The 71,769-nt window shown below is 44.0% G+C and overlaps 4 protein-coding genes across 10 annotated transcripts in view; all 4 read right to left on the minus strand.

The window, feature by feature from the left end:
- Window positions 1-4,245: 4,245 nt before the first annotated feature.
- Window positions 4,246-30,967, minus strand: LOC106582154 (interphotoreceptor matrix proteoglycan 2). 3 transcript variants are annotated; one of them, XM_082967077.1, is made up of 18 exons: window positions 26,418-30,967; window positions 24,034-24,166; window positions 22,385-22,551; window positions 21,862-22,125; window positions 21,591-21,625; window positions 20,649-20,848; window positions 19,568-19,626; window positions 19,275-19,295; window positions 16,546-16,763; window positions 12,614-12,681; window positions 10,694-11,530; window positions 9,824-10,078; window positions 9,486-9,705; window positions 8,738-8,948; window positions 8,058-8,246; window positions 7,314-7,515; window positions 7,021-7,100; window positions 4,246-6,519 (listed from the first exon to the last, which is right to left on the minus strand). In XM_082967077.1, the coding sequence occupies exons 4-18, from the start codon at window positions 21,948-21,950 to the stop codon at window positions 6,459-6,461; spliced, it is 2,745 nt and encodes a 914-aa protein (XP_082823203.1). In that variant the 5' UTR covers window positions 21,951-22,125; window positions 22,385-22,551; window positions 24,034-24,166; window positions 26,418-30,967; the 3' UTR covers window positions 4,246-6,458. The 3 variants fall into 3 exon arrangements, with proteins under 3 accessions (XP_082823203.1, XP_082823204.1, XP_082823202.1); XM_082967078.1 differs by having other exon boundaries at window positions 4,246-4,672; window positions 6,421-6,519; window positions 24,034-30,967; XM_082967076.1 differs by having other exon boundaries at window positions 24,034-30,967.
- Window positions 30,968-31,523: 556 nt separating this feature from the next.
- Window positions 31,524-51,232, minus strand: LOC106582153 (sentrin-specific protease 7). Of its 2 annotated transcripts, none has more exons than XM_014164946.3 (23): window positions 51,044-51,232; window positions 46,931-47,073; window positions 46,722-46,793; window positions 45,850-45,965; window positions 45,038-45,280; window positions 44,845-44,909; window positions 43,343-43,491; window positions 42,813-43,197; window positions 38,611-38,747; window positions 36,926-37,057; window positions 36,761-36,794; window positions 35,997-36,230; window positions 35,467-35,876; window positions 35,202-35,332; window positions 34,940-35,056; window positions 34,684-34,803; window positions 34,506-34,598; window positions 33,676-33,893; window positions 33,160-33,215; window positions 33,000-33,043; window positions 32,853-32,921; window positions 32,557-32,707; window positions 31,524-32,308 (listed from the first exon to the last, which is right to left on the minus strand). In XM_014164946.3, the coding sequence occupies exons 2-23, from the start codon at window positions 46,976-46,978 to the stop codon at window positions 32,144-32,146; spliced, it is 3,189 nt and encodes a 1,062-aa protein (XP_014020421.1). In that variant the 5' UTR covers window positions 46,979-47,073; window positions 51,044-51,232; the 3' UTR covers window positions 31,524-32,143. The 2 variants fall into 2 exon arrangements, with proteins under 2 accessions (XP_014020421.1, XP_014020420.1); XM_014164945.3 differs by having other exon boundaries at window positions 46,916-47,073.
- A 2,846-nt stretch (window positions 51,233-54,078) lies between these two features.
- Window positions 54,079-63,597, minus strand: renr (Renin receptor). Its single transcript, NM_001140091.1, is given in 9 exon segments — window positions 54,079-55,098; window positions 55,254-55,373; window positions 60,226-60,375; window positions 60,526-60,579; window positions 61,824-61,961; window positions 62,083-62,178; window positions 62,311-62,439; window positions 62,536-62,666; window positions 63,503-63,597. Coding segments are annotated over 9 exon segments (1,089 nt in total). The 5' UTR covers window positions 63,579-63,597; the 3' UTR covers window positions 54,079-54,903.
- Window positions 63,598-68,043: 4,446 nt separating this feature from the next.
- LOC106582152 (BCL-6 corepressor) overlaps window positions 68,044-71,769 on the minus strand; it is a 68,785-nt gene continuing 65,059 nt past the window's right edge. For all 4 annotated transcript variants that reach the window (XM_082967075.1, XM_082967074.1, XM_014164940.3 and 1 more), the window contains 3 exons: window positions 70,431-70,508; window positions 70,149-70,293; window positions 68,044-69,972 (listed from right to left, as the gene is read on the minus strand). In XM_082967075.1, coding sequence (XP_082823201.1) covers window positions 69,504-69,972; window positions 70,149-70,293; window positions 70,431-70,508 — 692 coding nt within the window. In that variant the 3' untranslated portion in view covers window positions 68,044-69,503. The remainder of the gene's footprint in view (window positions 69,973-70,148; window positions 70,294-70,430; window positions 70,509-71,769) is intronic.

Here is a 71,769-nt window from a genome sequence, read left to right on the forward strand (position 1 = left end):
GGCCCCCTAGTGATGGCACAGAGAATATCAATTTTCCCATTATAACTTCTGATTACATTCAAGGTTCAAAGTCCAGATTGATTCTCGTTGCTTCCTGACAAATAGTGGGCTGGACCAAAATTGCCACTGTATTCTGAATGACTATGGGGGTTTCCACATGAATGGGTAATGCTTGGCTTTGTTATGGGAATAGGATTTGTTATGGGAACTCATGCTCTGGAATAAGCCGTCTGTCACCACATTGCTCCAACACAACCACCTCCCGAGCCCCGACTCTACCCAGGAGGATGGTCAGTGGGTGCCAACCCTAACATGAACTAAAAGCTTGAGTAATCCCTGGGCCTGTGGGACCCAGCCAGAACAATCTCTCACTGAAACCATGACCTAACATCTCTCATCTTTCCGCATACTGTTGTATTGAGCAACACAGATCTTTCATTGCTTTTGACAATAATGAGGAAAACAATGTGGATGATGTGAGGTGGGAGGATAGTGGGAAAATTAGAAGAGAAGACTTCTTGCTGACACCGCAAAGGGGTTAAGACGATAAGAACTCTCATTAAGACCTTGGTTAAGAACTTGATTCTCAGCATCTCCCAGGTGTACTATTACTGAGGGGAAAAGACAGCTGACAGACAATGGAGTGAATTACAATTATAATCTATGTTATGTGTTTATATTCATTATGTTGACATAAAATGAGATTGCGGTTTAACAATTGGACAAATTGTAGCTCAATCTGCCAGTAATAAGCAAATATGCAACTTCTTAGAAGTTAGCTGTAGCTATGTCGAATAGAGAAACACAATAGCATAATGGCAGAAAGCACAACAGTGAGAGAAAGAGAGAGAGAGAGAGAGAGAGAAGCAGAGAGAAGCAGAGAAGCAGAGAGAGAGAGAGAAGCAGAGAGAAGCAGAGAAGCAGAGAGAGAGAGAAGCAGAGAGAGAGAGAGAAGCAGAGAGAGAGAGAGAAGCAGAGAGAGAGAGAAGCAGAGAGAGAGAGAAGCAGAGAGAGAGAGAAGCAGAGAGCGAGAAGCAGAGAGAGAGAGAAGCAGAGAGCGAGAAGCAGAGAGCGAGAGAGAGAAGCAGAAAGAGAGAGAGAGAGACAGAGAGAGAGAGCGAGAAGCGAGAGAGAGAGAGAGAGAGAGAGAGAGAGAAAGAGAGCGAGAAGCAGAGAGAGAGAGAGAGAGAGAGAGAGAGAGAGAGAGAGAGAGGAGAGAGAGGAGAGAGAGAGAGAGAGGAGAGAGGAGAGAGAGAGAGAGAGCGAGAGCGAGAGCGAGAAGCAGAGAGAGAGGAAGCGACAGATAAGAGCCGTGCAGGAGGTCTTGCTGAGCCTGTAAAGCTCCTCCTAAGTTGAGGTTCTAGAATGCATTGCAGCTCCATGGGGTTTCCAGTGAGCTTGTGTCCTTCTCACGCACCCCTCTGTCTGCTCCCTCAGACCCAGTCACTGAGGGTCCATGCTATCCACGATCCTTGGGATGTCCCTACCCCATTGAAGTTTATATTTTAAATGGGTAAGAGTTAAGGTTAGAGTAAGGGTTAATGTTAAGTTTTAGGTTAAGGACCTCCCAAGGATCCTGGAAAGCACTGACCATCACTTTAGTGTCCACTATCCAGCTGCAGCAGATATGCTCATATTCCAGACAGGATGACACAGACTAAGGAACTGTGCTGTTCTGTTGCTTATGTCCTGTGAGTTAAGGGCTGTGGATCATATGACAGGATCATGTCCTCACTGTGCCTGCTGTAGCTGGGTGGGTAGAAGACCTACACAGATCTAGGATCAGTTTATCCTATCCGACATTGACCATAGATCATTGTAGGGGCTGGATTCAATCTGTAGTGCCAAAGATCAGCGTTGTAGCGCGGTTGAAAGGTAAAGGCCGTTTTTGATCAATCACACTATAATGGTGATCTTGGGCACTACGGACTGAATCCAGCTCTAGGTCAGTGTTCAGGGGCACTGTGAGCCAGTACCACCCCGCGTGGCCGTGTGTTTTTGGTCTGTCTGTGATGTTTCAGGCTGACAGAGAGCCAGGGATCACCCACAGTGACTGTAGCCAGAGAACAGAGCCCAGACTGAGCCATCTGGAGGAGCTCACAGCGTGTTTAGCCAGATTAATGATGTAAAAACACACAACCTCACACACGCTGCCGTCATGGAGATGTCCCACAGGGATGACAGGTGTAGTGGAGCGGTCTAGCTGTGTGTGTGTGTGTGTGTGTGTGTGTGTGTGTGTGTGTGTGTGTGTGTGTGTGTGTGTGCCTAAGGCAGGGTGAGGAAGGCATAATGTCTACAACTGTTATTAAGTCATCTGCGTTCCACACATCTGATCCAAGGTGAGTCACTATCCATATAGCCAAGTTGAGGTCTTCATGACAATATTGTGCTATTATCACACTTTTTCCCTTCGTATGTTTTCCTGAGTTTTGTTGTTTGGAGGCTGTATGCTCATAAATTATGTTAACAGTAAGTTGGCATTAGCAGGGAAAGGGACTTGGGCTAAAAGCAAATAGCCTCCAAATGACACACACATGTCTAAACCATTTCCAAATGCAGGGGTGAACCATGATAATCCAGTTTGGAAAGTACCCATCCCCATCGGGACCCCCCTTCTCTTCGTGGTTCTGTCTTCCCTCCTCTCTCAGTGCCCAAAATAAAATAACAAGTATCCCTGGATCGTGATCGATTACATCGTTTTTTTTGGACAATCAAAACGATCCCCCAGAGAGAGTGACATAGTAGACTGTGTGGATCTGTGCTCGTTTGGTTGGGTCTTCCTTCACCACCACCCTGCGGTGTTGGTGACATTAGGCAGATAAGGCCTATGTCTGTTCCAGAGCAGGACGCTCTGTGCCCTGAGGTGAGCTGTCACAATGAATCAGTCACTCACCTTTAACAGATTAAGACGTTCACTACAAGACTTCTCTCTGACACTAACACTGGACTAACACTTATACACATTGACTGACCCAACAAACATAATGCCCAAAATTCAGTAGAGGTTCCACCAAAGCAGAGACCATACATTTGGCATGCATTGTGGTGAGTGTGACGGCATGTCACGTACCACCATGCTGAAGAGAGGAGGGCCCTGGTAATGGCAGTGTGACGCAGGTTGACTACTGGCACACACTCTTAGTAACAGTCCTGGCCTAATCCACAGACCACAGCTCCTAATGCTAATCTGTTTTTTGGATTACAGCAGAGAGGCTAAACACCTAGCCTATCAGTGCTCATCAACCCATCATTGCGAATAGTGGATCAATAAATTAACAGAGCATATACACTGGGTGGTTTGAGCCTTGAATGCTGATTGGCTGACAGCAGTGGTATATCAGACTGTATACCACGGGTATGACAAAACATTTATTTTTACTGTTCTAATTACGTTAGTAACCAGTTCACAATAGCAATAAGGCATCTTGGGGGTTTGTGATTTATGGCCAATCTACCACAGCTAAGGGCTGTATCCAGGCACACTGTGTTGCATCGTGGATAGGAACAACCATTAGCTGTGGTATATTGGCCATATACCTCACCCCCTCCAGCCCTTTTCCTTAAGTATACACAGTGTACAAACCATTAAGAACACGTTCGTAATATTGAGTTGCACACTCTTTTGCCCTCAGAATAGCCTCAATTCGTTGAGGCATGGACTCTACAAGGAGTCGAAAGCGTTCCGCAGGGATGCTGGCCCATATTGACTCCAATGCTTCCTACAGTTGTGTAAAGTTAGCTGGATGTCCTTTGGGTGGTGGAACATTCTTGATACACACGGGAAACTGTTGAGCGTAAAAAACCCAGCAGCGTTGCAGATCTTGACACACTCAAATCGGTGCGCCTGTCACCTACTACCATATCCCGTTCAAAGGCACTTAAATCTTTTGTTTTGCCCATTCACCCTCTGAAATGGCACACATACACAATCCATGTCTCAATTATCTCAAGGCTGATTGAAGTGGAATTAAGAGGTGAAAACAATAAGGGATTATAGTCATGGAAGGAATAGGTGTTCCTAATGTTTTGTACACTTAGTGTATACACATCCAAACATGACACAGGAGCTGGACAGAAAAAGGAACAAGTTCAATGTTTACTGCTCCTAAAAGTGATCTTAATTCAAGCCTTCAGTGAAACTGTAACCAAACCGTGTTCCCACAGACCTTATGAAAAAATACGAGCAGTCCTTGTACCAAGCATGTCGACAGGTAACTTCTGTAACAAACATAGCAAGAATAATCATTTAGTATAAAACGTGTCTTTTTATTTATTGCTTCATTTTATTCTTTCTTTTTTAAGAATAAACATTGACATAACTGCAAGTAGTAATGTAATATTTGTTTAAATATCCACCAGTGCTTACGTAAAAAAAAAAAAAATGTTGTACAACAAAACACGTCAACATTTCAAGCACTTTCCGTTGACATTCTAGTGTAAAGAACATTCCACAACACCCAGTATTTACATCACAGCGTTCTGGATCCATCCCATTGCCTATGAGTCCCGATGAAGGAAGAGAATGTTGAGAAAACCAGTTCATGCACACGAGAAAATGTATATAAAAATGAACACACAGATTGAAAAGGCATGACGATATCATAAGTGGAAGGTAAGCTTGTGCTTTACCACAGTAACCTGTGTTCTCGCTTGTGTGGAGCCGTACAGAGGCCTGAGAGAAAAGGACAGGATGACATGAAATGTAAACAGGAACCTAAATCAGGAAATATCTTATATGTCTGTGGCCACATCTAAAATGGACCCTTTACCCTACATAGTGCACTATAGGGTGCACTATAGGGAATAAGTAGTGCACTATAGGGAATAAGTTGCCATTTGAGTTGGACCTGTGTATTCTTATGATTTCCTATGACAATTCACAGTCAAAACAAATGTGGAAAAGTCAACCTACAGCATGAAGAGCTGCAACTTTGAGGATTCACTGGAAACCAGTCCTCTTCATGTGAAATACTTACAGGGTAAAACAAGGATGGGGTCCAAACTAGTGGTTACAGAATTGACCATTTTTAAGTTTCTGGTGAAATGTATTTGATTTAACAGCTGCTGCTAAGAGTTTGTTTATCCACAGAGCACATGTTGTTTACACATGTACATTTTATATCATTTTTTGAATGTTTTCAAGCACATATCTGGAAACAGACTGCCTGATCAAATCCTTGGTTTGCTTTCATTCCCCTTGAAGATTGTTTCCATTCTAAATGTGTTTTCACTTATATTTTGGTCCTTCAGCAAAATCTCTCCCCCTCTCCCACCCTCCCTCCCCCTCTCTCTCGTAATACTTTTTTTCCTACAGAAAACAAACTCCAACTGCTTCCTGATGTAGAGAGAGAGTGAGGGATAGAGAAGGAGGAAAAGAAGAGGGGGAAATTTATTGCAGCTGAACAAAAATGGAAGATTCACCCTCAATTTGTCCACTTTTCCTAAAATGTCAAAGTACCCAATATGGTGCACTACTTTATATGGTGCACTACTTTATATGGTGCACTACTTTATATGGTGCACTACTTTTCACCAGAGCCATAGAGGGCTGAGATTTAAGATCTGCCTACAGAGTCCATCCAACTAGCTTCTCCCAACTTCAGAAGAACACTACCTAGGCTGACTACTAGCCAGAAACTCAGACAACAGAGATCCCATAGCACCCAGAACAGCACAGACACTGGCCAGTCAACTGAGCTCAATCTCCAACAACCTCCAGCTAGGTATAGAACAAGGGCACACAGCTCTGGTCCAGAGGGCAACAACATCTGCTGCTTTTAGTCCCTGCAGAAGTTGACAGAGGGCCTGTGTTGCCAGAGGGCCTGTGTTGCCAGAGGGCCTGTGTTGCCAGAGGGCCTGTGTTGCCAGAGGGCCTGTGTTGCCAGAGGGCCTGTGTTGCCAGAGGGCCTGTGTTGCCAGAGGGCCTGTGTTGCCTGAAGGCCTGTGTTGCCTGAGGGCCTGAGTTGTGCACCCCTGGTATAGACCATCCCTTTAAGAAAAGCCTCTGGTTCATACAGTTCTTTAACCATAACAGTCCATACAACACATTAGCAGATACAGTGATAATCACACCTTTCAGTACCTATCCAACATTCTAATGGGATAAATATTTACACTTTCACAGTGCTACATTCTTCCGTCAACAACAACTGGGTGAGATATGACATTAAATGCAAATGTAATACTCTATCATGTCTTATCTGCTACCTAAAGAACAGGTATCCTAGAGAGAATTACATTTTGTTTGTCATCATTTCAAGTAACGAATATGATTCCAGATGGAGGGAGGCCGGTCTTCCCCCAAAGGAAGACATCCAATGAGCAGCAGATATGCCCACAGCCACCACACCCATTCCAGCAGAGCTCACCCAATCGAGAGAAGGCACTGACAAAGGAGGGAAAGAGCAAAGGATAAGGTACCTTGTTGTCCAGCATACAGCTGAGTGTCCCATACAGGTCTACGTGGACGCGCTCTCTCTGCGTTTATCAAGGGTGCTCTGTCTGCGTGTTTCCAGGGCACTGTGGAAGACAAACACACACACACTGATTAGACTGGGCAGTGTGGGTAATAGGCAGCAGAGACCTGGCACTAACTGTACCATGCAAATCCAAGCAAGTCAATACACACACAGACCAGACAAGACATGCACCCACCCACCCACCCACCCACCCACGCACCCATCCACATACATTCGCACACGATTCCACTAATACGACTCTAATTAGTGATGGCATCCCAAATCACCACACTCACGCAACCCAATACCTCACACTGCTTCTCTCTCCCTCACACAGACATATGCTGCCAGTCACATTGAGACCAAACACAGTGACTGTCTGTATCCACTAATGTGGCCTGTCTCTCTGGGGCAGACATAGCTGGTTAGATGTGTCTGGGAGCCAAATGTCTCATTCCCTTGGCATTGTATTCCCAGCCTTCATCCTTTTCTGTTTCTAAAGTCTGATTTGCGCGCTCAGATCTCAAGTTAGACCTGAATACATGATCGGAGCCACACTCACGTTTGATGCTGCCGCACAAAGTCTGCAAACTGCCGGTCCTTTGCATAGAGTTCGATGATGCGTATCCTGTCCTGGATTTCCTGTGGAAGAGGAGTGGGCGGGGTTAACAGGCTGAGAAAGGTTACATGATAGACAGACGGACGTTTTGTCCAATCGGTACAGTAGGTCCATATCCAGACAGTACAGAGTAGATGAAGGAATGTAATGATACGCATGACAAAACGAGTAGGTAAATACGGAACGGGATCCCACACATTGGCTTCCACCCCACCAGCCTACACACAGACACACACCTCCTTGGTCAGTTCGCTGTTCTCGTAGATGTGGCGTATCTCTTCGCTGCTGAAGTCTGTGGAGGCCTCGGCACTGGCGCTGCTGTAGACCGGGGCCTCTGGGTAGCGGCGGTAGTAGTGGCTGTAGCCCGTCGTGGCCTCACTCTCATACATGGGGTTGTACTTAGTGGCCCTCTCTAGAGACGGGATACTCTCCCCTCGCCTGGGGGGGGCAGAGAGAGAGATCTGAGCTTAGTCTGCTAATAGGAGAGAAGTCTGGTAATCGTAATAGGGACAAAACCCTTGGTGTGAGTGAGAGTAGGTTGGAAGGCCATGGGGAAGAGGACGTTGTATACTTGAAAGGGTAAAGATGATCAGTCCTCAAAGAGAACAGATGAGGGAGAGAGAAAGGACTCACTATAGTAGTCTTCTGAAATAATCATCTCTGATCAAGGCTTAAATAGGGGATATCCTTTTACAGTAAATATATTTAGACAGGTTAAGTCTATAGTAGTATTTACTACTAACACATCACCTGTAAACTGCTGTACTGTACTGACCAGGGATACAGTATATATAAGGCCTCTGGCCTTCTGACAGTGTTAGAGACACCTACACTTTGTTCAGCTCCTAAAGCACACGCAGTCACGTACTATACACACGTACTCTATATGACTGGATGGCAGTCCCTATCCAACAGGTGATGTACCCTCCATCTGAGGCGCTATGACAAAGAAGGAGTGGTGTTGGTGTGTGTTGACTCACCGTATGGGGTCCTCTGTCTCATCCTTATCGTACTGATCCCGTAGTGTCCTCGCCAGGAAGAAGATCACTCCAGAAGCCACCAATAGGAAACCTGCTACAGAGGCTATCGCTATGCCGACCACCAGAGGTTCCGACACATACTCCTCACAGTGTTCTCCACGGTACCACCAGTTCTCCCCTACACGACATCTAGAACCAAAAGGAACAACTGTTAGTACCACACATACACACACCTAGAACACTAGCAATTCTCAACATAATGACACCTAGAATCATAAGAAACACACCAAAGTCGATCAATGCACAAGAAAAGTGAATTTAGTGTAAATGTTTATTTCTTGTTTGTGGGAACCGGGATTAAACGTTCCATGGAGGGTGTGAACTTCCTCATTGGCCGTGTTGAAGTCAACAACATCTGGAGTGTTGTGTTTGTTTTATGATGGTGGGTGTGAAACAGCTTCCCACATGTTGGCAGACACATCTGTTTACACATACTGCATTTCCATGGTGTTGTTTCTGAGACTGCTTTACAGTACGGACATTTATTGGAATTGTGCATTGGTCCTTCAAATAAGAGTGGGGTAAGTGACATTCAAATTCTATCAATTGTAATGAAATTCACACACACACACACACACACACACACACACACACACACACACACACACACACAAACCTACCTGCAGATGGCCCCCTGTCCAGGTATGATGTCACACTTCCCGTCATTCATACAGAAGTCTGTCTGCAGTTCACAGATGCTCTGACAGGGCAGACCTTCCACGCTGAAGTAGCCAGCATTACACACACACTCCGCCTCGCTAGACCAGCGGTTCACAGAACACTGGGCAAACTCATTACACGCCTGGAACTTACACGGGTTCGCCTGGTCACCTAGCAACAACACACAGGACACAGGTGTTAGGGCATTTCCAGTCGACTCCTGATAAGTGCACATTGGATAAGTGCAGACTCTGTTTTAAGTTCACCAGTTCATTGCCGTTCACTAGTTCCAATTCAAATAAATTATTTTAATTGCTCTGCATATTTACTTTAAATTTAGTCCTGAATCACAGCATGATATAGTTTCTCCTTGCATGAAAACAGGGGTATATGACGAAAGATGGAAAAGGTATTTTTTTCATGCAGTATCTGTTCTCTAGTTCACACACGGCTACTCGTCACCATCATACAGATGTTGTGATCCTGGTTGCCAGGGTCTGGCTGGTGAGACGGGCTCTTTGTCTTCCGTCTAGATTAAAACCACCCTGAAGAAGGCTTTCGTGCTAAAATGGATCGGTTGTGCCATGCGTTTAACTTTCAATCCATGTAGGTATGCTAATGTTAACTCCCCAAAAACACAAAAAAAAGAGTGGGAATAACTCAGAAACGTGTGTCTCCGGTGAAATATGTGGTAATTGTCAACCTTACCGGACTCTACATCCAGTGAGTACTTGTCAATGGCCAGGTTCATAGTTTGGTAGGCTGTGTTAGCGAAGTCTTCCAGGATCAGGTAGACTGCATTGTTGACGCCGCGAGGCAGCGGCCTCCCAAACTTCATCCGGCTGTTGACCACGATACTCCCATTCCGGAAGTTCAGGATCTCCAGATTCTGGAAGTTAGTAAGGTTGGACTGGAGGTAGGGGACCAGCTAGACAAAGAGAAAGAGGAGAGGAGAAAGATGGGTAGAGAGAGTGAGCACTGTCTACATACAACACTTCAAATTAAGTAAATATGGGGTAAATAAATGATCAAAATGAATAGCTCACCAGCTCGAGGAACCTTTGTTCTAGGGCCTTGTATTCTGCGGAGCTCTTATTGAAGAGGTCATCTGAGAACATCATGTTGGTGACCCTCAGACTGAAGAACACCATCAGAGCCCGCCCAGGGTTGATTGGCATGGCAATGCTGTGGTCCGTACCATTTACCACTCCAGAAGGGTACCCACTGCTCCCTTCCTCTGTTTGGTTTGTCCCTCCGAAGGGGACCAGGTCATAGTCTGTCACAGGGTCTATCGTCTGCAGCTGGTTAAATAGACATGACACAATTCATGGTGCAATTGGTCAGTGTGAAACAACATTTCGTAACATTCATGATAAAACAAGGAAATGTCTGTGCTTACAGATGATTAGACAAAGGCATGGACAGACTAGTAGGATTGCTGGCCGAGAGTACTTAGCACCTCTAAACAGAGTGCCGGTCGTAATTTGCAAACGTATTCTACATGTAGAAATGGCCGAAAATGACGGTCGTCAGTCGACACTGGCGGGTGGTCCCTATAACACACCGCGCCGATAGCAAGCGAACGAACGGCCCCTAATGTACAGACCAACAATCTGTCATTCACATGAAAACATGAAATTACCCCAGGAATCGATAGCTCAAAGATGCACAAATACGATTCCCAGGGTCATTTCATGTTTTCATGTGTGTCTGAGCTACTCGAAGTTCAAGCAGGCAGAAATACAGCCACTAGGACTTGTTTTGCATCATATGATGCAAAACATGATGCAAAACACGTCATGCCCACTGTATTTCTGCCTGCTTGAACGGTACAATAAGAAGGGAGTTTTTCCTAGTCACTCAGAGCCCGGACTAACATACACTACAAACATCATCTCTCAGTCATCTGTCATTACCTCCAGAGTGATAGAAATGTCTGGACCAGGGTGGTACTCGGCGGGTATGAGAGCTGGGGTGACCCCTTGGTCCTCTTGTTCTGCCTCTGGTTCTGGGGCTGTGTCCAGGGCCGTGGCCTCTGTAACCTCCTCCCCTACTATGACATCAGAGACTCGGGTGAAGGGTGACTCTTTCTCCGCAGAGAGAGGGGTGGGGTGGGTGGCCTCCGGAGCAGCCTCAACGACCAATAAGATCTCGTCTTCTACGAAGTCCTCCTCCGAGATCTCAGAAACGTCCGGAACTTCAGCGACCACCTTTTCCTCCACAGCATCCTCTTCAGTTACTGGCACCTCGATGATTGGTCCCTCCTCTAAGCTCTCAACTTCCTCTCCATAGTCAGGTATTTCTGGATAAGCCAGCACCACGTTAGTCTCCTCTTCAGGTTCATCTGGGGGCAGAGTCACGATGGCAGGGGGATTCTCGGGGACATTGAGGTCCCCCACTGGCTCGGGAGCTTCCATCATATCCTCAGGCTGGAATGGCAAGTCCTTCGGTACATGAACACCTGAACCAGAGGCCTCTATCTCCAGAGGCGGCTCGGGGAGCGTAGCGCCCTCTGGCTGCTCAGGGGAGGTAGGGTCTGTAGGGAGGTCCTCCAACACAGGGCTCTCTGTAGACACAGTGTTCCCCAACAGCAGAACCTCCTCCTCGATGCTTGTGCCATCGATGGTCACCTCAAGCTCAGCGGGGAGGGTCACGCTCTCCTCTACAACAATGACATCATTCTCCCCCGTCGCTACATCCTCAGATTCTACCTCGAGGGCGTCTGGGGTCATCTCAACAGCCAAAATGTCCTCCTGGACAACAGAAACAGAGGAGAAACCCATTAGTCCCTCAGCTGTTACACCATCAGGTTGGGGTTGCATTCCATTTCAATTCAGGACATGGAATTGACCCCAACCCTGAACTGTATAGTATTATAATCAGTAGTGTTGAAAACAGCAAGGCTAGGGAACTATAGGTTTCCATGACTTAATGACTGCCAAAAATGATTTACTGACACACACACACACACACACACACACACACACACTCTGTGTATTGTTATCAAGTTTTAACTACCTACATGGTGTGACACCTACTCCAAGGCATTATACTAACTATGATAAAACTTGAATTGAAAAATCCAGCTTGTGTCTGAGGGAGAGAAATCTATCACTCTAAGATAAGGTAGGTTCTAGGCAGCTTGGATGCCTACTGCTTCTGTTATGGCTGTGTGCAGTTGGCTGTAAATGCCAGTTACTGACTGGTAGTTTGCCAACCTCTTCCAGTCCATGTAATTACTCAAATTAATCACTTAGGGCCTTAGCACGCAAAGTAGACCAGCAGACCCAGTTACTGTCCAAGACCAAGACTGGTGCTCCCAGCTCGGATTACCACTACACAGCACATTAAAGCTACTAGACTACTGGCAGAATCAGACAGACGTGTACAATTCAACAATGATAATAGAGTCCTGCATTCACAAACTGTTCATCTTCAATCTTTAAAAATGTTCTAGACCTATCCCTCACAAACACAGTTGGATTGAGAATCGCTCACCCTATCCCTCTCTCTCTCTAGCCCCAGAAGAGTAGTGGATTATTATAGCAAGAGCCAAGCTAATCCTCAAAGCCTTCCCCTCATCCTGTATTTCCTCAGCACCAGACTGGACAGGATAATACCACCAAGCAGCAGTCTTAGCAAGACACTACCTAACACACCACTCTAACACGCCACTCTAACACACCACACCGAAATGCACACCTATATAGATTTGGTTTGATATTTTTAAAAGAACCATGCTCAACATTGTGCCTATCTCACAGTTGTCCAGAAAGTACCACTGAACCAACAGGAGAGGTCAAAGGCTGTTGTCATGGAGATGACCTCTGACTTACCACACTGCCGTTGGTGTAATCCTCGGGTATTCCAGCGGTGGGCTCAAAGGACTCAGTAACACTGGGCACTGTGGAACCAAAGTGGACACAGAGTCAATACTGTCACAGAGTCACAGGAGGCCCTATTCAATCACACCTAATATTCAGATTTCCAGGATCATTAAAAAAAAAAAAAAAAAAGGCTCTCAACAAACTCAGCTGCATAATAAGTCAAACTTTCTCTCTCAATGTATAGGAGGAATTACATTTTTACTCTCCCTCTCTTCTGTAAAAGCCACTCTCCCTCTCTTCTGTAAAAGCCACTCTCCCTCTCTTCTGTAAAATCCACTCTCCCCAGTCCTGACAGTGGTGGTGCTGACTGTGTGTTTACCTAAGGGGAACACTACTAATAACCCTACAGATCTGGCCCCTATTCCTGCCACTGTGGGCCAAGACTGCATTACCATCAGGCCTGGAGGCTGTAACTTGGAGTTAATAAGCAGTGCCTGTAAGTTACCACACACCGTGCCAGGCAGACATCTGACAGTAGTTACCCCTCATATCAGATGTCCCAGTCCATCAGACGGCATCCATCTTCAGGGAAACACAGGAAACTAATGACACTGATTCTTTTACGACACCGCCAGGGACAACATAGCCCAGGGAGACGGTATAGTCATCGTTACTGTAGAACTTGTTCCATTCGCTGGATGAAACCCTGCCAGAAGTTAGAGCTAACCTACTGACAAGCTGAATTTCACACTCGCTGAAGCGGTGTTTGTACGTGTGTGTTTGTGTGGAGCATGCATGTGTGTGTGTGTGTGTGTGTGTGTGTGTGTGTGTGTGTGTGTGTGTGTGTGTCCGTCCCATGGAAGTCATAGTTAGTCTGGCTACAGCAGGGCTGGTTCCAGACATAAGCGGTCGCTTAGGATCATTGGCTGCAAGGGGGCCCCCGACCCCCAAAACATTATATACACACACACACACACACACACACACACACACACACACACACACACATATATTGCATTGTCACACAACACAATGCCAGAGATGTCTCAAGTTTTGAGGGAACGTGCAATTGGCATGCTGACTGCAGGAATGTCCACCAGAGCTGTTGCCAGAGAATTTAATGTTCATTGCTCTACCATAAGCCGCCTCCAGTGTCGTTTTAGAGAATTTGGCAGTAGGTCCAACCGGCCTCACAACCGCAGGCCACGTGTAACCACGCCAACCCAGTACCTCCACATCCGGCTTCTTCACCTGCGGGATTGTCTGGGACCAGCCCCCCAAACAGCTGATGAAACTGAGAAGAATTTCTGTTGGTAATAAAGCCCTTTTGTGGGGAAAAACTAATTCTGATTGGGTGGGCCTGGCTCCCCAGCGGTTGGTCGTGGCTAGTCTCCCAGTCCCTGCCACTGAAAAACATAACCACAGCATGATGCTGCCACCATCATGCTTCACCGTAGGGATGATGCCAGGTTTCCTCCAGACGTGACGCTTGGGATTCAGGCCAAAGAATTCAATCTTGGTTTCATCAGACCAGAGAATCTTGTTTCTCATGGTCTGAGAGTCCTTCAGGTGCCCTTTGGCAAACTCCAAGCGGGCTGTCATGTGTCTTTTATGGTAGAGTGGCTTCCGTCTGGCCACTCTACCATAAACGCCTGATTGGTGGAGTGCTGCAGAGACAGTTGTCCTTCTGGAAGGTTCTCCCATCTCCACAGAGGAACTCTGGAGCTCTGTCAGAGTGACCATCAGGTTCTTGCTCACCTCCCTGACCAAGGCCCTTCTCCCCCGATTGCTCAATTTGGACGGGCGGCCAGCTCTAGGAAGAGTCTTGGCAGTTCCAAACTTCTTCCATTTAACAATGATGGAGACTAATGTGTTCTTGGGGACCTTTAATGCTGTAGCAATATATTGGTACCCTTCCCCAGATCTGTGCCTTGACACAATCCTGTCTCGGAGCTCTACGGACAATTCCTTTGACCTCATGGCTTGGTTTGTGCTCTGACATGCACTGTCAACTGTGGGATCTTATATAGACAGGTGTGTACTTTTCCAAATCATGTCCAATCAATTGAATTTACCACAGGTGGACTACAATCAAGTTGTAGAAACATCTCAAGGATGATCAATGGAAACAGGATGCACCTGAGCTCAATTTCTAGTCTCAAAGGGTCTGAATACTTACGTAAATAAGGTATTTCAAATTTTTATTTTTAATATATATTTGCAAAAATGTCTAAAAACCTGATTTCGCCAAGTCATTATGGGGTATTGTGTGTAGATTGCTGAGGATAATTTGTTTATCCATTTCAGAATAAGGCTGTAACGTAAAACAAATGTGGAAAAAGTCAAGGGGTCTGAATACTTTCCAAAGGCACTGTATATCGATATGGAACTCAGTCGGGATCTCAACTTACTATTGAGAGTAAGAATCGTAGAACACACTAAGTGCAATTTTGAAATTTGTCTGTGCATTAGCAGTTTTTCTTTTGTTAGGTCAGTCACTGACAGTCACTCAATTAGTCATGTCAGCTAACAATTTATTGATTGGTAGTTAGTGTACAGTAGCTATAATATATATGCACAACAGCATGTGGACACCCCTTCAAATTTGTGGATTTGGCTATTTCAGGAACATCCGTTGCTGACAGGTGTATAAACTTGAGCACACAGCCATGCAATCTCCATAGACAAACATTGGTAGTAGAATGGCCCATACTGAAGAGCTCAGTGACTTTCAACATGGCACCGTCATAGGATGCCACCTTTCCAACAAGTCAGGTTGTCACATTTCTGCCCTGCTAGAGCTTCCCCGGTCAACTGTAAGTGATGTTATTGTGAAGTGGAAACGTCTAGGAGCAACAACGGCTCAGATGCGAAGTGGTAGGCCACACACTCTCACAGAACGGGACCGCCGAGTGCTGAAGCGCATAAAAATAATTTGTCCTCGATGGCAAAACTCACTACCGAGTTCTAAATTGCCTCTGGAAGCAACGTCGGCACAAGAACTGTTCGTCGGGAGCTTTATGAAATGGGTTTCCATGGCCGAGCGGCCGCACACAAGTCTAAGATCACCATGCACAATACCAAGCGTTGGCTGGAGTGGTGTAAAGCTCGCTGCCATTGGACTCTGGAGCAGTGGAAACGCGTTCTCTGGAGTGATGAATCACGCTTCACCATCTGGTAGTCCGACTGACAAATCTAGGTTTGGAGGATGCCAGGAGAACGTTACCTGCCCCAATGCATAGCGCCAACTGTAAAGTTTGTTGGAGGAGGAATAGTGGTCTGGGGCTGTCTTTCATGGTTCAGGCTAGGCCCCTTAGTTCCAGTGTCCACATATACTACATGACCAAGAGTACCTAAACTTTCAGTAATCATGGCCAAATACTGACTGGGCACACAAGGCACGTGCCTGAGGGCCTGAGAGGGCCCGAGCTCCAGGGAGCCCCCATAGATACATTTTTTCCATTCTCACTCAGATGTCATATTATCATGGCATAAATCATTAAAACAATTGTAGAATTGCTTTAAAATATCACAAATTGCTCTCCACCCCATGGGAAAATGGGTAGATTTGCAGGAAGTTTGCTGTAAAACTGCAACAAAAAAAGTGTTGATGCCCCATAGGTTAATGAATAAAATTGCATGCAATTTGTTATGAAATTGCAACGTTTTCTCTCCAGCGAACAGAAAAATGTATTAAATTTGAGAAAGTTTGCTGTAGAACTACAACACTTTCTCTCTGGGCCATGGCAAAATGTGGAATATTTAAGGAAATTAACTTTAAAACGTAAATGTTTCTCTCCACCGTCAAATGTTTTGCCAACCAAATCTCACTTACGTTAGAGCCGGCCCTGGGCTACAGTTCCAGAGTGTTGTGTCTCGTGGTTTGGCATTGTATGGTAATGTACAGACAGTGTATTGTACAGTGGTGTTGTATGTCTTACCAGTATATAGTTGCAGTGAGTCAGGGTCCAGGACCGGAGTTGTATCACTGATGATGTTGTCCTTGTGCTGGTCAGTGATGTAGTTCCTCTCCTTCACCTCTCTGTAGGAGTTCTCCACCAGATTGGACTGCAGGGTCAGGTAGTCCAGCTGGTCACTGCTCACCCCCTCCCCTTCCACCTCCACCGTCACCGCATAGACCACCACCACACCATCCAACCTGCAATGGCAATACAGATACATCACTTAATCTGTCAGTTGATCAATATATCAATCAAATATGTTTCCATCCGTCATCAACATCTATCCACCCATACACCTATTGACAAATCATCCAATTTTACTATGCATGTATATATTGTTTTATTGATAGGTTTATTCATCTACCGTATCTAATGTGCTTAGCTAGAAACAGCGTCTCTAAGAGGAGAGAAGTTTCCCTTGGAGGAGTACAGTTCCAAACACAGTACATTGATTTACTAACCAACCTGTTAAAAGCATGTGTGTCTATTCTGAAATGATAGTTTTATAGATTTACACCAGATTTACACCAGATTTACACCCGCCTGGAGCATTGTCTACAACTTCCATGACTTCCATCAAACCAGACCAACCACCAAAGTGATCAATATGGTCATAAACACAACAAAAAACGCACAAGAGATTCTGGATGTTGAACCTGGCTATGTGGAAAAGCAATCTATCAGCTTCATATGGCTTCAGGGAGCCCTTCTCTGCTCTTCTCTTTTTCCCTGTGACCTAGATCTCTGAGCAGGCTTGGCATGGCCCAGGGTGAGGCATGTGCCTGTAATTAGCTCACTGCACCACCGCATCCCGGTTTTCCTGCTGTCAGCTCAAACTTGGAAAAGGAATACTCCTTGATACAACAACTTTCACAATCCAAATGTTTAATGACACTTGAAACTAGTCTATGTTCCTTTCTAGTCTTGTGCTGCACCTGCAGATACTAGGCTAGCAGATGGTCCTACTGTTTTGTTCCTGTCTGTAACATTAGTGACCTGGGATCATCACTCAGAGGAGAGCAAGGCTTTTCTTAGTGAACTCCCTTGTAATTGCATAAACAGAGGATTGTTTGTTTGTGTGTGTGCATGTGCATTTGTGCATTCCTGTGTGTGTTAGTGTGCCTACACAGCAAATTTGTGTTACAATCTCTGTGTTGAGGCAAAAAGTGTTGCGAGTTTTCAATTGGTGTAGGCTACAGGACTGAAAGTTATCGAATGCAACAGTCACGCCTCTGTTGCGACCAAACAGTCACGCCTCTGTAGCGACCAAACAGTCACGCCTCTGTAGCGACCAAACAGTCACGCCTCTGTAGCGACCAAACAGTCACGCCTCTGTTGCGACCAAACAGTCACGCCTCTGTAGCGACCAAACAGTCACGCCTCTGTTGCGACCAAACAGTCACGCCTCTGTAGCGACCAAACAGTCACGCCTCTGTAGCGACCAAACAGTCACGCCTCTGTAGCGACCAAACAGTCACGCCTCTGTAGCGACCAAACAGTCACGCCTCTGTAGCGACCAAACAGTCACGCCTCTGTAGCGACCAAACAGTCACGCCTCTGTAGCGACCAAACAGTCACGCCTCTGTAGCGACCAAACAGTCACGCCTCTGTAGCGACCAAACAGTCACGCCTCTGTAGCGACCAAACAGTCACGCCTCTGTAGCGACCAAACAGTCACGCCTCTGTAGCGACCAAACAGTCACGCCTCTGTAGCGACCAAACAGTCACGCCTCTGTAGCGACCAAACAGTCACGCCTCTGTTGCGACCAAACAGTCACGCCTCTGTTGCGACCAAACAGTCACGCCTCTGTTGCGACCAAACAGTCACGCCTCTGTAGCGACCAAACAGTCACGCCTCTGTAGCGACCAAACAGTCACGCCTCTGTAGCGACCAAACAGTCACGCCTCTGTTGCAACCAAACAGTCATGGGTGATACAGGTAAATATGCAAATAATAAAAAATACCCCAAAATGTGTTACTGTATCACCACAGGTGTGGTGAGTCTGAATTTGCAATGTCATCTGGTGTTAGGAATCCAACACTCTTAGGCTGTTAGTTTAACACCATTTGAGATGTTCATGTATAAGTTCAAAATGGCGCCAATAGACATGGCAGCTCTGTCTCCAGCTCCTAAGCAACTTTGCAGTATTTATGTCTTTTTTGTTATTTCTTACATCATTAGCCTAGAACGTTTTTTTGCAAAGAACTATAAGCACTTCGCTACACCCTCAGTAACATCTGCTAAACATGTGTATGTGACCAGTAAAATGTGATTTGAAAGTGTTACATTTAACACTATTGGTGTAAAAATCCATCATCCCCCCCAGTGGTTGACATTGACAGGCCATGAGGCTGATTGCTGTGGGCATAAAGCCCCAGAGATAAGCTCCTCTCCTAGGTTAAGGGTTAGGTAGCAGCTTGTCTCCCTATCAGGCCCCGGCCTTATCCTGCTTTTCAGGTGAGCGACCGCGATAACACCATTAAGACAAGCAAACAAAGGAAAAAACACCCAACACACCCTCACACTTTCCCACGCACGCTCACAGGTAAACACAGCATGGATCCCACGTGACTCTCAGACAGCGACAACCACACACACACACACACACTCTCTCTGTGTAGACAAGGTTATTCTTAACCACAGATCTAGGGTCAGATTACTAGTGACTGAACACCTCCAGGGCTGTTGGTAAGGGTCTATACTCACCCTTGGGCATCCTTCTGAAGCCTGCATGAAACAAACAAAACACACTTTATCTAAAGAAATGATTTTTGACAAAGACCAGGTGAGAAGGTCAGGTCAATTTATCAAACCAATGGTCTAACACCACTAGCCTGGCCACATCTGGGTGTTTTAGCCAGCTCTTAAGATGAACGCTGTCATGCCATACATTTACATACAGTATAGCATGACAATGATAGTTAAGGGAGTTGGTTAAACTGAGGCACATCAAGATGTGACCAGGACCAGTCTCCTACACCACTACAGTAGAGACTGACCTGAACTGCAGCACTGCCACACTCTTAAAGCCTGGCAGTCCCCCCACAGCATCCTTTATCTGCAAACACAGAGGTCAACGGGAGTTCAACAGTCAACATCCATGTCACTCGGTGCCCTAACTTTAAATCACGATCCTTATCCCTAAACCTAATCAAATAAAAAAAGGAATAGCTTAGGTAGTGAATTCTGAGGATTTTGACAGTTGACGTCCTCTCTAGCGTGGTCATCTAGTGACTACAACTCACACAGACCACCGATTGAACCTTGTTGCTGGACGCTAACGTGAAACGCTTTGTGAAGAGAACCATTGTTCTGCTGACTCATTGACCCATCATTGCGGAATACCTCCTCAGTGATAAAATGTAATCAAGTTTAATAGTGTACAAACAAGCCTGCCATTACACCCTTTTCTGCCTTTCCCTTTCAATGCGCCAGATATCTGCTTTCGCAATCACTATTATTCGGACACATTTGGAGACACAGCCTACTTTTTCAGCTGTCACATTGGGTCTTTCCAAACTTGTCCATCCCTCTCCTCCTCCCTCTCCTATCCCTCTCCTTCTTTCCCTGTCTATCTCCTTCCCCCTTCCCGTACACAGAGTGATCAAGTTTAAGACAGAGTAATAATGAGTACATTAACAGCTTGCAGGGGAGAGTCAAAATCATCTTATTTTACCAGCAGCAGTAAAACATCTGACCCAGTTGTTCTCAGTCAAAAAGCCTGAATGGTGGAGGAAAGTTATCTGTGAGTTCGTGGGTGTGTGTCCTGCCTTTTTCACTCCAGTCCCTCTTGCGGCCTCAAGCCACATCATAAACGGTCAATTTCAGCATCCTTTCACACAAAGTATGCCTAGTGTCAAATACAAACAATCAAATAAAGGGAATTTGAAATCCTGCCCAACTGTGAGGGTTCTTTATAGTGCCCTGACTGTGTGTTAAATCTAACAATAAATCACTACAGCCTCAGAGCCAAGCCTACAAACCAAGTGATGGGTGAGGAGAGGCCAGGAGAGGAAAGAGGATGGAGAGCGAAAATGGTTGACAGGAGTGAGAGAAGCAGAAAGAACATCTGAGTCGTACCTTGTCAGTGAACTGCTGGTTGAGTGTCTGGTAGTGGAGGCTGGCAGGGTCTCTGAGAGCGTCGCTGTACCTCTCTCCCTTCAGCAGGATACTCAGCTCCACCACCTGCTCCAGCTGGACCCGCTCCAACACCTCCATCTCTATGTCATTTGTGGGTTCTTTGGAAGGCTCCGCCGCTGCAGCCTCCTCTATGATGACCTCTGGGTGGTTAGGGAGTGAGAGGGTAAAAGTCAGTGTTTTACAAAGCAACACTTCTTACAGCACTTGTCTCTGAATCAACTTAATCCAGCTCTTTAGAATGAGTTAATTAGCTGACTCGGGTACATTACTACTGGGCTGGATCCAAAGCCTGCACAACCTGTGGGTCTTCAGGACAACAGAAATCTGATTGTCAACTTTGACGCAGGTCTGTGCTATATGTGCTTTAGCCAAATCCTTTAACTATCATTGTAATGGTATGTTCACCGCGAGACATCAGAAGCATTGCTCGGCTTAAGCTCATATGTGGACCTAGACATCATTAGCCAGAGTTGGCTAACTCTGCTCTGATTTCTAATGTGGATTAAACAACTCTACTGGGATAGAGAGGGAGATGGGGTCAAGCGAGACAGAGAGAGCGAGACAGAGAGAGCGAGACAGAGAGAGGGAGATGGGGTCGAGCGAGACAGAGAGAGGGAGATGGGGTCGAGCGAGACAGAGAGAGCGAGACAGAGAGAGATGGGGTCGAGCGAGACAGAGAGAGCGAGACAGAGACAGAGAGAGCGAGACAGAGAGAGGGAGACAGAGAGAGGGAGATGGGGTCGAGCGAGACAGAGAGAGGGAGATGGGGTCGAGCGAGACAGAGAGAGCGAGATGGAGAGAGATGGGGTCGAGCGAGACAGAGAGAGAGCGAGACAGAGACAGAGAGATAAAGGAGGGATGAAAGATGCGTGTGTCACTGACCTTGAGCCTCCTGTTCTGTGTCTGGAGTCTGGGTGCTGGGGAACAACAATCACACTCACAACACTTTCACTCACAATTCAAATTATAAAAAGGTTTTTTTAAGAGTAATTTAAGAAGCACAGGACAATGTTTGGGGTTCTACATGGAGTGGATATGGGCACAGCAGCCATAGAGATATATACACTGTATCTATCTCTATGGGCACAGCAGAGGGTGCAGAGGATGAGGAGTAATATGGCCAGGTAAGGTTGAAGAACCTTCAGAACCTTACCTGCACATATGTAACCATGAGTTGGTGGCATCACTACAGTTGATAGAACAGAAGTAGAGAGAACAGCAATGGGGAAATGAATGAGACATGTAATACAAGGGTAATTTCTAAGTCGCTCTGGATAAGAGCGTCTGCTAAATGACTTAAATGTAAATGTAAATGTAATGCACAGTGAATATGCTCAAAGAGTGGTTACAATGGCAAATAAAGTGAATATGATTTGATGCCTTGCCTTTTTAACCCTGTCACTGACATTCTCTGAAACTGGATAGACAGAAGACAGAAATGTTACAGGAGCAAGTACAGTAATAACTGAAGCAGGAATATAATTGTTATATACACAAAATAACAGAAAAAAACACAAAAAACAGCTGGAAATTATGACTTTTTGGATGAATGATGATGTACAGGTAGTAGATATACATTATGATGGTACTTTCATGGAGACTAAAAAGACTCATATCCCCTATGCACCCACTACCCCCCCCCCCCCCCCCCCCCCCTTCAAAAACAGCCCGCTCACACTCTCAACCAGGGCCAGGTGCTCCTCTGATTGGCTGAAGTTGTTGCCCATCTCCAGAGCAGTGGTCGTGCCGTTCAGGCACCGACTCATCCAGGTCTGGTACTCTTCCTGGTTCGGGAGGCGGTCCCAGAAAATCTTGAAGGCTTCCCACACCATCTCCTGACACACTAAAACACACACACACACACACTAATGTCACTGATTGGTGAAAGAACCCATTCACTTAGTAGAAAAATGTTCTCTAAGGATGACAAGGAGCAGGTAGGAAAACCACCCTAGGCTGTGGCCCTCCAGTTCTATAGCTGTGACCCCCTGAGGTAAATCTTAGCTAGCATCTTAGCTCATGTGTGGATCACAGTGTGGATTTAAGTGTTGTACAGTACATACCCCCTGCCAGGTCAGAGTCAACTGATTCCATGTTTAGCCTGACCTCAGTATCACTCTCCAATGTCATGCCACTGCCAAACCAGTGATGTAACCCCTTTCCATACTGTAAGTCAGCTTACAGGTGAGTACAATGACAACTTGTGCTCAACTGGCCTACCTGGTTAAATAAAGGTGAAATAAATGAAGAAGAAAAAAAACTGGTCAACAACACCATGACCTGTAACTACCTACTCGACCCTCACTGTTCTGCTCCCACTAACAGGCCCACAGATTCTTCAAAGCTCCTCCCTCTCAGAACCCTAAGCCTCTGTATCTCTCTCCTGAGTGGCTAGACACATGTTCTGAGCGTATGACTTTTAACCGGTCTGCTCTTGCCAAACGTCCTGCTCAGGAGTCACTCTCTCCCCCTCCCCGTCTCTCCAAGTGCTGTACAGGGGCTCTAAATGGGCTTATCTTGACTTACAGTGTGACTTACTGATCGCCATGAAATGAATCTAAAGTAGAGCTGATGTTACTGAATATCTGATGCTGGAGAGGGCATATAGGTTGAGACCCAAATATCTCAATGCAGTTGACACACACCTCACGTTTCTAGGGCTGGGTGAGTAAAGGATACAGACCTACTCTACGGTCTGGGGAAGGGTTTCCAGAACGTGCCACATGTGTAGATCTGGGGTCAGCTAATACCTACAGTCAGTAGCCCAAGCCAATCTGGAGGTAAATGCACAACTGGCCATAGGTCTGTGGGCAAGCACCAATCCTCCAACAGATGTCATGATATCCGCAGCACTACTCCATCAGGTGAAGGTCTTTGATAAGAGGAGCGGAGGGAGGGGTAAATAATGATAGTTATAAAACGCTGGAGGACCGGGACTGGGAGGACCGTGAACTCATGTAGGCCCATAGATGTTTACAGTATGTGTAGGCCTCTCACCTCGCTGACTTCTGTTGCAACTGCCCACTTTAAATCCCTGACTAGAGGCAAGAGACACACAACCATACATCTAATGAATAAGCACACTGCACAGCACTACACAGTATAGAGCCTATCGGATAAAGTGTGAAGTTAAGTCTTGACACTGATCTTAAGTTCGTTGTCTTTCTCCCCCCAACGGTTGAGGTTACAATTTGGGAAGGGTAAACGGATTCCAGATCTGTGCTCACGAGCTACTTCTATCTCCAGCATTATCCATACAGGTCAGTGAGTGGTGGTTGTAATGTAGTGAACATTATGCCATAATCCAGCAATCTAAATAACTCACCTCGAAGGTGAAAGTAGCTGAGGTGATTTGCGATGGCTTGTTGCACACTCTCCTGCCCGCAGAGTTTGACCCCGCTGGGGAAAAGGACGTTGCGCTTCTGCCGGTGGATAGCTCCATGGTCCTTGTGTGAAACCTTGAGGACAGGTGAATGAACTATGCTTTGAGGAACTGACAGAATGGGTGAAATGCCAACTGTTTTGAAATAAAGATCCTGTCCATCAGGAAGAATAGGTCCTTCTCCAGATGCAGCATCTGTGATAAAACATTAAACATAACATTGGACAACAACTCCATCTGAAATTGCAGATGTGTAGATTGATTATTTAGAAGTCCTACCTACCTACATAAATACATACCTGTTCTTATTCCCAAAAGTGCAAACGCTAAAATGAACGGAAGTGTACACAAAATACATTTCAATAAAGAGTCCGACATCCTAAATCCGTAGTAGTTTTAACTCAGAGGGGTTGAAAAATGGTATTAGTCCCTCCTTACGAGTTTGCATAGTTCAAAATCCAGCAAACGCATCAGTTCCTCACCAATAATTATGAAGTGATTAGATAAAGTCAAATCAAATGTATTTATAAAGCCCTTCTTACATCAGCTGATATCTCAAAGTGCTGTACAGAAACCCAGCCTAAAACCCCAAACAGCAAGCAATGCAGGTGTAGAAGCACGGTGGCTAGGAAAAATAAAGTGATGGCCTCCGTTCCTCCTTTCTGAGGAAGATGTGTTGCGTGGTGCTGAAGAACAGCTCACGGCCACAGGTAGGCAGATGGCCCATTGAGAGAGAGATTTTTTTTGCTCTCTAATCTTGTTGGCTAAGCCCTTTAGAGCAGCTTGTTAAGACGTTACTGGTGTAATACTGGGATTGGTGCGAGGGAAATGTGGACGAGAGAGAGATGGGAAAGGGGGGAGGGAAGAGAGGCCACCCGCAGAGAGAGACGGCTGTAAGTGCAAGGTACCAGACAGTCCTGGTCAAATTGAAACTCCACTCAAGGCTGGAACTGGCTGAGGCCTATATTTTCAGTCTTAGTAGAACTAACAGATAGCTATCGCTCTAAATCTTCACCTGGGGTAATGTTCAGGTTTCTGATTTGAGCTGGTCAGTGCTGTTTTAATCCATAATAGTTCATAGCCTATAGGGCCATTAGACATGGACCAGGAAACACTGAGTTTAACCATAATGACATAGCCAGAACTGGTTGTGTTTTAGCAAACTCCTCGATCATTTGTAGTTGTGTCAAAGAGGCTGGTCGAGTCATGTTTGTTCACAGCCCAATGAAATCCTCCATTTATAAAACATCTTCTGGATGAGAAGGATTTAGAGGGTTTAAAATAAATCATCATCAGGGAATTAGGTACTGTGCGGCCGGAGTCTAAATTTAAGGAGCCTCACCTCAGCTAAGGTGAGGTGATACCTCCGATAACCCATAAATGAATAATACACAACCTGGGCGGCCTACTGGTCATCATATTGTACAGGCTACACATACAAAACATTAAAAACACCTGCTCTTTCCATGACATGGGCACAGCATGGTCCAGTGACCAGGTGAAAGCTCTGATCCCTTATTGATGTCACTTGACAAATCCACTTCAAATCAGTGTAGATGAAGGGGAGGGAACAGGTTAAAGAAGGATTTTTAAGCCTCAAGACAATTGTGTGTCAAGAATGGTCCACCACCCAAAAGGATATCCAGCCAATTTGACACAACTGCAGGACGCATTGGAGTCAACATGGGCCAGATTCCTGTGGAACGCTTTCGACACCTTGTAGAGTCCATGCCCTGAAATATTGAGGCTGTTTCGTGGGCAAAAGGTGGGGTGCAACTCAATAGTGTTCTTAATGTTTTGTCCACTCAGCGTACATCACATCATGTAGGCTACATAGCCACATGCATGCATGCGCAAGTCACAGACACAGACACACAGTCAGACATGGGAGTGATTATGGAACAAGTGGTCTAGGAGCTAGGAGATGATGGGCTGAGAGGCAGCAGACAAAATCCTCTGTGTGCGCAAAGCTGGGAGCTTTCACCCTTCACTCTCCCTTGTGGATATCGATCCTGTTGTTACACTGACTCTTACGAGTCACCAAAATGGCAGTTTTATATGTTCTCACAATTCTTTTTCATAACCAGTTTTTGGGTCCAATGATTTAATTTGGTCAATTCAGAAAAGGACCTGAAATTCCAAATAAGGTGGTGAGCTACTGTATATTCATGAGGAATCAGTCCCTCCATTAGACTCCGGGTTACAGTTAAAGGTTACACAGTAGTAGACAATGTACTGTAGGATAATGATGTTTTTAATTCATCTTAAAAATGGGAATAAAGAGTTCAGCGGGTGGACAGACAGTGATCCTGAGCTAGTGAACTTACCGTAGCACTTACTGTTGCACGCAATCGGTCTTTGTTGTAGTACAAACACTAGCCTATCTATAGGCCATCAACTGCGTCTAAAGTATAGAGAAACCCTTGGTTTTGGGAGGATTTGTTCGCCAAAGCTAAGCTCATTAGTTCCAACGTAATTGTCTTGAAACCTCCATTGCCAACATGGCCGGAATTCCACCTAGCCAATCAGAGGGCAAAGTGTAACGATTCTATATTGCTCCCTATCTAATCAGGTCAGATAAGTAGCCAAAGTCTCCATCACTGTCCCAGGCTTTTGGTTGAAATAATTGGCAGGACCATTGTGCTGATACATGGTGACTACAATGGCCTGCGTAGCCCCACTCACTCTGTAATACCCTGAGCTCTTTACCCTGTAACCTGATATCATCGGCAGGACAACTGAGCAGCCATTGAGGCACAAAGCATCCTGCACTGATAGCTGCCATGTGGACAGTGTTTCGGCACAAAATGACTGCCACGGATCATTCAGGTAAGTGCTACCCATCTGTGGTGGCTCAGGCAGGTTCCCCCCGAAACGATCACAAATCTACTGTAGCTATATTGACTTAAACTATAAAATGAGTAACAAATCATCACCGCATGGAATCAGCGATATCACCAGTGTTGAATGTTAACTCTTGCTGGCTGTTTGATGCTTGTTGTTCTTTATCATTCATAGAGAAGGTAGAGGTTTGGAACGGTGTAGTCCTTATCCAGTTCTATTCACAACCATTTTAGAGCTGGGACCATCAGCAGGGGATTTCCCCACCCACACTGGTCTAAACTGGGAGGGATGAGTCAGCGGTGCAGTGGGATTACAGGGTGTGAGAGGGGAGTCACAGAGCGTTTGTCCGAGACAGAGACAGTTAATAGACCTAATCTGGGAGACAGCAAGACCTTGTTCAGAGTCTAGACAGCCTCATGTCAACAACAACGTGGGATGGTACCAAGAGAGATTAGACTGATGTCATCATTCCTAAAAATCTTGAGGAAGTATACCGGCATAAGGAAGAGGGACCTACCATTGAATGGGAGTGAATGGAACTGATTGGGACAGTTGGCACCCATGTACAACTCAATGTATGTGGCATAATCAGTCTAATCTTCCTTCTAATCAGGAAGGAAGATTCATCCAATCAAAATGTTTGTTTTTTTCTGGATAAAAAAGGGGTTTCGGTGGTGGGCGTGGCATTTTTAAACCAATTTCCTGCAATTCTCCAAATTTCTCCATTGAGCTGAGATAGTTTTAAAGAATTTCCTGCAATTCTATGCATTTTGCCATGGCTAATGCTGTGTTCTATTGCCCAAATTTAATAACAAAATCAATACTGTTAAATTATTTGTTTTGGGAATTTTTAATTCCCCTGACAGTCTAGCTTTTATTTTGGTGATTGTTAGTTCTCAAAGAATATATTATAAAAAATAAAGTATGGGAAAATATCATTTATGTCTCTTATTTTAGTGGTTTAACTTTACACTGAAAGCGTTTTCAATCCCAAAAATAAATAAAGTTTGGACTTAGGAGTCCTGAAAAAACACCCACCAAAGGGTTTCTACTGCAGTAAAATTCCTGCTCTTACTAACACCTACAAACTACGGTTGCTAATCCATGACCTGGAATCACCTAAACTCAGCATTTACCTCCTGGCAACAAATAATACTATTCCTGGAGATTTACATACGCCCAACCTCAGTCCGTCCAGTTTAGGCTGAAGCGTTGTTTACGTGTGAGCTCGATCTCACACTAACCAGGGGGTTGTGTTTTTGTAACCCTCTTATCAGACAGCTGGGGGTCCTATAAAAATGTTGCGGTATCATACCCCATACACATGCGCACACAGAACAGCGCCGGAGAAGGCGGCTGACGTTTTACGTGTCCCCAACAGATAGTTTTTTTTGTTCGTTTATTTGCGTTGTTTGTATTTTTTACATAAGGTTGCCGCTACCGCCTCATATGACTGAAAATAACTTCCTGGACATCAGGACTGCGATTACTCACCACAGACTGGCAGAATCCTTTTTTTCCTTTAAAGAGCCTGACGTGAACGATATACTGCTTTCTCGGGTACAGGCCCAGATCCCGTGATTTGCGTGAAGAGGAGGTGGAGAAAAAGGGGACAGAGGACGGGCTGCCTTCTGAATTCGTAGGCAATCGAATAAACCTCCACTTCCTTCCATTCTGCTAGTAAACATGCAATCTTTGGAGAATAAAATAGATGACCTACGCAGAAGATTAAACTACCAACGGGACATTCAAAACTAGAATATCTTATACTTCACGGAGTCGTGGCTGAACGACGACACCATCAACATACAGCTTACTGGTTATACACTGTACCGGCAGGACAGAACAGCGGCGTCTGGTAAGACAAGGGGCGGCGGACTATGTATTTTTGTAAATAACAGCTAGTGCACCATATCTAAGGAAGTCTCGAGCCATTGCTCGCCTGAGGAAGAGTATCTCTATCAACATTTTTGTAGCTGTTTACATACCACCACAGTCAGAGGCTGGCACTAAGACAGCATTGAATGAGCTGTATTCGCTATAAGCAAACAAAAAAATGCTCACCCAGAGGCGGTGATCCTAGTAGCCGGGGACTTTAATGCAGGGAAACTTAAATCCGTTTTACCAAATTTCTATCAGCATGTTAAATGTGCAACCAGAGAATTCCTTTTTTTTTTTTTAAACTCGACCACACACTGAGACACATACAGAGCTCTCCCTCACCCTCCATTTGGCAAATCTGACCATAATTCCATCCTCCTGATTCTAAGCAAAAATTAAAGCAGGAAGCAGCAGTGACTAGAGCGATAAAAGACGTTGTCAGATGACGCAGATACTAAGCTACAGGACTGTTTTGCTAGCACAGACTGGGAAATGTTTCGGGATTCCGCCGATGGCACTGAGGAGTACACCACATCAGTCATTGGCTTCATCAGTAAGTGCATCGATGACGTCGTCCCCACAGTGACTGTATGTACATACCCCAACCAGAGGACTAAGATCGAATCGTACTACACCGGCTCTGAATCTCATCGGATGTGGCAGGGCTTGCAAACCATTACAGACTACAAAAAGGGAAGCACAGCCGAGAGCTGCCCAGTGACACGAGCTAAACTACTTCTATGCTCGCTTCGAGGCAAACACTGAAACACACATGAGAGCACCAGCTGTTCCGGAAGACTGTGTGATCACGTTCTCCACAGCTGATGTAAGACCTTTAAACAGGTCAACATTCACAAGGCCGTAGGGCCAGACGGATTACCAGGACGTATACGGCGAGCATCAACTGGCAAGTGTTTTCACTGACATTTTCAACCTCTCCCTGTCCGAGTCTTTAATACCAACATGTTTTAAGCAGACCACCATAGTGCCTGTGCCCAAGAACACTAAGGTAACCTGCCTAAATGACTACCGACCCGTAGCACTCATGTCTGTAGCCATGAAGTGCTTTGAAAGGCTGGTCATGGCTCACATCAACACCCAGAAACCCACTCCAATTTGTTTACCGCCCCAACAGATCCACAGATGATGCAATCTCTATTGCACTCCACACTGCCCTTTCCCACCTGGACAAAAGGAGCACCTATGTGAGAATGCTATTCATTTACTACAGCTGTGTTCAACACGATAGTGCCCTAAAAGGTCATCAATAAGCTAAGGACCCTGGAACTAAACACCTTCTGCAACTGGATCCTGGACTCCTGGGGGTGATGGGCCGCACCCAGGTGGAAGGGTAGGTAACAACACATCCGCCACACTCATTCTCAACACAGGGGCCCCTCAGGGGTGCGTGTTCAGTCCCCTCCTGTACTCCCTGTTCACTCATGACTGCACAGCCAGGCACAACTCCAAAACCATCATCAAGTTTGCCGATGACAACAGTGGTAGGCCTGATCACTGACAAGACACCTTATAGGGAGGTAATCAGAGGCCAGACCGTGTGGTGCCAGGACAACAACCTCTCCCTCAACGTGATCAAGACAAAGGAGATGATTGTAGACGACAGGAAAGAGAGGACCGAGCACGCCCCCATTCTCATCGATGGAGCTGCAGTGGAGCAGGTTGAGAGCATCAAGTTCCTTGGTGTCCACATCAAACAAACTAACTAACATGGTCCAAACACACCAAGACAGTCGTGAAGAGGGCACGACAAAACCTATTCCCCCTCAGGAGACTGAAAATATTTAGCATGGGTCCTCAGATCCTCAAAAGGTTCTACAGCTGCACCAGAGAGCATCCTGACTGGTTGCGCCACTGCCTGGTATGGCAAATGCTCTGCCTCTACAGAGGGTAGTGCGAACAGCCCAGTACATCACTGGGGCCAAGCTTCCTGCCACCCAGGACCTCTATACCAGGCTGTGTCAGATGAAGGACCTAAAAATTGTAAAAGACTCCAGCCACCCAGGTCATAGACTGTTCTCTCTGCTACTGCACGGCAAGCGGTACCGCAGTGCCAAGTCAAGGTCCAAGAGGCTTCTAAACAGCTTCTACCCCAAACCCATAAGACTCCTGAACACCTAATCAAATGGCTACCCAGACTATTTGCACCCCCCCCCCCCCCCCCCCCCTTTACACCACTGCCACTCTCTGTTGTTATCTATGCATAGTCACTTTAATAACTCTACCTACATGTACATATTACCTCAACTAACCGGTGGCCCCACACATTGACTCTGCACTGGTACCCCCCTGTATATAGTCTAGCTATTGTTATTTTACTGCTGCTCTTTAATTACTTGTCACTTTTATTTCTTATCTGTATTTTTTTAACTGCATTGTTGGTTAGGGGCTTGTTAGTAAGCATTTCACTGTAAGGTCTACACCGGTTGTATTCAGCGTATGTGACTAATAAAATGTGATTGGATTTGACACACACACACACCACACAAATCAGATCAACACAATGCTAATGGCTAGGGGTTGTTTCTGGACAGGGCCAGAGTCTCTTTCCTAAATCCTACAAAATTCACCCCCACCCGGCCCCATCAGCTTTACCTCAATCTGTATGTTCGTGTTATACCTGGAGTGGCCTTCACCACACGGCTAAGTTGGTTGTGCCAGTAGATCACCTCCTGGGTAATGAATTGTAATTCCGACTACAAATGCATTTATTATATTTTATATTCAAAACACGTTTTCATCAAAATGTACATTTTAAAACAAAATCCACATATAAAAATCAAACTGACATAACATTTACAATAGAATCACATGGGGGGGAAATTCATCGTAAAACAGGTAAAAGAATAAAAGGGAGACCCTGTTGAATTTGATCTCGTGTTAAATGAGGCTATAGTGGTGGTATGTGGTTCTATCTATAAGGTGCAGTGGGGACAGACTCTTTAAAGGGGCATTCTACTGAAACGATAAAGAATAACAGTTTTAACTGTTGAATTTCTGTGGAATGACCCTTTAATGCACCAACTTCAAACAAGAACCTGAGCTACAGCAACTCAACAGCTACTACAGCAAGTATTTTATATCCATCCTCGGTTGGATTTACGTCATTAAAGCAACATCTGATGTTAGGGGCTAATTTCTTGTTGACATGATGAGACATCTGCATGTACTGTATGTTTGAACGGCCCTGCTGGCCGGTGGAACAACTGCATACGCTTATTGTCTAAGAAATCATATTTCCATATCACTGGCTGAAATGTCAATTTCCTGGTTGCTCAGCATGAGCAGATTCCCAAGGCGGTTACCGTGCCTAACTGCCTACATTTCCCATGTTTCCTATACTACCCACCGTGCCCCTCTGGTGTCTGTACAGGTTCAGCACCAGGTCCCTTATTTCGTCTCGTTTCCTCCGCACCTGTTGCCGTGGGAACCAGTGTTCTAGGCGCAGGGGGAGCTCAAAGTGCACCACAGGGTCCTAAAGGGAGAAAGGTCAGGAGAGAGCTACAAGGTGTCTGTAGGTGTATGCCAGCATATGTGTTTGTGAGTATGTTCTCATAAGAGAAAAACATAAGTAACCTTGCCTGAGACCAGAAGACTCAAGCTTTAGCTCAGTTGGCTAACATGGTCTTGAGTTGTTCAGACACACCAGTTCAATACCCGGCTGGTTACAGGTGGGAAGTGTGGGAATGCATATGTATGTTCTTATTTCAGGTGTATAGTTACCTGCAGGAAACTCTCAACGTATTGCAGCAGGTATAGGCCGCAGTCACTGCTGTTGTCCTGTAGAGGGACTTTACAGTGGGAGCCTCTCATCTGCTCAGAACTGAACTCACGCACAGAACCCCGACGCACCTCCCACTCTGACTGCAGGTACCTGACACAGAGAACATTAAACACCCATAAGGAACATATTCACACACACACATTCTGTCTACAGATATCTAACACACACACACACATTCTGTCTACAGATATCTAACACACACACACACACACACAAGAAAAGTGAACACACTCACTCCCGTAAGAGTTTGAAGACACGCTCATGGAGGGAGAACTTGAGGGAGTCCATGATGAGAATGCAGGGTCTGAGAGAAGAGAAAGGCATTTCACAATTGCATATAAACATCCAGTTATGAGCTCTTTGTGTGGGTCTTTCCACTCACCTTTTACAGACACTCTCTCTGTGGCAGGTCTTCTCAGTGCAGTCCTAGGGAGAAGAAGAACGACAGAAGGTAAGAAAGAAAACAGAGGGAGAGAGACGGAAAACAATGAAATATGAGAAATTGAGACCCACAATAAGAGCCCTAAAGACAGTTGTCTTACCGGAGGACCAGGAGGTGGCTGGAGTACTGAGTCACCCTGGACAACACTCTCTGAAACTAGAGAGAGGAAACATCAGCAGCATTATCCTCATGTTCCATCCCAGGGTTTCAGTAGTTGTTTTACGGTCATGATGTATGTTATCGCAGCACAGTGACATAGAGAATGGAATGTGTCTTAGTCTCATAAAAACACACATTAAAGCCTATTTAGTTCCAGCGTCATTCTCTGTTTCTGTCTGTGACTGGTGTTCTGATTGTTTTTGGATGACAATAATCCAGAGCAGCTCTTAAACAATTCCCTCCTAAATGTTCTGGCTCCATCCTACCACAGCTCTAGTTTTTCATACTATGCCCAAATACATCTGAAAGAAGGTGCATTTATCGAGACTACCCATAGTCATACTTCCTAAAGCAATGCAAATATTCACTCGTGTTGAAATATTATGTACGTTTGATGGTTTCACAAAGGTCTAACGTCCTGTGAGAGACATGATGAGAATAGTTTAGTCACACATACCTGTAACTGTCAGTTTGTCTTGGTTGTCAGTGTTGGTGGGACCAGGGGGAACATCAGTGACACCATTAAGCTTTTCAGACCCGGAAGCCTCCTCTTCAGCCTGGGCCTTGCCTGGCTTCTCCCCCCCTGTTCCCCTCAGCAAGGCTGGGCTGCTCCACTCCTCACACTGGGGATCCTCCAGGCCAGGGAAGCAGATCACCACCAGGTACCAGTGGGCTCTGTCATACAAGGAAGAAAGCACTATAAGTCACATGGTTTATTGATGCGTGTGTGTGTGCGGACTTGTTTTCCTACATTATCAGGACCCCAAATGTCCTAAAAAAGAGTAGGAATTTGTTAAAACGCTATTTTAAGCTCAAGGGTTAGGTTTATGGTTTTGGGGTTAAGGGTAGGGTTAGGTTTATGGTTTTGGGGTTAAGGGTAGGTTTAGGGTTTTGGGGTTAAGGTTAGGGTTTTGGGGTTAAGGTTAGGGTTTTGGGGTTAAGGTTAGGGTGTTGGGGTTAAGGCTAGGGTTTTGGGGTTAAGGCTAGGGTTTTGGGGTTAAGGCTAGGGTTTTGGGGTTAAGGCTAGGGTTTTGGGGTTAAGGCTAGGGTTTTGGGGTTAAGGCTAGGGTTTTGGGGTTAAGGCTAGGGTTTTGGGGTTAAGGCTAGGGTTAAGGCTTTGGGGTTAAAGGTAGGGTTAGGTTTAGGGTTTTGGGGTTAAGGGTAGGGTTAGGGTTTTGGGGTTAAGGGTAGGGTTAGGGTTTTGGGGTTAAGGAAAACAGGATGTGTAATAGTAAAGAAAAAGTTAACCAAATGTTATTAAATCAAAACTGTGTGTGTGTCACTCACTCCTGATTGACAGGCACAAACAGGAAGTCTTTCTTGAAGATGTCCACATGTCGTGTCCACGTCTTCACTCGCTGGTGCCGCCGCTGCTGCGCTCTGGAGACAGACAACACACACATGAAACATACACTGCAATACAAATGCATGAATGATAAACGAAAATACACACACACACACTTACGAGATGCTGGTGCTGTCCTCACTTGCGTTGTCTCTGCGTGTGAGCTGCTTGTAGAAGAAGCTGCTGAAGACATGAGACCGATCAGCTACATCTTGTGGAGCCCTCTCCAGGAGCAGATACCTGTTGGGACAGAGACAGAGCCATGCAGGGGTTGAAACTGTCCTCCATTTTGGCCCAAACAGTTTTGTTGTTGTTGTGTACAGAGGATGTCTCCGTTAGGGTAGATACTCCATGCAATCACTGATGTCAAACTCACTTGAGGTAGAAATCGATGATGACATCATTCAGGAACTGGCCATTGTCAAGGCACTCCAGATCTTCTGTTGTCACGGTGATCCCTCCTTTAGAAGGCGGTGGAGGAAACTGGATCAACCTAAGAACAGGAGGATAAGAAACAAGTTAAGCCATACATCTACAAGTTTCTCTACAGCAAGTGTCTCCGTCCCAGGTCCTGGAGATTCATTGCGTGTGCAGGATAACACACCTGTTTTAAAGACTCAACAAGTTGTGTAGCTTGCCTGCGTGTGGGGCCCTGGTGTGTGTACCGGGTCCAGTTGGAGCCAGGCTTGGGGCCCAGGGACACAGAGTAGGAGCCTCTGGTTCTGTGGTGACACACTGTGTACACGGGTCTGGGCTGGACTGGACTCCCCTGGAGGGGTGACAAATGACAGAGGTAGTATAATAGGTTACATTTGATTATTAAATGTTAGCGCTTAGGATTTTGTTATGGTCACAAACACACTCAAAGTACTAGACAACCTCAGTGAGGGGTACAATCTCTACCTCCCTCTGCTTCCCCTCCATCTGTACGTCTGTCTCTGGTAGTGTCTGTGACTCCTCCTCCACCTCTCTGTCCAGAGGGTCCAGCTCCGGCCCAGGTGTGTCTCTGTCCTGTTCTGGTTCTTGGTCCTGGTCTGGCTCTGTCCCAGGCTTGGCACTGTTATGGCCCAGTAGGGAGAGTAGCTGCGGGTCCAGTCCAGTTCTGCTGACTAGCACCAGACTGTCATCCAATGACAGGAGGGGACTGTGGAGGTCAACAACCCAGTTGACAGGAGAGCTGCCACGGAGCTGTGCAGCGTCGACATGCGGGGTGTTGTTGAGACAGATGATGTCGAGGATGGAGCGAAGAAGAGCCCCCTCCACCCCCTCCAGAGGGTCGCACAGAGTGAGCAAGAGAAAGGGACTGGCTTGACCTGTGAACACACACACATTCAAACAACACAATCAAATACATTTGCATAGCACATAGGCGTACACACGCTTGAGCAAACACCCACCCACACACACTTTGGTTCCACAAGGCAGGCTCTCACCAGTGGGTGGGTCTAAGGCCTGTTTGATTGACAGCTCACTCAGGTCTTCTTGGACGGCGGCTGCCTGGGTGTCTGAAACGTAGAGGAGGAGCAGGGCGGGGGGGGGCTGCCCCCTCTCCCCCTCAACCTCCCACCCCAGCCCTCTCTCCTGTAGCTCCTCCCAGTCCCAGACACTGTACCGCCACAGCTGACAGCGCTCCACAGTCACCATCACTTCTACCAGGCCCGAAGGCTCTGAAGACAGAGGGGAGAGAGAGGGGTCAACAACCTGGTCATCTAAACCTGGGGCTTATTCAGGAGACAAAGACCAGGAAAACATACTATTTCACATACAGTAGTGATCAGGAGTCACAGGGGAAAGCACTTTAGCTCTCTGCAGACAGATTTCACCAGCAGAAAGGTGAAAAAGAGCACAAAGCCCTGAGGGTCTGACACACACACACACACACACACACACACACACACACACACACACACACACACACACACACACACACACACACACACACACACACACACACACACACACACACAGCTGAAGATGGTGTGCAGACAGACAGGAGGACCACAACAGGATCTATTTCAAGGCAGAGTTTTTCTATAGCCACCACATGAGGGGCTAGCGACCACACGCGGTCTCGTTCAGGTTGGACCAAGTAATAATGCCATTGTTCCAAAAGGATTAAAGGTTAAATAGAGGACCAGGACTGTATGGTAAAGGCTGTGGCGACAACACAAAATAAGATCCCGAGGTGCTGAATTACCTTGAATTGGTATGATGATTCTTTGGTTTGTGATCTGCAGAGGAGGAATGAAAGGACCACACGTCACATAAGCACTGCAAGAGTACAAGGTGCTATGTATTGAATGTTTATTCTAGTATGTACTGCATCTTCTCCACAGTTGGAGCACAGTGTTCAGAGCATTACCCTGAGGTTCCCGCTGGCCTCCCCACGGACCCCCCCACAGTGCAGGGAAGAGAAGGGCAAGCCCATATTCTCAGAGTCCTCAGCGCTGGGGAAGGGGGACACCCCAAATCCGGTCACCACCACAGGCACCAACTGAAACAAACACACACACAAACACTTTGATGAGTGACACACACAAGTGCATGCAAGCATACAACAACCATGCTTTCTGATAACAAGGGCACAAGAGAATCCGGATAAGCAAGGAGACATAGAAAGGGTTTGTGTGCGAGAGACTTAGTTAAATCAACAGATCGGTTTAACATACACTATATATAGACAACATTATGTGGACACCCCTTCAAGGCCCCTTAATTCCAGTGTAAGGAAATCTTAACGCTACAGCATACAATGACATTCTAAACTATTCTGTGCTTCCAACTTTGTGGCAACAGTTTGGGGAAGGCCCTTTCCTGTTTCAGCATGACAATGCCCCCGTGCACAAAACGAGGTCTATACAGAAATGGTTTGTTGAGATCGGTGTGGAAGAACTTGACTGGCCTGCACAGAGCCCTGACCCCAACCCCATTGAATTGGAACAGCGACTACGGCCAGGCCTAATCGCCCAAGATCAGTGCCTGACCTCCTAATGCTCGTGGCTGAATGGAAGCAAGTCCCCGCAGCAATGTTCCAACATCTAGTGGAAAGCCTTCCCAGAAGAGTGGAGGCTGTTATAGCGGCAAAGGGAGGACCAACTCCATATTAATGCCCATGATTTTGGAATGAGATGTTTGACGAGCAGGTGTCCACATACTTTTGATAATGTAGTGTATGTGTGTTCATTTGTTTGTGGTGCAGCCAAGGGCATTTGGCTTGTCCTCTTATGATTTGACCGACTACAGTACGTGGGAGCTACAGTATCCCCACACTGGCCTCTAAAGCCTGGCAGGCAGCAGGTGGTGGTTCTACTCCCTCGGGCCAGTCTAGTCACGCAACGCCCTCCCTCACCAACACCACCTGCCTCTGTACTCTGATCCCTCTGTGAGCAGCCCTTTGTGACATCTCCGTAATCTATACTCTCGAGTCGCTATTCACTATTTCCCGACCGTAGGGGAAAACACTGGGAGTTCTCACAATGACAATACGTGTATTTTTATATAGCTCTTTTCATACAAAATCTCAGTCGCTTTTAAACTAACAAAAAACCTAGACTGACGGCAAAAGAAAAACTAAATTTACATGTTGCTCATGAGTGCATTTCACACTTTTAGATTAGAATTGTATTGTAAGGCTCGTATGAATGTCCTGCTTAACATAACGTTTGTGTCATGTCGCCAATCAACTACATTATACTTAAAAAAAAAAAAACACTTCAACCGGTAAAAATGCCCTTAGGCTAGCTTTGCTACCAGCCATGTCAATGAGCGTTAGTGTAGAATGTAGGATGTGTGAAGCCTACTCCTCAGCCTGAAGTGTCTGAATAGCTAGCTTTTCACATGGCGCTGACTGGTAAGACGGTTCAAGAGGGCGGTCACATGTTCTAGCAAGGCAGTGGTTCTGGGTTCGAGCATCGGTGTTAGCCGAACTAGGAGGAAGTGGTACTCACTAAGCAAGCAGCATGTCCCCTATTCTGCCCTCTGTGATGTCATCCATTGTGAGATCCCCCTATTCCATCCTTTGTGATGTCAGAGGTTGTTTTTGCCCACCTGAGAGTGCATCTCTGCCACCATTTGTTCCTGAGAATGATTTCTCTGGGGCTTAGATTCACTAGCGCCAGTCTGTGGCCGAAGGACTGAACTGCGGTACGGGGTGACTACCTCCTCCTCATCACTGGAGAGAACAACTAGAAAAAACACACACACACACACACACACACACACACACACACACAGATTAAACCTGTTGCAGTGAAATACTGTTACACACTAGGCTTGGGCGGTATACTGGGATATTTAGAAATAAAGAGGGTAATTCTAATTTTGACTCACAAAAATGCAATTCAATTCAGGTACATTTGTTAACAACTAGCACATGGAGCAAACGGATGTTTCATGATGTGACCTCCACAGTTGAGCAGCAAAGAGAGGTGATCAAGTTACACTACAAATTCACTACTAATGTTTGCCAACTAAATATCTTATAACTAGAAGGTAACGATCTCCAGCTCAAGGCTCCAGCTATGCATTTGATTTGCTAACTTGCTAGCTACAGGTGGCTAGCTTATAAAATCAAAAGCTTCTTGTTTACAACAGAGTAGAGGTCGACCGATTAATTGGAATGGCCGATTAATTAGGGCCGATTTCAAGTTTTCATAACAATCGGAAAATGATATTTTTGGACGCCGATTTGGCCGATTGTTTTTCTCTTTTTTTTACCTTTATTTAACTAGGCAAGTCAGTTAAGAACACATTCTTATTTTCAATGACGGCCTAGGAACAGTGGGTTAACTGCCTTGTTCAGGGGCAGAACGACAGATTTTTACCTTGTCAGCTCAGGGATTCAATCTTGCAACCTTACGGTTAACTAGTCCAACGCTCTAACCACCTGCTTTACATTGCACTCCACGAGGAGCCTGCCTGTTACGTGAATGCAGTAAGAAGCCAAGGTAAGTTGCTAGCTAGCATTAAACTTATCTTATAAAAAACAATCACTAGTTAACTACACATGGTTGATGATATTACTAGTTTATCTAGCCTGTCCTGCGTTGCATATAATCGCTTAGGTACACGTTACTCCAACCATACATCAATGCCTTTCTTAAAATCAATACACAAGTATATATTTTTAAACCTGCATATTTAGTTAATATTGCCTGCTAACATGAATTTCTTTTAACTAGGGAAAATGTGTCACTTCTCTTGCAAACAGAGTCAGGGTATATGCAGCAGTTTGGGCCGCCTGGCTTGTTGCGAACTGTGAAGACTATTTCTTCCTAACAAAGACAGCCGACTTGGCCAAACGGGGGATGATTTAACAAAAGCGCATTTGCGAAAAAAGAACAATCGTTGCACGGCTGTACCTAACCATAAACATCAATGCCTTTCTTAAAATCAATACACAGAAGTATATATTTTTTAAACCTGCATATTTAGCTAAAAGAAATCCAGGTTAGCAGGCAATATTAACCAGGTGAAATTGTGTCATTTTGCGTTCATTGCACGCAGTCAGGGTATATGCAACAGTTTGGGCCGCCTGGCTCGTTGCGAACTAATTTGCCAGAATTTTACGTAATTATGACATAACATTGAAGGTTGTGCAATGTAACAGGAATAACATTTTGTTTTCGAGATGATAGTTTCCGGATTCGACCATATTAATGACCTAAGGCTCGCATTTCTGTGTGTTATTATGTTATAATAAAGTCTGAGTTGATAGAGCAGTCTGACTGAGCGATGGTAGGCAGCAGCAGGCTCGTAAGCATTCATTCAAAATAGCACTTTCGTGCATTTGCCAGCAGCCCTTCGCAATGCATTGCGCTATTTATGACTTCAAGCCTGTCAACTCCCAAGATGAGGCTGGTGTAACCGATGTGAAATGGCTAGCTAGTTAGCGGGTGCGCGCTAATCGCGTTTCAAACGTCACTCGCTCTGAGACTTGGAGTAGTTGTTCCCCTTGCTCTGCATGGGTAATGCTGCTTCGAGGGTGGCTGTTGTCGATGTGTTCCTGGTTCGAGCCCAGGTAGGAGCGAAGAGAGGGACGGAAGCTATACTGTTACACTGGCAATACTAAAGTGCCAATAAGAACATCCAATAGTCAAAGGTATATGAAATACAAATCGTATAGAGAGAAATAGTCCTATAATTCCTATAATAACTACAACCTAAAACATCTTACCTGGGAATATTGAAGACTCATGTTAAAAGGAACCACCAGCTTTCATATGTTCTCATGTTCTGAGCAAGGAACTTAAACGTTAGCTTTTTTACATGGCACATATTGCCCTTTTACTTTCTTCTCCAACACTTTGTTTTTGCATTATTTAAACCAAACTGAACATGTTTCATTATTTATTTGAGGCCAAATTGATTTTATTGATGTATTATATTAAGTTAAAATAAGTGTTCATTCAGTATTGTTGTAATTGTCATTATTACAACAACAAAAAAGTACTTAAAAAAAAAATACAAAAAATAGGCATCGGCTTTTTTTGGACCCTCCAAATAATCGGTATCGGCGTTGAAAAATCATAATCGGTCGACCTCTACAACAGAGACTATGAATCCCCTCCTGGATCAAGTTCGAGTATAGTCTTTTGAGAACTTAATGAGCTGGGTTGTCTGTCCTTGCATTTAGTTTATGTTCGCTTGCACTTGTTAGCATTTACCTAACGTCCGCTATGGGATTTCACAAGTACTTTGTTAACATACTTATTTATTTTTTACATTTGCAAAGAAATAGCTGCTCTTGTGTGCACTGCCGGTAATACCGTATGGTACTGGAATGGTAACGACATCTGGATAAAACCAGACCCTATATGTTGGGGGGGGCAGTAACCATAACAATGGCAAAGTGTTGTAGGCCACAGCTAGTGCTATGGCACACACACATGCAAGCCCACAGATACTTTTTATTTTTTTAAATTACACACAAAAAGGTGATACTGATACGTATACACACACACACACGGCATACTGACTCAGACAGTCGCAATCACGCACCCAGTGGTCATCATTAACAGACAGTGACGGGCTCAGGCTCAGCGCCCAAAGCAGAAAAATAGACTACATTTAGCAACGGTCATCAAAATTGTTAACAGGTTTTAAAACAATAGTAATAAATGCAACAGGCAAAGAATGAAGATACTCTGAACTTTTAGCAACTTTAAAATCCATCAGATATTGACTGAATTATGGCACACAAAACATTTTACTGGCACGGACAAATAATAAATGGATTTCAGGGATTTTTTTTTTTTTCTTAGAATGCACTCATATGTTCTAAGGGCAATGTATTTTTTAAATATTTTGTGTTAAAAATAAAGATGATGTGCCTCATTTGCATAAATACTCACATTAACATAAGAGGTGGAACAGGGCTGCACCCGCCTGCTCCGTCTCCCCTACCTGCACCCGCCTGCTCCGTCTCCCCTACCTGCACCCGCCTGCTCCGTCTCCCCTACCTGCACCCGCCTGCTCCGTCTCCCCTACCTGCACCCGCCTGCTCCTTCCCCCCTACCTGCACCCGCCTGCTCCGTCTCCCCTACCTGCACCCGCCTGCTCCGTCTCCCCTACCTGCACCCGCCTGCTCCGTCTCCCCTACCTGCACCCGCCTGCTCCGTCTCCCCTACCTGCACCGTCTCCCCTACCTGCACCCGCCTGCTCCGTCTCCCCTACCTGCACCCGCCTGCTCCGTCTCCCCTACCTGCACCGTCTCCCCTACCTGCACCCGCCTGCTCCGTCTCCCCTACCTGCACCCGCCTGCGCTGTCTAGCCTCATTAATTAGTGTGGTATAATTCAACAAGTGTGTCAATAGCATGATACGTTTCTAGACTAAATGTTGAATCCCAGATGAAGCTTTAGCGTTCTTAGAGATGCAACGGAAAGACAATGTATTCCATTACCGGGGTGTCTGACAGGTCATTATAAAAATGTCTGTGGTCGTAACGCTAATGAAAGGCACAAGCAAGAGTATGAAAGAGTCGCAGGAGTAAAATGAAAGCAATCAATCGAATGAGATTTAAGTGACAAGTGGATTTGACCCCTCAAACAGAGGAAATATAATGGTATACAGATGCTCAGGTGGGCAGGGCATGCACGTTGTTACTACATTATAATCTAACCACTCCAGGAGGGGGAGGAATCTGTGTATTTCTTTATTTCTGTATGTTTGTTTCAATAAGAGAGATGGGGTGAAAGAAGCACACACCAGGAGTGAAGGTATGCAGCATACAGTGCGCTCTATACTCACTGGGTTCAGCAGGGCTGGGTTTGGGCGACCTATCCTGGCTGGAGGACAGGCACAGCCTCAGGGTTCCTCTCCTCTCCTTTCCACAGCTGGGGTTAGAGGGGCTAACAACTTCCTCGTCTTCCCCCACAGTGACAACCATCAAGGTCCCGTCAAAGTCGGAGGGATCCACCTCTACCTCTATGGATGCTACATTGGTGTCTCTGCCCCCTGTCCCGTCCAGACAGAGCCGTTTTGGGAGCAGTCCTCCCACGCCTCTGGACTCCCCGGACAGGCGCAGCACGCTCCCCCTGGAGTGCCTGGAGGTGTCTGTGGTCAAGCTCTCCACCGCTCCATCCTTCACCTGTCCATTACAGTAGAGCCCAGATTCCCTCCTACATCTCTCCCTCTGGAAACAGAGGGATAAAGGTTGCGTTAAGCTGGGGGCTGGTTGTCTAATGGTTTGGTTTCTAGCTTGCAGGTTTTTGGCTTTAGCCTTAAAGTCAGACAACTTTAATGTCAGTATTAAGGTAACTTCTATCCAGAGATCCTACCTCAGCACGTGTGGATTCACTTGAACCTGAATTGGACTTCCTGGTCCTGGTGGATTGTGGGTAACGCTTTTTCTGGTGCCTTTCCCCCTCAGTAAAGGTCACCTCCTCCAAGGGTACCCCGGACCTGCGCCTCCCTGACACACTACCCTCTGCAGAGTAAAGGGACGGTGATAAAGTTATCACACCAGATACAATAAACGTGTTCCTAGTCTCCAGAAAGTAGGGCAGCAGATATGGAAAAACAAACGACCGTAACAGAGAATTAAATCAACGTTGCCTGTGTATGTAAGAGAGGAAAAGAAAGGTGCAGATTCAGCAGGTCTTTGTTTTACAGCTCAATAAAGTAAAGCGTTTGTTTATTTACAACAGGCTTGAATCCAGGAATACTGCAGAGCCTTTCCAATAAGGAGAACCCTCGGGGGGGGGGTAGGAGTGTGTGTGTGATCTTCACTGCATCTCTTGGGCCTCATAAGCGTTGCATAAATGCAACACTAAATATCAGCGTGCCTCATTTCTGAAAAGACTGCGCACGCAGAAAAATATTGTGACTCATAAATTTGGCGCACGCCAGACATACATGCATGTTTCCCATTACAAATCAAACCTGGCGTAAACGTGTGCGCACGTGAACGAGCATTATAACTCCACCTGAAAAAACGCCCATCATTCACCTTTTATGGTGACAATAACGCCCTTATGTGCTGTATACTTTGGAAGTATTGGAATTAGGCCAAGACAGTATCTAAAGGAAATAGCAATGCATGGCAAACTTGATCAAATGTCTTTGGAGGTGTTGGCAGAATGTTTTCTTTTGCAGTGACATTTGCTGTATATGACCATTTCTGAAAAACAAAAACACTTGCAAATTGTTGTGGACCTGTAAACAGATTCTTCGAATGCATTAATGTTTTACCTTCTTTTCCCCAAACCTAAATAAGCTGCACTGCCCGCGAATTCTGAAACGATGTCTACTCTGAAAACATGTTAAACTACAGTAGGCCTAGTTAGTGGTAGCCTATACATCTCAATGCAAAAGATCAACTGTCTGTTCACCGGTTCAATTCTGTGTTATAAAACTACGCTCCCTGTCGGATGCATAGAGCAAAAACTTGAAGTTATGATAGCATTTAACTTACGTAGTTAAATAAAGGTTCAATAAAAAATGATAATAATATCTAATAGGCCCAATTAAATGACAGATGCACATTGTACATTTAGCATCTTGTTATTATATTTAGCTAGGCTACCTGTTTTTCTGTTATAAATTAGAGTTCCATATATTCCACATTTGCACAAAGTATTTGCCTTCTTGTAATGCAATACTTCAACCAGTAGAAACTGTGCGTACTCATGGTCTAAAGTTTACGGGAAAATAAGCACATTCTCACGTCAAGTTCAGTTTTGAAAAGAATTGCCATTTTTGCGTGAAAACTGACAGACACATGTTTTAGGGCATATTTTGTGCGTACGCAATTTTTATAAATGAGGCCCCTGGTCCTCACCATTCTCCTCTCCTATTATCACTTCTTTCATCTCCTCTTCCTCTGACCCCCCTCTGTGGTGTGACCTAAACAAGAGGGAAAGAAAGTCAGAAGCCACCTAAACAAAATTCTACTGTCTGTATACTTACTCTGTGTTTTAACTCTTGATCGCTCACTGGCATCCTAAATTCAGCAACATTTAACCCAGCATTACCTCGTCTCCTTGCGGGTCGAGGTGGGTGTGTCGTGGTCATGGGGTCTCTTTCTGTATTGGGGGTCATCTCTCCGATCCTCCCCCCCCTCTCTGCTGCTCTGAGACACCCTCCTCTGCCCACTCCCCACCCACGACTCCCTCTTTCTCTCTCCATTGCCAGTCATCAGGCCACGCCTTTTCTTGTCCAGGTAGGCCAGCCCCTGTTCAGTCTTTAAAACGTCCGTGAGGACCAACTGGATCTGCCTGATGAAGGAAGGAACAGAACCAGTCAGAACCTTTACAGCCCTACGACCATTCTGTGTCATCATGACATGACATTCCGGCTTATATGATAACCATTCTGACCACGTACATGTTAGTTAACCAATAGGGAAACTGTGTGAGGCTATAGGGGGGAGGGGCAGACAGGTGGAATGGGGTTGATAGGACCAGGCAGTGTGTCTGTGTGGTAAAGATAAGCACTGCTGCTGTCGCTATATCTCTACAGTACCAGTAATGGTGGTGTACCCGGAGCATGTAAGCTACCTTTGAGAATAATACTTAGGGGAAGAGCCCCATCTGTGGAACGTTTGGAAAACTGCACCCAATGACAAAGTGGCTTAATTCTACTTTACCGTGCAAAGGCTCCCAATTAGTTCACAGATAATAACATGAATTAAAATGTAGATTTGGCAATGTAAGACAAAGGCTGTATCTTACTAAGTGACCGTGTTATAGAGTAAAATCATCTATGAACCTACAACAATCTAACCAGACTAGCTTGCTTCCTAACATAACTTTCCATCTGCGGCTCCATAAATGCTGCTCCTCACCTGTCCATTGCCGCTTGGGCTAAAGCCACCTGGCCATGATCCAAAGAGATGGATCCATTCTGCTGACGGGAATCTTGGAGTTTGATTCTGTCTCCAGCAATCTGGGACCAATGAATCTGTTGGAGAAAGGGAGGCAAGAGGAAAGTTACTGACCCACTGCCCTGACCACAATATTAAAACCTCAGGGAAAAAGGTTAAAGGTGAAATCTGTCGTTTCCTTTATTTTCAATCATTTTAATGTTGTGTGTGTGAAGGAGAGAGGGACAGAAGGTGAGAAATTCTGGGGGTCAGCTAAGGTCTTTCAGGTATAATTGTGTTTCTTACTAAATGTTTGACCCCATAAGCCCTACTTAGTGTGCCCTACTTAGGCTAGGCGAACTCAACGAGTGTGCTCGCATTCTCCCTTAAAAGTCCTTTGATTGAAAAGTCGCAATAGTACCGTAGCTAGTATACACTTCCTCAGAAGTCTGAATTAATCTAACATAACTCAAGACATCTGGCATGACATTTTTTTTTTGTCTAAATCTTAGTCGCGCAATTTTACATCTAACTAAGATGTTTGGTGCTGTATTTCTCAACTGAAAAAATGTACATGAAAGCGATTCGTCTCTCATTGAATGACGACAAACACTTCATTAAAGAATCCCTACTGTTGACCAATCACAGACGAAAAGGAGTAGACTTCAGCTACCGACTTCTGCTTGTCTCAAGAAAAAAATACCGTGTGCACGAACAACCGAGAAAACCCTTGCCGAAAACCAAAACGAACAGAAACGTCACAAAATGTCGCCATGATATATGCACGAACTGTTTCAGATGTTTAGCATGCGGACGCCTTAAGAGAAAGGTTACCCAAAGAGAATAACATCTACCTGTGCCTCTTCATTCCCACATCCCGACTCTGAAGAAAGGAGGGTCTTAGGGATTTTGAGTGGACTTCCCATCTAAAAAGCAGAAAAGGGTACTGTTACTATGCTCACTATTATTGACTATAGTTCTTGCATACTGACTGAGAAAAAGACTAGGAATCCCAATGAATGAATATAACCAGGCAGGCCAGACATACTTGAGCGTTATCCACCTTGTCAACGGCCAGTGAAATGGTTAGAGCTCTCCTGTGGTCCATCATGACCAAGCTATGGTCCTTTAGGGCTTGATGGACACTCCTTCTCCAGAGCCTCCTTTCACCAAGCAAGGCAGCGATGGCGATGCAGCAAGCAAGATCTGCAGCAGACACACATGGTATACATTCACTTTGATATCTGTCAGTTTAAATGTGCATAATCACCCATACCTTGGGGATGTACGTTGTTAAATACAGTATCAGGTAAGTGCAAGTGTGATTATTTTTAGTTTGTACTTTATGCGCAATGCTTTTGCCATGACAAATACAAGCATTGTTTATAAACTTGCAATAGCAGTTAGTGAGCAACTACAGGTTCATTATGGATACATGTTCTGTATCTCTCAATCCACAAGAACAGCAGCATCTTGACAGGTCACAGTGTCGTGCATATATTTTCCTCCATTAGCATGCTATAGTCCATGGGCCGGGTCGGGCTCACTTGGGATGACGATGTCTCAGTGATTTTCTTGAAGGTCTATGTCCCTAGAGTTGTGCGATAGCAGTGCTGCAAAGGCAGCTTTCTCTGTGTTACCAGGCTTTCTTTCATCCCTCCATCCCATTCATTTTTCACCATAGGGATTTTACCAACTGAAAAACAATGTCAGTATTCTTCAAGTTATTGCTCACGTATAGACTTTAATCATATATCATTGAACGCTTAGATACGCAGCTATCCATCAGACACATTTTCGGAAGGTTAGGTATAAATGGCTTTAAAAAGGAAACCCTGATAAATTTTAAACTTTGTTTGACAAGTGGATCTGAAAGGTCATGAAATTACCTTTCAAATTGTATATAACATAACCAACTTTGAAAGTACCACCTACAACAATTGTTTAAAAATAGCCCTTATTGTGCAATTGACATTAGAATGTTGGAATCTTAGAATTTCATGTCTTGGGGCAGCTTTGGTTTTGGATTGTAACTTCGGTGATAGAAGCACCAAATTTCACACACAGTGAGAAAAGGGTTTCAACAACATTTGTAGATACAGAGCCATCACAGGATTCACACATTAACCCCACAGAAACCTTTTTCCAAAATGGCACCAAACAACTCAATGGGGTCTTATTGGATCGATTTTGCATGACCATACCTGTATGAAAGAATTGTAGTACGCCCAATAATATCTTAAAATGGTCATAATGATGTAGAATACACAACCAAATGAGCCAAGTGTGTCATATATACAAAGGTGTTCAATTATTCACAGAACTGTGGTAAGAATGTGCCCAAAAAGGTGTCAGAATCACTGATTTCTGAAGATGTTTAAAATCTTAATTGCAATATTTCATTTTCAAACATTTAAAATGGATTTATACTTGTAAATATTCATGAATGTGGGCTGACTAAAAGGATATACAATGTTATCCTATTAAACTATTTTCATTATGAGGACTATAAACCTGCCCCGGATATTCCATGTAGTAAAATCCAATGTTGGGCCTGTTGAGGCCTGTTATATTAATTGATACTTTTAGTTTTCTAATAACAGACCAACCTGCTACGGCCCCATAGTAAGAATACATTTTAAAGGGATAATCCATCCCCTGAAATAAGTGGTCCGTCTGTGAAACCACAAATCGTGCAAGAACGTGTCATAGCCACATGGTTCTTGTCACTGGAGATAGGGGATAACACACCATCACATTTCATGACACTCTTAATAAAACAACGACTTACAATCCAACTCGCCAAATCAGCCAATAGATGGTATGAGCATACTTGTCTAGAACACATCCGTCCGTTTATATCATCATGGCAAAGTATATATTTTGCTTAGATGTGCTCAATCTAGTGGAACAAATTATTCAACTCAGTTTCTCCTTCAAGTACCATCTTGCAACGCAACCTGTGTGTCTGTGGGTAAGGACCCCTGTTCCCATAGCAACGTACTTTGCACCTGCTCTGGGCAGCAGAGTTGCAATTTGAACTTGGTGAGAGACTCCTAAATTAATGGGTGCAGTTTGTTTAGGCGATTTTACAGCTAACCATCTACCTCACATGCTGATACTGACTTTGGTATTATTGTGTGGATTTACATTTGCTAGCTAGCCAGCCCAGAGTGAGCATTGCTTTGTGGGTTTTGTTGTGGACTTGAGCTGCAACAGATTTCCACATACCAACCTTGTTATAATGACAAAAATAAATATTTGTTCACAAAAAATATAGTTTTCACATATTACTGTTATTTAACACAGTTTGACACTGTTAAACATAGGAATTAGGGGTTTGGGGTGGATTATCCCTTTACATTTTGACTAATTATGTGTAATGGTTTTCTGCTCTCGTCAAGATAATAGGTTAAAACATATTGGCATTCACATGGAATTGTACAAGTGCTCTAATCCTCTGCTTTATGAAAACAGTTAATAGGATAACATTGTATATCATTTTTTAAAGATTAAATATTGCAATTAAAGTCCCCATGCAGTCTTTGTAATTGATTGTTTCAAATCATCACTGTAGGTCTAACAAATCATTGTGTTTATATAATGAAAGTAACTCAAGTATATTTTTTAGCAATTATATCCCCAAGCCTCCTTTGGCCCTGGAAATGCTCAGGCTGATCATATGGGTGTTAGGAAACAAATGTTAAGATATTTACATACACAGCCATGATCGGCTGATAGGATGCTATAGAGCGCACCCGCTTACCCAGATTAACAGTCATTGGTCTATTTTAATCAGATCACATTGTGATGTTATGTGGGCCAAAAGTTCCATCCCACCTGAACAGACTGAAATTACTGGCATTTTTTCTTCTAAATAGCCCTTATACAAAAACTGCATTATCAAAATGTTCACAATTTCCAAGTGTTATTTCGACCTCTGTGTGGAAATATTAAAAAATAAACAAGAAAATCACGTTAACTGCACTGCCCCTTTAAGCATTCTTAACATTTCAGTTAAGAAATCAGTGATCAGGACAGCTTTTTGGGCATTCTTACCCCAGTTCTGTGAATCATTTAACATATTTATATAACTGGCACAATTGGCTAATTTGGTTGTGTATTCTACATCCCTATGACCATTTTAAGATAATATTGGGCATACTACAATTATGTTTCATTCAGGTATGGTGATACAAAATTGATCCAATAATACCCATTGTGTTGTTTGGCGGCCATATTGGAAAAAAGCTTCAGTGGAGTTATTGCGTGAATCCTGTGATGGTCCTGTATCTAGAAATGTTTTTAAAACCCTGTTGTGTGTGTGTGTGAGCAATTTAATGCTTCTATCACCGAAGTTACAATACAAAAACATAGCTGCCCCACTATATGGCTAAGCTTCCAACAATTCGAATTTCTAGCGTATTGTTGTCAAGATACCAGTATTGCGATACAACGAAGTAAGGAAGCAAAGGAAACAAAACATGAAGTGGACTTAATTTCTCAAGGAAAACATTCCTAATGTTGGAGAAAAAAACTGCCTTATGTTGTCACCCAGAGTCACATTTGAAGTTGTTTATATTTATACCACTTAAAAGGAAATTTCATGACCACCCAAATGTATCAGGGTTTACTTTTTTAAGCATGAACATTACAAAATGTGGATGGATAGCTGTGAATCTAAGTTTACTAATAATATGATTAAAGGGTAACGTTATAGGTGAGCAATAACTGGTTCTATACTGACATCGGAATTTTACGATATGACGAACAATGGTAAAAATGAATGGGATGGAGGGATGAAAAGAGTGATAACACGGAGAAAGCTGCCATGAGACATCGTCACCCCAAGAGTGAGCCCGACTGCCCACATTTGGGGGGGTCTGGCCCGTGCAATGGATTACTATGCTAGCAATCATTGGCTAGTCCTCGGGTCGCTACTCGTTGCATTTCGCTAACGTTAAATATTGCTCGTATAATGGTTATCTTCGTGTGTGCCATTTGTCATTCTAGAATAGCATTCAACTATGCACAGTCACGCTAGCTAACAAAACCTGGCAACAAGCTGCCTGTAACTTCAGAAACATTTGGTGTAGGCGAGCCTTAGCTAGCATCTATGAATAGGCTAACGTTAGCTAGCTAGCAGGTAACTTTTGTCCCCAGTTCTCATACTTACTCGGTAATACAGTGAGTTAGTGCAACATACACACGCGTGACCAAAGAACGAAGAGACGGAAAATGTACACAGCTACTGCACTCTCCAAATCATCTTGCTGATTAATTGCAAAGCCCATAAAATCATAAATACACGTTGTTTGCAAAGGTTGCCGTTGTTTTCAAGCTTTTCCTGGTTCAGAAGAACATCCTGTTGTTTCCGGAAGTGAACAATCTAGATATATGAGACCATAGAATGAGAATATTATTTGCATCCAAGTCTATGTTTTATGACTATTATTTGGTTACAAATGTACACTTATATGATATTAAATATGAAATACATTGAATTATTCTAATATACCTTCATAGTATCAAATTACTTGATATGTAGGCTACTCATGGTCCACATAACATTTTTCATTTAATGTTGCAGATATGTAAGAAATGTTTTAATGATTCATTGCACTTCTTGATAACGTTCATCAGATACTTTAATATCTAATTGCTCATAATTTACATTCTGAGAAGTTATATGCACACAAAACAATAAAAGACAAGTCATTCATATACTTTTCAAATATTACTGTTCAAATGTATTTTCTATTTAAAAAAAAAAAGTAACCTTTATTTAACTAGGCAAGTGAGTTAAGAACAAATACTTATTTTCAATGACGGCCTAGGAACAGTGGGTTAGTTGCCTGGTTCAGGGGCAGAATAACAGATTTGTACCTTGTCAGCTCGGGGATTTGAACTTGCAACCTTGTGGTTAATAGTCCAATGCTCTAACCACTAGGCTACGCTGCCACCCCAACTATGCATGGTTAATAAACAGAGAGTAGCAGCAGTGTAAAAATGGGGGGTGGGGACAACACAAATAGTCTGGGTAGCCATTTGATTAGCTGTTCAGGAGTCTTATGGCTTGGGGGTAGAAGCTGTTAAGAAGCCTTTTGGACCTAGACTTGGCGCCGTGCGGTAGCAGAGAGAAAAGTTTATGACTAGGGTGGCTGGAGTCTTTGGCAATTTTTTGTGCCTTCCTCTGACACGGCCTGGTATAGAGGTCCTGGATGGTAGGAAGCTTGGCCCCAGTGATGTACTGGGCCGTATGCACTACACTTTGTAGTGCCTTGCAGTCGGAGGCCGAGCGGTTGCCAATTACTTCATATTTCACACAATCCTTACACTGACATAGTGACTGATGTGAGTGAAAGTTGGAGTTACAACAGGTATCTCAGCTTAGTATTTGGACCACTGAGTATGGGCACACTGGACAGAGACTGGGACAGCAAGGGCATGACAACATACGTATGTTAAAGAAAAGCTTCCATAGATCAGTGAATAATCAATAATATGACAATATCCTGTTAAGATACTTGGGTTCAGAAACCTCACTCCTAAACCCATACAACATCAATGAAATGGAATCACGTATCATGTCATATACTGTTTGGTCTAAAAATCTGTTATCGTTATGGTCATGGTGATATGGGAATGCTTTGACTAAAGTCAGTAAAGTAAGTCTCAAATAGTCTATTGAAAGTGTGTAGGGCTATAAAAATGTTAAAATGTGGCCTCAAGTGAATCTGACTAGATATACAGTTCTATGAGTTTATCTTTTTCAATAAATGTTTAATGATCATAGATTGGTCCCAGCCTGGAATCCAGTGAAACCTTTAACCTCAGGATCCACACTTCCGCATGGCTGTCTCTGATGATGCACAGGGCCGCCGTTAGCGATAACATCATCATGAGGTTTAGGGGTTATTACGGCTGCTGGTAGATCAGAACCAGATGTCAACTTCTCCTTCTTATTAAAGCTGGAGACAGGAAATAAAGGGAAGTAGAAAACACAGGATTCAAAATACACAGACACAGACAAACACACCCACCCACACCAGTTCTTTGTAAAGGTTATGCAAAGGCCAGACAAGTTTTAGCAGACCAGCACAGGGATTCATTTAGTTACCAAATGACACGATTAGCCTGTCTAATCATGCTGACTGATAATGCTGGATGAGTCTCAGCCATAAATAGCTGGTTCTCAAACAATAGTTCAAACAATAATCAATTTGTGGAAATTACCATCATGATTGACACATACTGTAGGTAAATACTACAGCAGTCTTTTAAAGCCACATGGAGAAGCCTTAGGGTAATAATTACTATAGACAGGTTTTGTCAAACCTATGGAACCTAATGTTGTCCAACCAGGGATAAGAGAGGAACCTACGGAACCATACACTGTTCTTAACTCTGGCATTGTTGGGTACCACAATGATACACAGGCTATGAAATGACTACATGTATTGTTGAAATGTGTATTTTAAAACTAGATTTGTTGTTTTAGTCATTGATGATGTGTTTGGATAACTGCATTGCACTTAATTGATCTGCCAATGAAAATGTACACTCCTCACTGTCCAGATGCTGGCTGAGAGAGAGATAAGCACTGCAAGGCTTTCCACCAAGTTACTTCACCAAATTAAACAAGCAAAAAACTGTTTTGCTTGTTTTTTCAAGTAAAACATTATTGAAATAACATGTCACAAGATACTATCATTGGCATGGATGTATAGCCTATGTACTATTACTTCATATCCACAGGAGGCTGCTGAGGGGAGGACGGCTCATAATGATGGCTGGAATGGCGTGAACGGAATGATACCATTAGATTTACATGAACGTGTTTTTGTAGTACAGTGGATCTGCTGTTACAAAAGCACACCAAGCCCGTTACATATTGCAGATTATTTTAGAGGTAGAGCGTCGCTATGCGGCTTAAGTGGTTGGTTACTTCCATATAACTCAATGAGTACATTTTTCTCGTGCTCCCGTGTGTTGGATAAGTCAACTGAAGAGTATTTTTGGTCATGGTAAACATGTCATTGAGTAAGAACAAGTTTGTTCATTAGAAACTCAGTGTCAGACAAATATTATAAAACAAACTATGAGACAGTTTGTCCAAGGACATTTGTGCCAATGTATCAATGGTTTCTAGACTATGGTGGTTTAATAAATGTGTGAAATTTAATTTACTGATGAAGTAAAGTACAAACATTAGATGGTAATTCATTTATTGCATATTCAAATGTCAAAGTCATACAACCGCAAAATGCATGCAAGGCGCCTTTGCAACCTGCCAGCGAATGTTACACAGACCTTCTCACAATACCAATAAAGCAGTTTCCTTCAGGATATTTTTATTTCTAACTTTAATATATACACACCTAGATTTCACTTTAACTTAGAAACAGTTTCAAATAGCGAGACAAACATTTACATCACACACCAATTCTCAGTCTTTCAGGGCATTAGAATAATCATCTTTACTTTTTACAATAAAAATAAAACAAGACATTTGAAATCCCCAGGGATGAGGGACGACTACTAAAGAGGACACTCATAAGCAATGTGAAGTGTGGGGTTGAAGGTACAGGACTAGGCCTCAGAGACCGCTCTAGTGTTACAACTCAGCATTAAACTACACATCTACTGTATAGTTAACACCTTTGAGAAATTGCACAGAGGTTAACTAATTAAGTGCATCTCTTATACATTTCATTTATATTGGATAGGACCTTTACCTCTCCCTGAACAACTGCTACTCTGAGGTCTACTCCCAAGTCCATAACCAACCACTAGAAGCTTGTCTATAGCTGAGAGGTTGAATAGGTATACGCCATCTGGTTTGTAATTAGTGCAACCATGGCCTATACTATGCTAAGAGGAATTATTTTCACCATACTGTTTAAACCTATCCAACCCATTTAGAATTAGGCCTACACCTTCAGCTCCACTTCTTTATTTTTCAAACAAAACAAGAAAAACAAAGATTCACTAGGAGAGGGCTAATAGGAGGGCTCGAGTGTTGCTGGGCAGACCTTAGTCCAACCTGATCTTCTGATTGGTCATCCTGTAGATGATGCTGTCATATCCTGGGTCCATGTTCCACAGGTTGTATGAGATGACGATAACAGCCAGGGCAAGAATGATCATCAGCCACAGCACGATGTTGAAGATCACGGCATACTCAAAGTTATACTTATAGGCCAGGTTATAGGGACTGCCAGGGTTACTCTGCAGGGGGTGAGAGGGATGTAGAGAAGATTTGCATCCATTGAAACCATATCTATGAATTATGACGATCCAAATATAAAAACAGGCTTATGATCTGAGTTATAGCATAAATGTACATAGATCTACGTATAAAAAAAAATATTAAATGCACTCACAATTTGTTTGGACTCCAGGATTGAGCGAGATTTCCTGGTAAGTGGCGCCTCAAAGTTCTTCACTGTGACAACCTCCACCACCGCGCTGTCACCATAAAGACCAAACAAGTCCTCACCAAACTAAAGCACAGGAAGTTGAGACGTAGAACAAAGAAATCGTGGAAAAACACCACAGTTGGCCTATATAAACATAACGAGAGAGAATACCATAAAAACAATCGACACTGAACAAAAATATAAACACACCATGCATATAACAAAATCAGTCAATTGAAATGAATGAATTAGGCCCTAATCTATGGATTTCACATGATATGCATCTGTTGGTCACATACCTTTAAAAAAAAGTAGGGTCGTGGATCAGAAAACCAGTCAGTATCAGGTGTGACTAGGACTGTGGTGGTCACGAAACTCTGTCAGCCAGTGATTGTCAAGCAAATAACTGTCGGTCTCACGGTAATTGACCGTTAATTAAAACACATTTAGCATCTCCTGGCTTCCACACAAGACACAGACCTTTGGAACATCTACATTTTAAAAAGTCTAATAAATCCATGTAATATAGCCTACACCTTCACAATAAATCCAGTATTTATTTTAGACAGGTCTAAAGAAACATGAAGAAAATTTCTATTTCAGAACAGACTAACATACTGAGTTGTCCTTATGTTAGGTACTGATCTGGCTATGCCACATGGCTGTGGGCTACAGTAGTTCACTTAGCAGACAAGATCTGCTTAGAATTCAGTGGCATTATTTTATAGTATGAAGAATACAACTGAACAAAGCTGAATAAAATAGAAAGAATATTTTCTCTAAACAATTTGCAACTATTCTGTGTTGAACGGTTAACAAAGAAATAGGTACTCCTATATGCTTAATTTAGAGTTATTAATGTAACTTTAGTTGTTCTACAAACGTTGGGCTATATGTTTTGGTATTTAATACATTTTAAGGCTGCATGATGAGACTAACGATGATTTGAAAAAAGTTGCTTGAAAGGCATGAGTTCTGCTTTGTTTTTTTGCGCAGGTTGTAGACACTTCATCAGTCTCTTTCACAATTTGACAAGCACTTAATAACGCCTCAAATTTCACGCCGGCATCCCCTTTGTGTGGCCCTAATGCACCCTAAACAAATGCATGCCTTTTGCGGACAGTGTGCCCTTGGCTGCATCAGCCAACAAGATGAGTAGGCCTAACAAACAGCAAAAGCACTAGCCTATGTCAATACATTATCCCCCATAGTACAAAAGTTGACCTATTCTATTCTGTGGGAGAAATAAATACTCCAAACATAGTCTGGGACAGTGGTGGGATGCAATAGATCCCAAATTAATACAACCACTAGCATCAAAAAAAATATGCTTTTATTATAAAAGTGAAAATTATCTTCCCCAAACTTGAAACTCACATGCTGATTATGTATGCCAGTTAGGCTCTACACCCCTTGTAAAGCGGATTAATGTGCTTCATTTTAAGAGGTTATTTGGCCACTTTAGTTGTGATACAAAGCTTATGAAAACATTTTCTCTGTATACATCAATGATGTCGCTCTTGCTGCTGGTGAGTCTCTGATCCACCTCTACGCAGATGACACCATTCTGTATACTTCTGGCCCTTTGGACACTGTGTTAATTAACCTCCAGACATGCTTCAATGCCATACAACTCTCCTTCTGTGGCCTCCAACTGCTCTTAAATACAAGTAAAACTAAATGCATGCTCTTCAACCGATCGCTGCCTGCACCTGCCCGCCCGTCCAGCATCACTACTCTGGACGGTTCTGACTTATATAGTAGGCCTAGCTTATATAAAGCTGATGGGATCCTCCTCTTTTTAGTAGAGGCCATCACTCTGTTCTCAAGCAATTGCATAGCAGAGGAATGTTGCGCAACATGAGCTCATGGGCTCTCATGAAGTGTTTGATTAGATTTGCATTGACGTCAGAGTGACAATAGAGTACTGAGTACCAGGCAGTTAGCAAGTTTGGTAGGCTACTAATGACCATCAACAGCATCGTTCACGTGGAATTTGACTGCCTTCATGAGTGGTGACTGCCGGTGTGGCGGTAATACGGTCACCCTAACAGCCCTATGTGTGACCACCATTTGCCTCATGCAGCATGACACATCTCCTTCACATAGAGTTGATCAGGGTATTGATTGTGGCCTGTGGAATGTTATCCCACTCCTCTTCAATGGCTGTGCGAAATTGCAGGATATTGGAGGGAACTGGAACATGCTGCCGTATACGTCGATGCAGAACATCCCAAACATGCTCAATGGGTGACATGTCTGGTGAGTACGCAGGCCATGGAAGAACTGGGACATTTTCAGCTTTGCATTATCATGCTGAAACGTGATGGCGGCAGATGAGTGGCACGACAATGGGCCTCAGGATCATCACATTATCGCAGTGAATTTAAATTGCAATTGTGTTCATTGTCTGTAGCTTATGTCTGCCCATACCATAAACCCACCGCCACCATGCACTCTGTTCACAACGTTGACATCAGCAAACCGCTAGCCCACACAAAGCCATACACGCTGTCTGCCATCTGCCCGGTACAGTTGAAACCGGGAATCAACCGTGAAGAGCACACTTCTCCAGGGTGCCAGTGGACATCAATGGTGAGAATTTGCCCACTGAAGTCGGTTACGACGCCACACTGCAGTCAGGTCAAGACCCTGGTGAGGATGACGAGCACACAGATGAGCTTCCCTGAGACGGTCTCTGACAGTTTATGCAGAAATTCTTTGGTTGTGCAAACCCACAGTTTCAACAGCTGTCTGGGTGGCTGGTCTCAGACAATCCCGCAGGTGAAGAAGCTGGATGTGGAGGTCCTGGGCTGGTTACACGTGGTCTGTGGTTGGGAGGCCGGTTGTATGTACTGCTAAATTCTCTAAAACAAGGTTGGAGGTGGCTTATGGTAGAGCAATGAACATTCAAGTCTCTGGCAACAGCTCCGGTGGACATTCCTGCAGTCAGCATGCCAATCTGTGGCATTGTGTTGCTGTGAGAGAAAACTGCACATTTTTGGATTATCTTGGCAAAGGAGAAATGCACACTAACAGGGATGCAAAATTTCAGGGCTCTTATTTCAGCTCATGAAACATGGGACCAACACTTTACATATTGCGTTTATATTTTTGTTCAGTGTACATAAATTGATTTTACAACCATAAACCATTGCCTTCTGTACTTGGCCATTTAGGAGTAAGTCACACCACTAAGACATGTTATGAATACAGAGTAGAGGTCGACCGATTAGTCGGAAAGGCCGATAACTTGAAATCGGTCCAAATTTTCAGAACAATCAGTATTTCTGGCCACCGATTTGCCGATTATTATTTGAATTATATATATATATATATATATATATATATATAAAACACCTTTATTCAACTAGGCAAGTCAGATTAAGAACACATTCTTATTTTCAATGACGGCCTAGGAACGGGGGTTAACTGCCTTGTTCAGGGGGGATTTGTTTTTGCAACCTTCCGGTTACTAGTCCAAAGCACAACCACTTGCCTTACAGTGCACTCCATGAGGAGCCTGCATGGCAGGCTGACTACCTGTTACGTGAGGGCAGCAAGAAGCCAAGGTAAGTTGCTAGCTAGCATTAAACTTATCTTATAAAAAACTATCAATCTTAACATAATCACTAGTTAAACTAGTATTATCATCAACCATGTGTAGTTATCTAACGTGTCCTGCGCTGCATATAATCGATGCGGTGCCTGTTAATTTCTCATCGAATCACAGCCTACTTCGACAAACGGGTGTTGATTTAACAAGCGCATTTGCGAAAAAAGCACTGTCGTTGCACCAATGTACCTAACCGTAAACATCAATGCCTTTCTTTAAAGGCCGTAATTAATTTGCCAGAATTGTACATAATTATGACATAACATTGAAGGTTGTGCAATGTAACAGGAATATTTAGACTTAGGGATGCCACCCGTTAGATAAAATACGGAACGGTTCCGTATTTCACTGAAATAAACGTTTCGAAATGATAGTTTCCGGATTCGACCATATTAATGACCAAAGGCTCGTATTTCTGTATGTTATGTTATAATTAAGTCTATGATTTGATATTTGATAGAACAGTCTGACTGAGCGATGGTAGGCAGCAGCAGCAGCTCGTAAGCATTCATTCAAACAGCACCTTCGTGCGTTTTGCCAGCAGCTCTTAGCAATTCTTCAAGCATTGAGCTGTTTATGACTTCAAGCCTATCAACTCCCAAGATTAGGCTGGTGTAACCGATGTGAAATGGCTAGCTAGTTTGCGGGTGCGTGCTAATAGCGTTTCAAACGTCACTCGCTCTGAGACTTGGGAGTGGTTGTCCCCTTGCTCTGCATGGTTAACGCTGCTTCGAGGGTGGCTGTTGTCGATGTGTTCCTGGTTCGAGCCCAGGTAGGAGCGAGGAGAGGGACGGAAGCTATACTGTTACACTGGCAATACTAAAAGTGCCTATAAGAACATCCAATAGTCAAAGGTATATGAAATCCAAATGATATAGAGAGAAATAGTCCTATAATTCCTATAATAACTACAACCTAAAACTTCTTACCTGGGAATATTGAAGACTCATGTTCAAACGAACCACCAGCTTTCATATGTTCTCATGTTCTGAGCAAGGAACTTAAACGTTAGCTTTTTTACACGGCACATATTGCACTTTTACTTTCTTCTCCAACACTTTGTTTTTGCATTATTTAAACTAAATTGAACATGTTTCATTATTTATTTGAGGCTAAATTGATTTTATTGATGTATTATATTAAGTTAAAATAAGTGTTCATTCAGTATTGTTGTAATTGTCATTATTACAAATAAATAAAATCGGACGATTAATCGGTATAGGCTTTTTTTTGGGTCCTCCAATAAATCGGTATCGGCGTTGAAAAATCATAATCGGTCGACCTCTAATACAGAGTATGGGCATTCCCCCTTGTGCTTACCTTCTGTAGGACATTGGCCAGAATGGCAGTGGCGTCTTGGTACTGAGAGGAGTCCTGTCCGTAGCGACGACCCAGCTCCTCCAGGCCAGACAGCTCCAGGGAGTATAGGTCAGGGGAGTGGTCCTTGGCCAGGTGCCTGTGTCTCTGCAGCTACAGGAGTGTGAAGGGGGTAGACTACCAACATTAGCCGCTAATGAAGAAGCAGAACATGCTGTGAGGCTCTGGGGATGGCACTGCTGTGCTCAGATTTAAATGATCCAATGCCCTTGTGCCCAACAAATGATATATTCAGAGTCTTACCAGGGCAGTGATGTCATGTAGAACCTGGACCTCAGACAGGAAGAGCAGATCAGCCTATAGGGAGAGAAAAGTCAGAGGTCAACATTTGAAGTGGTCAACCCTTACCATTCTTGTTCACTTTTACAGAGGGACACAGACAGAACCAGCACTATTTACGCATGTTAGTGTTGCATGGTATACCGGTACCACGGTAATATCATGGTATCAAAACGCCATGATGTAGACCCTGATAAGTCTTCTGTTGTTACATTTGTACATTTGTTACATTAGAGGAGCACTCAGAGCAAGCAAAGTTTATACGCCGTATATAATTTCATCCCTGGTATAACCAACAGCACAGGCCAGTCATAGGCTTTACAAGTTTGTTGTCACACAGCAGTGCCATAGAGGAAAAACTGTGTGACAGTCATGCTTGCAGCTTTACAGCTTAGAGAAACGGCTTGTCTTTGCTCAAACAGGGGAAAGAATATGACTCATTACCAGACCTACCTTTTTTTTCTTCCCACGTGATTTTGTGCACATTTGATATAATTTCACAAACCATTTTGCGGGGCGTTTTAAACTAATCCCAGGCCGCTAATTGCTTTGATAACAAACAACTTTGTTCAGTCATGTTACCTAGCTAGTTAAGAACCTGGTAACAACAACAAGCTGGTATCAACAACAAGCTGGTAACTTGACACTAGGTCTAGGCTAATTTGATTGGCACAGGAAGAAAGGAAAAGTGTCTGTTACTCATGAGATGTGCTTCAAAGGTATGATTCATCTGGTCTAATGTAAACCTAAACTATCACACTGTTCTTTCTGGTACTCCTTACATTTTGTTTGGCGCCTCACGTTTTTTAAAAGTTGGGAGCAGTGTGTATGTTTGTGGGAGAGAGAGTGTGTGTTTATGAGGGAGACAGAGAGTGTGTGAGGGAGGTCGTGTGTGTTTGTATGTATGTTAACTGAAGAGTAAAGACTGCTTCATGCAGTGTTTTCCCCTTACTGCAACAATGAAAGCAGATCATTATGTATGTATATTCCTTCCTCCCATTCCTCCAGCCAAATCACAGGTAGGCCTTTCAAATATCAGCAAATCAGCCATTCTACGCAGTATTCTATTATACAGCGAACAGTGTTAATATCAGTGAGTTTGTTTTGCACATAACGTTTAGAAAACGGGAATACATGTTGGGGGACGGGGCAAACAGGACGCTAGGCCACTGAATTTTTTACCCTGTTGTATTGCGATACTAGTCATTATCGTGATACTTGGCCTGGTATGGTTAGTATCGTGACGAGACTAATGCATGTACCTCAGCATTGCGGCTGAGGGAGTTGAGTGGCAGGGAGGTGAGCACAGAGCCATCCTGGGAGAGACGAGCACGAATCTGCTGCAGGGTCACAGGCAGGTCCTCAAACACAGCGTTGGCCTTTCCCAGCATGTATAGCCTCTGCAGACACACATACACAGGATAACATTACCATGACCTGCACATACCAACCCTCTGTATAATTAAACACAGTGACACACACTCAGGTGCTCATCCAATAATGTGCTGGTGTATACAGTACCTCCTCGCTAGGGGCCAGCTGGAGCACCACAGGAGTGTCCTCAGCAAAGAGAGTGTGAACCGTCTCAGCCACACTGTCCAGGGTGAAGGGCACCGGCTGGAGGAGAGGGAACAAGGGATAAGTTATTCATAATTGTGCTTCTGTGAAAAATCTGATTAAAAGGAATCTCGCACAACTTTGCTGCTCCCCAACCACCACCTTACTGACTGGAACTCTGGTCAAACTCACATTCTCCAGGGGGTAAGAGGCCACACTCTGGGGCAGGGCCAAGCTGTCCACCCCCCTCACCACCACCAGCACGTTGGCCCTGGGACGCTGGAACAAAGGACCTGCCCGGAGGCCTGGCCAGGAGAGATCCTACACACACAGACACAATACACAAGATTTTAGTATATAATATACAACAAAATAGGCTTGCACACCTGCACAAACATTGGATTAGTGTGTGTGTACCTCCTGGACGGAGAAGCCCATAGTCAGAGCCACCATATCTGGAATCTTTTCCCCTGATATCGGCCAGTCTCCCTTTTGGAATGACACATACTCAGGGGCCTGCAATATGGTGAGGCTGTCCCCCTGAACACCTGAGGGAAAACAGAAGGAACAAATCTATAAACAACTTCCAATAACGTCTAAACAGCAAAGGTCATTCCATACTGTGTGTGGATGGGACACCAGGGCCACATACCGAGCCATATCATAAGACTATGGAGGTTAATCTAGGTCGGTTCTGACAGTATAGTGTTGCCATTTGGTCCCACTTGACTGTTAATTAAAAACAGCGAATTACACTGTTTAATGGATGGCAGAGCCGGGCAACAGTAGCTAGTTAGCCGAAGTCTCGTGACTGGGAAAGCAGAATAATGTTTGAGGAAGTTAAGTGAATCAGATGTTGGTATGCCGCCTGTCACATGATACTGAACTGGCTAGTCGCTCCCCTGTGAGTCTGGTTAGTAAGACAGCTAAAAATGAACCGATGGATGGCTAGATATTGTTCATAACGACAAAAAGGGGTCAAACAGCGGGAAATGGCTCACGTTTGCCAGCGATTATGTCGTCCCACTCCCAGCTGGTGCGGGTTGCTGGCTGTCAAATTGACGTTAGCTAGCTAGCATCCTAGGGCAATTAGGCCTAACAAGCAGTATCTACTCATTATACCACCATATTTAAAGTGGAAAAAACATGGCTTTCCACAAATGATTGCTTAGTATCTTTCTATCAACAGGATTGGAAGTGTTTTCCCAAGTCGGATTATCATTTCTTCAACAGTAACTAGCTAGCTAGCGATTTCCTGTATTTAGCTAGCTATCAATTTCAAGCAGAGAACTCGCTACTAGTAACAACGTTATCTACATGAGATCATTTCCATAAACCATCTAGATCAGTAGCTAAATAATCAGAAGATTTCCATCTCTTATACCTGACGTAAAAGCTGAGCAGAAGATAAGCGCTACGGTGAATAAAGCCTCCATCCTTCTGCGATTTTCCAGCGACATCTTTCTCCTTGCTCTAACGTAAATCAACTGACTCGCTAGTCACGAAGATGGTAGCAATGCATGATGGGTATGAACTGGTAATCTGCAGAAATTACATTGATTGATTTCTGCAATTCTTTTCATTGTATGGCTATTGAAATATGGAGTTCATTGTCTCCGTACTTTTACAATTTCAGGTAATGAATATCAATACCACAAGCAGGGGCTTTTCGGTATACGTTAGGACGGTGGTCGCCAACCTTTTCTGAGTCTAGATCACTTTGTGAGTCAAAATACAAAGCGAGATTGACCCCTCAGATTTTTTACACAATATAAAACATGTTAATCAATACCACATTAACCAATTAAAAACAGTAATGTAGCAATGATGTTTGTGCAGTAGGCTATAGGTCCAATACATTATCACTGCATATTGGCTATGCTTTAATTGCCCTGCCAATGTTGTTCTTCTTAGACACTTTTGAAATTATATTGAAAAAATGTAGGTATATGATCACACTATTAATATATAATTTGTTGTACTACTTGTGAGGCCCAGCTGAGTGTGTATATAAAAAAAAGCGGAGCCTTTTTGTGTGTACTAGTGGCCTGCATTTGACAGTCAGTGTGAGGCGAGAGAGGGTAGTGATTGTCATTCTGAGTATTTTCGGTGAGCCGGTTCATTTGGCTACGTTCATGTAAAAGAGCCGGTTCATTTAGCTCCCAAACGGCTCTTCGTTAAAAATGCTTCAAAATCTACCTAGAACCATGAACAAATTGCAAACCTCAAAAGGTAGGCTACCAGTGTGTAATGAAATGCGTGTTCAAATACATTTAACCTAGATACATTATTACATGGCCTGGGAAATCTTACACATTCACCCTCTTTAGAGAATTATTTTGCTCACTGACATGTCCCTCCGCTCATATTCCTCGCTAATAAAAAATCCACAATCCACAAAGAATAACAACGCAAGCTTATCGGAACACTTTTCCATACTCATTCATTCAGTGGCGATTTTAGTATTTAAATATTGGTGGCGCAACAAACCCCAAAAAGTGTGGGACGCACGTGAGCAAAGCCACTACACAACATAACACTAAACAATACATGAATTGCACTATAATGGTGACAAACGGTGCCCACAAACTGTTAGGGCCTTCATAAAGCTGTCCCAACAGCAGAGTCCCTCCCAACAGCAGTCCCAACACCTTACCACTGCTAAACCTGGCTTTCAGCGGAGCCTTGTCTGGCTGCGAAACAGTTCATTCAGCCTAATTTACTGCCTTTAAAAAACAGCTGATATGGCTGACTTGCCTAAACAAATGTGGTTTCTAATGACAATTGAGATGTACAAACTATGGCATAAGGGGACGACAAGCGGATAACAGGCAATCCGTAATTTCGATTAAGACATTAATGAGTGAGCTAGGACGGACGTAGTCAGTATAACAATTTGTTCAACACTTTTGAAATGTACAGCAACATAATTCAGAACATGGGCCATTCTTACAGTTTTCTCCCTGTACACCAAGTGAGAGCCGTAGGATAAATAAAGGGGGCATATAAGCAGACAATGAAAGCTCTTAAAATATTCAACGATTACATTTCTCAAAAACAAGTTAGGCAACATGTGCAACATGTGCACCACCAAGGTGGTGTGCACCACCATAGGCAACATGTGCACCACCAAGTCAGAACAGTAGGTGAAAATAAGAGGTGAAAATAGACCAAATTATTAGGGTGAGACACATGGGCTACTAACAGCTTACTACACAACATACACTTAGTATTACTTTCTTAGCTACAGTATAGATATCTCACTGGCATATTACGTCATTTATGCAGCAGCATATAAGACATTTTTGGACTCACCTTGTTGTGCTGTGCTCACTTGAACAGGAAGGTGGTGCGGCGGTCCATCTGACATCAAACTTTGTCACCAAAGTCTGGCATTCTCTGGATTTATGGTGCTTTCAAGACAACTAGGGAAAGAAAGAAAGAAAGAAAGAAAGTTGATTCATGATGACATCAGTGATCTTCAGGTTATAGCTCTAGAAAGAGGGCTGAGTTCCGTTTTAACAATTCCGAGTTGGTTGAAAGTTCAAAACGTATTTTCCCAGTTGTAGCTCGTTTTTCCCCGAGTTCCCAGTTGTCTTGAACTCACTAAAGTCAGATTTTGCAGTTCCGAGTTAACAGTTGTTTAGAGCACGACAGGTAGCCTAGTGGTTAGAGCATTGGACTAGTAACTGAAAGGTTGCAAGATCAAATCCCTGAGCTGACAAGGTAAAAATCTGTCATTCTGCACCTGAACAAGGCAGTTAACACACTGTTCCTAGGCTGTCATTGAAAATACGATTTTTTTCTTAACTGACTTGCGTAGTTAAATAAAGGTACAATAAATAAATAAAAAATCATGCTTCATTGACAGCATGTTGAATGTTTATAATTTTAAACTAAGAAAAGAGACCCTTAATCTTAGACTTGGGACCACACAGCCACTCCACTGAATAGCAGGCTAATGATTACTTTGCAGTGCTTGCAGTTAGCCACTGACTCCTTCCGAACCACTCAATGTTGAATTTGCGATTTCCAACTTGTTGAATAGTGTTTATGACCAATGGCCAATGAGCACCGATATGTTTGATCTATAATTTCTCTTCATTATTTCTCTTCATATTACAAGGATTAAAAAGGATTTGCCAGTAGATTGTCGACTTGATTCATGACTGCTAGCTAAGATTTTGAAAGTATAATGTTGACATGATCAGTCCAATCAAAGCTACTGTACATATAATGTGATTTGACATCATTTCATCTGTGGCCAACGACCTTGAGCCTTCTTGAATGAGCACTTCTAATGTAACTCTATGACAGCACCCATGGGGCTAGAATTTTTTAGGTCTACCCTTAGACTTGGCAGTGACGTAGTGTCCCTATGAATGACAGAACACTGGGCCAATCACGGTGCAACGCTCCATATTTTCTGATGGCTTGCCCCACCACAGAAAGCACTGAACTAGACTGAAACACCTGCATTTTGGAGTTGCCTTACTCAAGAAAACAAAAAAAGAGACCATGTTTGTATGCAGCTTTATTAACTTTATTAACTTTACATTGTTTGCAAACTGATATGTGACACGTATTAATGCCTAAATAACATGCAAAACAGGACTCAAAACAGGTGGGGCTCTGCCCTGCTCTGAATAATGGGTCGCCACTGCATTCATTGCAGCTGCAATTCTTGCTGTAGCAAGTGGAAATCGTGAGAATTTTTTTTTTTTTTTAAAGATTAAGGATGAATGTAGTAATTAAAACAGCAGCTATTATCTGTAGCCTATTCTTAAGTCTCTCTCTAGTAATGGTTTTCGAAGTTTTGAAATCTCACAGTATCGACTTTGCTGTGCGTTCCAGGTTTCTTTTAACAGTCTATGGCTCAAGGAAATGTGCGTTCACGGTGATCTGGGCTATCTGATTGGCCAGCGGTAGGCACTTGGTTTACTCTGGGTCTGTGGGGTAGGCGGAGTTCTACCTTCAGACACATGAAAGTGCGCCTACCACCAACAGCGCGAAACGAATAACACAAATAGGAACACAAAGCTTTATCGTTGGGTTTTTTACAGAAATGTTTGGTGATTGACTAGGAATGTCTTGGAGATCGATCAGTGGTTGGGTGACCGCTGCGGAAGTACAAAACATCAGCGTTCACTTTCTCTTCACCTGTAATATCAAGTACATCCACTGAGTGGGGGTATATGAACATAAATGAACCAACCAGGGTCCATATAGGCCAGTGATTGGCAACTCCGTGGTGTTGCGGAAAAAGTGGTGTCACTTTTTCCGCCATCCCCAGAAAACACAGTTGATGAAACTAATTGTGTTCTAGAGTAAAGATCATGATTATTTGATTATTGGAGTCAGGTGTGATAGCTGGAGTTAGGGCAAAAGTGACACCAATCAGGCCCCAGAGGACTGGAGTTGCCCATCCCTGATTTAGGACTACTAAGGATGTAATTCCAAGGATTTGTGAATGTCAGGGTCATATTCTGAATGTAAAGTCCTTTTTCTTGAATTTTATGGTCAGCTTTATCCCATTTGATGTTCAATCATTTATCTTTGAAAACTTGTCACCTCCACAAAACAGTATATTTTAAAGCTGTGTGTTTATCCAGGCTGTTGGCTTCATTTGGCTTGAGGGAGTCTTGTCTTGTTCTTGAGTAGGCTACTGCATCTCCCCTCCACCCCCTTATCCTTGAGCATTCAGGATGGGGCTCAGAACGGTCTAGCTACATTAAACACGTATGCAAGTATGCGTGCAGGTGAAATATTGAAGCAGCCCAACTTTTGCACCAACTGTCTGGAGGTCTTTGTAGGTCAAGACTAGACAGATTGGGTCTAGAAAAGCCGGGGACATATATGCCTTAAGTCCAAAGCTTAGATGGGTCCATGTAAGCCCTTCAATAATAATCACACAGTGAGAAGCAATACACTCAGAATAACTTTATCTTGCAGTTTTTAAGATTTATTTTAAAGCATTTTTTTTTGTAAAATATAAATACAAATGAGATATTTTAATTGCAAAGTTAAAACAAAAAAGAAGACCCATCAAACAGTAAAACTGATACTGTACTGCAATAGCCACCCTGTTATGTACAAGCTCTGTGCTGAAGGGCGAATATCTTCTCATCATCTTTAAAACATTCCTATTATACAAAAACACATCTCTCTGCAGTTTAGCAAGTGAACTTAGAGACTAAATGAGAAGCAGATTGAACACAGGTTCAAAACAGCCCCTGAGGGTGAAGAGGGCGCTAAGTCTGTCTGAGCAGACCAAAAAACTATTAGAAGAGATCGTCAACGTGTGCTTCCTATCAACACAAAATGTCACATTCAAAAGCGCAGCCTCAGTGCTCAGACTGTACACACACTGCTGTATAAACTGACACACACATAATGTACTATTACACACACAAACAGGGGCGTCATGCACCCCAAAAATCAGAGGGGGCACAAAGTGAGTGAGGATTGGTTGGGGGTTGGTTTGGAGGTGGGCTAGGCCCCCCCCATCCTGACGTTGGAGAATGTTGCATTTTTCAAACACCTGACAGCTTTAAAAAAACTAATAATCTAGAGCCATAATCATTATTCTTAATTCTATGCTTAATTCAGTACGGGGAAAAAATGTATGAAATGTATGCATTCACTACTGTAAGTCGCTCTGGATAAGAGCGTCTGCTAAATGACTAAAATGTAAATGTAAATGTAAAAACAAAAATAAAAGTATATTTTTTCGGCATATGGTTCTTTAAAAAAATCTTGTTAAAAGATTGAAAGGAATGTGAGTTTTATTCAGTACATTTAGTTATTGCTTGCTTTTCTAAAGTCTACCAACGGTGCCAGCAGGCATGCCAGCTAAGATAGTTAGACAAGCTAGCTATGGCTTCTTCTTAGTGAGTAATGAGGTTGGTAGATTGGGAACCTATTTGGGCTAGCTAAAGCCAACTTCATAAAACAGTCAAGTGGCTAGTATTCAAAAAAAAAGATATTGCAATTTGGATGTATTTTTTCATAACAGGACAAATCTGAGAGGGAACGTGCCTCTGTGGCATGGGCATGACGCCTCTGTACACAACCTTTCATTCATGACAACACAACCACACTTTGAAGGATAGAAATCGAGAAAACATTTCCAGATATATTTATATATTTATACATATATTAATACATTTATAAAAAATAAGACCATTGTTAAGTTACAGTCGCCTCTCCATCTTCGCTTGATGGACATACATATTCAGTCTCTGCTGCTCTGTCTGTCCTCTGTCCAGCACACAGGTACAGAGCAGGAGTTCAATCTCAGCTCTCAGGGCGGTGGTCTTATTCATTCACCCATTTTAACCCCCCACTGTAGAGCAGGGATTCAGAATTCAGGGTCAAAGTTCAGGTCACGACCTTCTGTTAGCGTTAGCCTTAGCTTTAACATGGGTGCTACCATTAGTCTTAGCACTAATGTTACCTTTAGCCATAGCCCTAATGTTCCCATTGACCTTAGCGTTAACGTTACTGTTAGCATTAGCCATAGCCCTAATGTTCTCATTGACATTAGCCTTTTCGTCAACATTAGCGTTAGCCTCCGGGGGTTCGTCCCAGCGGTCGTCGAGGCACTCCAGATTAGAACCCAGCAGAGCGGCCAGTTCAGCACTCCCCTCCACCAGGTCCAGCAGCTCCTTGCTGTCAGGCTGGAAGCCCTCCAGCTCATCTGGGCAGGAGAAGAGCTGGGAGAGAGATGCCTGGCGGTAAAACTCTGCCTCGGCCATCGTCACCACCTCCATGTGCGGGAAGGAGGAGCGGAAGGAACGGGCAGACATTCGCAGCCGCCGGAGAACATCTGAGAGGAGAAGCCAGTTCCTGGGCCTGAGGAGGTGAAGAGAGAGAGAGGGTTAGATACGGCACCACAGGGATTTGAGTTGAATAAATGACCTTGATTTAACTGTCACTTTCATCAAACTCTCTCTCTTATTCTGTACCACTCTATTCCTCCTTCCCTCTTCCCCTCCTATCCAATCAGATTGATCTGTGTGTGTACTCACCCCTGTGACAGGGACACCTGGATGTTGTAGCAGGGGAGGAGGGGTCGGTCGGAGAACTCAAACTCAAAGAGCTCCCTCCTGTCCTTGTCCTCCGGCCCTGGGGGGTCCGCCAGTACGTCACACACACTGCCCCCTTCTAACGACTCTGAGACAGAGAGAGAGATACACAGTTAGATTAACACACAAACACACCCCTAAGGACTGAGAGATACACAGTTAGATTAACACACACACACACACACACACACACACACACACACACACGCACAGCACTGAACTCACCACACACAGTGCTGCCATAGAATTCCCAATAGATTTCTGGGTCATCATTAGAGCGGCCCTGCAGGTCAGCAAAATAATCTACAGGGAGAAGAGAGGGAGAAACAGTACGTTAGGCGAGAGAGACAGAGAGAGAGAGACAGAGAGAGAGACAGAGCGAGGGAGAGACAGAGAGAGTGACAGAGCGAGGGAGAGACAGAGAGAGAGAAAGAAATAGCTGGCTTGGTTCATGCCAAGGCTACAGGAATCTGCTAAAAATGAACCGCACATACACTCTCTCTCTCACACACATATCACACCGATCCGGAAACACACACACAGAGATTGGCACACACATTGAACCATGTCGTGCACCGTAGTTTAAAAAGTCTGGATAGTTCTCATACGAAGACGTCATATCTTAATATCTCCATCTATATGCACCTTCACCATTTACTGTGAGTGCATAAGGGAGGGTGAAGCTAAATGTTACACGGGTCAACTGTAGAGTAACTTGTTGTAAAACACCACCCTACTTAACATTTTTTGGGGGGAGTGACTTAAATTATGATGAGACAGATGACATTTTTTGTTTAGCAAAAGTAGTGGCAACCATGGAAAGTGGTGGGGGTAAAATGGTGAAGGTTTCTGATAGAAGTACAGGCAGGGGGCATATTACCCCGGGTGGAAGTTTACCCCATGTTTCCCGAACAAGTAGGGCTACATTATATTTACTGTGTTTATGCAATTTTTTGAGAACCCTGGAACGCCAAAACAAGGGACACACACAAACACACACATGTTTGACATGCACTCATTTACACCAATGACTGCATATGAATGGCCAAAGCCATCGATCACGTGATACCATTCAATCCCATGTGAAGACTCAATAGCGCATTTGAAGCCAAAGAAGTTGGTTAATCGATTAAAAGAAATCAAAGCAATTATTGGTACCATGATTGACATAAACAAAAGTTTTAATTACACTAAGATTGAACACGAAGATTGCCATTCCCATTCACTATAACGGGGGATACTGTTTTCTGAAAACGATGCCTGAAGTAACGTGGCCGGCCTTGAAATGTGTGGCTTCAATGAGCGGGGGCTGTCGTTCTTCCCTGATCTCCACACACACACACACACACACACACACACACACACACACACACACACACACACACACACACAGAGAGCAAGTGAGAGCTGGGCTGAGTGCCAGTACTGAGGCGTTGGGCGTATGTTTGGAGGGATTAACGGCCTCCAGATGAGTAGGACCAGGTGGAGGGAGGAGTACACACACACACACACACACACACTCAATCTCGCTGTCTCTGTCTATCATTCTAAACCTCTCTCTAGT

Source organism: Salmo salar, chromosome 21, assembly GCF_965601325.2.
Source record: "Salmo salar chromosome 21, fSalSal1, whole genome shotgun sequence".
Classification (NCBI taxonomy): Eukaryota; Metazoa; Chordata; class Actinopteri; order Salmoniformes; family Salmonidae; genus Salmo; species Salmo salar.

Coding starts and splice junctions, on each gene's coding strand:
- LOC106582154 (XM_082967077.1), bottom strand. CDS start 21,950: ATGTCTCATTCATTTCCCCATTGCTGTTCTCTCTACTTCTGTTCTATC. Junction 11,531..12,613: donor ATTACACCAACGGCAGTGTG/GTAAGTCAGAGG, acceptor TCTGTTGTCCAG/GAGGACATTTTGGCTGTTGA. Junction 9,706..9,823: donor AACAAAGGTTCCTCGAGCTG/GTGAGCTATTCA, acceptor CTCTTTGTCTAG/CTGGTCCCCTACCTCCAGTC.
- LOC106582153 (XM_014164945.3), bottom strand. CDS start 46,978: ATGATGGACCACAGGAGAGCTCTAACCATTTCACTGGCCGTTGACAAG. Junction 37,058..38,610: donor TGGCAGAGATGCACTCTCAG/GTGGGCAAAAAC, acceptor TGTTTGTTTCAG/TTGGTGCCTGTGGTGGTGAC. Junction 36,795..36,925: donor AGGCCAGCGGGAACCTCAGG/GTAATGCTCTGA, acceptor CCTCCTCTGCAG/ATCACAAACCAAAGAATCAT.